The 72,089-nt window shown below is 49.5% G+C and overlaps 1 protein-coding gene across 1 annotated transcript; it reads left to right on the top strand.

The window, feature by feature from the left end:
- The first annotated feature begins 929 nt into the window (after positions 1-929).
- Positions 930-57,744, top strand: SLC10A4 (solute carrier family 10 member 4). The gene is made up of 3 exons (XM_075347023.1): positions 930-1,618; positions 45,966-46,176; positions 56,769-57,744. Exons 1-3 carry the CDS (start codon positions 1,134-1,136, stop codon positions 57,288-57,290), a joined length of 1,218 nt encoding a protein of 405 aa, XP_075203138.1. The 5' UTR covers positions 930-1,133; the 3' UTR covers positions 57,291-57,744.
- Positions 57,745-72,089: the final 14,345 nt, after the last annotated feature.

Below are 72,089 nucleotides of genomic sequence, written 5' to 3' on the forward strand. Positions count from 1 at the left end.
ACTTTTAAATCATAAGAAATAACATATTGCTTCATGGACAATCCAATCTTTTCACGGCACGGTGGCTCAGTGGTTAGCACTGCAGTCTTGCAGCGCTGGGGTCCTCGGTTCAAATCCCACCAAGGACACCATCTGCAAGGAGTTTGTATGTTCTCCCGGTGTTTGCGTGGGTTTCCTCCGGGTACTCCGGTTTACTCCCACAATTCAAAAATATACTGATAGGGACCTTAGATTGTGAGCCCCAATGGGGACAATGTGGCTGATGTATGTAAAGCGCTGTGGAATTAATAGCGCTATATAAATGAATAAATTATTATTATTATTTTCATCATTTATAGTAGGATATACATTATTTCACAATGGGGTTCAATAGTGCACAATATTACAATTATTAATGTGATGTATATCGCTATCATTGTTGTTGCTTTTTTCCATGTATTATTGTGTTTATTATTTTATTATTACCCGCATTATTATGTTTAGTCTTATTACGACCATTATTGTATTATTGACAATTTCCAGATAATGTAAGTTGGTCACGTGGTTTCATAAATGGAATAGATGTCCTCAATGGTAGGTTCCACACCATTTTTTTTTTACTGACATAAGATTTAATCTTTTTCCCCTTTTACTATATTTGACATTTCCATAATGTCCCTGTTAACAGAGGTTACTTTGTCTCAGGACCATTGCAGCTGGTGACAATAAGTCACATAGTAATGAGCACAAAGCTAAGTGACAATAATGCATTACTCTGTGGGGCAGGGCTGCACATTTATCACAGAGGAGCTCTTTTGTTAGCAGCAGGCAGTTTACTGAATTTCTGATAGACAAGGGTAAGATGAGACATCAGTCTGAGCAGCAGGTTGACTTGACCAGACTGGGACAGACCTTCTACATGTAAGGAGGAGGGTGAGGAGGGTGAGGAGGGTGAGGAGGGTGAGGAGGGTGAGGTTGGAGCCTGCATGAGATGTGATAGAGGAGAGGGAGCTTCCTCCTGGTCAGATTACTGCTTGGCTGCTGCTTGAAGATGAGATAGGGGCAACCTGCCTCCTCCTTCCTCCTCTTTCCACCTCCTCCTTCTTCACTTGTACGCTCATTCTGAACCAAAGGGAGGAAAACTGGTGAATAAAATGGAAAACTCAAGTGAACTGGATGTATCGAACTCTACAATATGGAACTTTGGGGAAAACTTCACAGATGGGTCACTCCTGGAGGACACTTATATCATTGGAGATAACAGGACAGATCCAAGCATCATGACTGAAATGCTTCAAGGGGCTCCCCCAGAGATACTAGCCACCTCTCCACCTTTCTGGGATAGCCCACTGAACCATGGGCTGAGTGTGTTTGTTGGAATGGCTCTGTGTGTCACCATGCTGGGCTTGGGCTGCACTGTGGAAGTAAGTCAGATAGGAGAACATCTGAGAAGACCCATTGGGGTTCTCCTGGCCCTCATCAGTCAGTTTGTCCTCATGCCTTTGATGGCTTTTCTCCTGGCTTTAATCTTCAAGCTCAATGAAGTAGCAGCTATTGCTGTTCTGCTGTGTGGCTGCTGTCCTGGAGGAAACCTCTCCAACATCATGTCACTTCTTGTCAATGGAGACATGAATCTCAGGTAAATGACCTCAGCTCTGAGGAGATAAGTGTGTGTGTGTAGGTGTGTGTATGTGTGTGTATATGTGTATGTGTGTGTATATGTGTGTGTGTGTGTGTGTGTGTGTATATGTGTGTGTGTGTGTGTGTGTGTGTGTGTGTGTAGGTGTGTGTGTGTATATGTGTGTGTGTGTGTGTGTGTGTGTGTGTGTGTGTGTGTGTGTAGGTGTGTGTGTGTATATGTGTGTGTATGTGTGTGTGTGTGTGTGTGTGTGTGTGTAGGTGTGTACTGCACTATACATTTTCTGTCTATGAAGGAGAAATTGTTGCAACCTGTAGCTCTCCGCAAATTGTGGACTACAACTCTCAGAGAAAACCACAATGGGAGAAACCCACAGGTCAACCAGCTTGTAGGATGAAATCAACATACCCAATATTAGAGGGGGACAAAGCATCGTCACTACAGTAAACAATGGGGTTCATTATTAAATGAATTTCCCCAGAAAAAAGTCATATATGCAATAATTATTTTTAATCTTGCTCTGTTACATATACAATACACAAAAAAGATGAGGGGTGTAATAGTGACATACCATTGCCAATATAGAAAGCAAATGACTAGGATACGTTTGTGACAGCCATGAGGTGTCGTTAAATCTAGATGAATGCAATATTTTGACAATTTAATTTTTAATTTGGCAAATGTAACTTTTAGTATTATTATTCAGCGAACTGATCTTATTACAGCATCATGTAATACATTCTGACATTGAATAATATAAACTATTTACAAATTACAACTCTCCTAGATAAGCTATTGGGATAGTCACAATGTACATGCACTACATACATACAAAGGAAGCTTTTCTGGGGATGGAGGCAGGTTTTTTCAGAAAAAAAAAGTATTCTCATATTGCACCAAAAACAACAACAAACGGTTACATAGTTAGATTGCAATGCTTAAAATATATATATATATATTACTATAGCCTCTTTAATCTGAGAGCAGCATAACGTAGCGACAGAGATCCTGATTCCAGCAATGTGTTACTTGCTGGGCTGAATAGTGTACTTTTGAGAAAATCACTGTTTAATCAGCAGTCGATTATCATTACAGGACTACTTGGCGTGCTGCAGGTAGTCCAGCAGATTCATGAGCTCTGTATAACTACTAGATCTGCAGAGAGAAAACATTGATTTTATCAAAATGACAGCAAACAGCCCAGTAAGTGACACATCACTGGAATCAGGGTCTCTGTCTCTACATTATGCTGCTCTCAGAAGGGGGAGCAAAAACCTGGTGACAGATTCTCTTTAAAGAGGACCAATCAGTCGGATTTTGCTATATGAAGTAAAGGTAGTGCCATACAGGCACTAAGATGCTGAATCCAGGGAACCTGTTGTAGAACGATCCGATGCTTGGTTGATTAAATTTCTTTAATCAAAGTTGCAAAAATGCCCTGCACTCTGATTGATGTGTGCAGCATGGGTAGGTTTTTGTGGGACGGGTCCTCGCGTTTATTCCTTCTAACTTGCCCCCTTTTCATTGCTGTTGTTAGCAGCGTTTGCGCATTGCCACAGTAATTCTGTCTTCAATAAAATGGTACCGGAAATTGCGGTACACTCATGCGCAGACTGCAGCGCCATATTAATGAAGACACTGCCACTGCCACTGATTTATTTATTTTTTTTACACCTGCACACGCGCCCCTGCTGCTCATGGTCTTCACCCGCAGTATGTTCAATAAAATAGCGCGGGAGATCGCAGTTCGCGCATGCGTGGTCTGTGGCATCATTTTAATAAAGACAGAATTACTGTGGCAATACGCAAACGTCGCCAACAACAGCAATAGCGGTGCGGCGCGATATTCAAATAAAGAAAAGGAGAAACATCATAGAGGATGCTGGAGGAAGACTTTACAGGAATGACCGACTGTATTGCAAATATAAAAATGGCTATTTTTGAGTACATACATTATGTTATACAATAACATACTGTTGATTCAGACAGACAATGGTTCATCATTACAAAAACCTTGTGCATACTTAAGGATTTTGGTGCATTTGCTTTATATACACAGACAGACAATATATCCATTGTAACAGAAACTTTGAGATTTACTTAGGGGTGCTTCACACATAGCGAGATCGCTACCGAAATCGCTGCTACGGCACGTGACCTCATTAGCGATCTCGCTGTGTGTGACACTGAGCAGCGATCTGGCCCCTGCTGCGAGATCGCTGCTCGTTACACACAGCCCTGGTTCGTTTTCTTCAAAGGCGCTCTCCCGCTGGGAAGCACACAGATCACTGTGTGTGACAGCGAGAGAGCAACGAAGTGAAGCGAGCAGGGAGCAGGAGCCGGCATCTGGCAGCTGTGGTAAGCTGTAACCAGAGTAAACATCGGGTAACCAAGGTGGTTACCCGATATTTACCTTAGTTACCAGCCTCCGCAGCTCTCACGCTGCTTGTGCTGCCGGCTCCGGCTCTCTGCACATGTAGCTGCTGTACACATCGGGTTAATTAACCCGATGTGTACTGTAGCTAGGAGAGCAAGGAGCCAGCGCTAAGCAGTGTGCGCGGCTCCCTGCTCTCTGCACATGTAGATGCAGTACACATCGGGTTAATTAACCCGATGTGTACTGTAGCTAGGAGAGCAGGGAGCCAGCGCTAAGCAGTGTGCGCGGCTCCCTGCTCTCTGCACATGTAGCTGCAGTACACATCGGGTTAATTAACCCGATGTGTACTGTAGCTAGGAGAGCAAGAAGCTAGCGCTAAGCAGTGTGTGCGGCTCCCTGCTCTCGCGGTTATGATCGCTGCTTCGGCTGCTGTGTTTGACAGCTAAGCAGCGATCATAACAGCGACTTACAAGGTCGCTGTTACGTCACAGAAAATGGTGACGTAACAGCGACCTCGTTGTCGCTGTCGCTTAGTGTGAACCAGCCCTTAGCTCCAATATCTGAAATATACTGTTGGGAGATTTGCATTGTGTGGGTTTATTGCCCCATTGTTTGAGATTGTGAGGTGTATGTCTAACTTATCTTAATTCAAAGGCCGGCCACCAGAGGACATGGGTCAGTGAGCCATACAACACATTAATTATAAGGCTATGTGCGCACTTTTCCGTTTTTTCTTGCGTTTTAGTCACGTTACAAACTGTATTATGTCATTAACAAATTGCATGCTTTTGCTTCCCCAGCAAAGTCTGTGAGAAATCAAAATTTCCAAGCGCACGTTGCATTCTTTTTGTCGGCATTTTGTTTGACAAATAATTGTTAAAATCTTTGACAAAAAAAAGCAGCATATTACTTCTTTTTGCGTTTTGGTCACGTTTTGTCACCCATTGAAATGAATGAGGTGTGTCCAAAATGCAACCAAAATGTTAGCTGTGCATTTGCATTACGTTTTTGTTGTGTTTTGGATCCGTTCTTGTCAACAAAAATGCAGGTCACCAACTTTTCTCCATTCTCCCTCTCTGTCTCTCTCCACTTCATACTCACTGATCACCAGCACAGCTGCCACACTGCTCCCGAGGCCTCTCCTGCTTCTGAAAGTGCCAGCTGCTCATTAGGCTCATTTCATATTCACTGCTTCCCCCGCCCACCGGCGCCTATGATTGGTTTCAGTGAGATGTGCCCCAATGCTGAGTGACAGCTGTCTGAATGCAACCAATCACAGCTGCCAGTGGGCGGGTCTATATCGTATAGTAAAATAAATAAATACATAAATGGATAGTTAAAACAAAAAGACGCTTCACAGCTGTGGGCTGGTATTCTCATACTGGGGAGACCCATGTTATTAAGAGTTCCCCAGCCTAAAAATATTAGCCAACAGCCCACCGGAATTGCCGCATCCATTAGATGTGACATTCCTGGGACTTTACCCAGCTCATCCCGATTGCCCTGGTGCGGTGGCAATTGGGGTAATAAGGAGTTAATGGCAGCCCATAGCTGCCACTAAAGGCCCAGTCACACTAAACAACTTACCAGCGATCCCAACAACGATCCAACCTGATAGGGATCGCTGGTAAGTTGCTAGGAGGTTGCTGGTGAGATGTCACACTGCGACGCTCCAGCGATCCCACCAGCAACCTGACCTGGCAGTGATCGCTGGAGTGCGGCTACACGAGTTGCTGGTGAGCTCACCAGCAACCAGTGTTCCAGCCCCCAGCCAGCAGCGCCGCGTGGAAGATGCTGCGCTTGGTAACTAAGGTAAATATCGGGTAACCAACCCGATATTTACCTTGGTTACCAGTGCACGCAGCTACACGTGCAGAGAGCAGGGTGCAGCGCACACCGCTTAGCGCTGGCTCCCTGCTCTCCTAGTTACAGCACACATCGGGTTAATTACCCGATGTGTGCTGCAGCTACATGTGCACAGAGCAGGGAGCAGCGCACACTGCTTAGCGCTGGCTCCCTGCTCTCCTAGTTACAGCACACATTGGGTTAATTACCCGATGTGTGCTGTAGCTACATGTGCAAGAAGCAGGAGCCGGCACTGACAGCGTGAGAGCGGAGGACGCTGGTAACGAAGGTAAATATCGGGTAACCAAGGACAGGGCTTCTTGGTTACCCGATGTTTACCGTGGTTACCAGTGTCCGCAGAAGCCGGCTCCTGCTGCCTGCACATTTAGTTGTTGCTGTCTCGCTGTCACACACAGCGATCTGTGCTTCACAGCGGGACAGCATCAACTAAAAAATGGCCCAGGACATTCAGCAACAACCAACGACCTCACAGCAGGGGCCAGGTTGTTGCTGGATGTCACACACAGCAACATCACTAGCAACATCGCTGTTACGTCACAAAAGTTGTTCGTTAGCAGCGATGTTGCTAGCGATGTTGCTTAGTGTGACTGGGCCTTAAAGCTGGGGTCACACATAGCGACAGCGACATCGCTGTTACGTCACCATTTTCTGTGACGTAACAGCGACCTTGTAAGTCGCTGTTATGATCGCTGCTTAGCTGTCAAACACAGAGACGCAGCAGCGATCATAACGTCGCTACATGTGCAGAGAGCAGGGAGCCGCGCACACTGCTTAGCGCTGGCTCCTTGCTCTCCTAGCTACAGTACACATCGGGTTAACTACTTGATGCGTACTGCAGCTACATGTCACAGTGCAGAGAGCAGGGAGCCGCGCACACTGCTTAGCGCTGGCTCCTTGCTCTCCTAGCTACAGTACACATGGGGTTAATTACCCGATGCGTACTGCAGCTACATGTCAGTGCACAGAGCAGGAGCCGGCACTAGCAGCAAGAGCGGCGGAGGCTGGTAACGAAGGTAAATATCGGGTAACCAGGGAAAGGTCTTCCCTTGGTTACCCGATGTTTACATTGGTTACAGCTTTCCGCAGCTGCCAGACGCCGGCTCCTGCTCTCTGCTCGCTTCATTTCGTCGCTCTCTCGCTGTCACACACAGCGATGTGTACTTCACAGCGGGAGAGCGACGACGAAAAAATGAAGCAGGACATTCAGCAACGAGCAACGACCTCACAGCAGGGGCCAGCTCGTTGCTGGATGTCACACACAGCGACAGCGACGGGACGTCGCTGCAACGTCACAGAAAATGGTGACGTAGCAGCGACGTCGTTGTCGTCGTCGCTGTGTGTGACACCACCTTAAGTCCTAGATTAGTCATGGCAGGCGTCTATGAGACACCCTCTCATTACTAATCTGGAAGTGAAAGTAAATAAACACGAACACCAAAAAATCCTTTATTTGAAATAAAAGACAAAAAAGCCACCCTCTCGGTCCTTGCAATCAACACATCCCAGATTGTATTTTGGAAAAATCTAATCACAAAACCTCTTTATGAAGGTTCAGGCAAATAGTGTATGTCATTTACCAATTTACACTTCACATTATCATCAATAACAAGCAGCTGCACTACAAGGAGCCTGAATTAGTATAGTTAATTTCTCGATAGGCAATCATACCCATGTTCATACTGTTTCTGATCTAAAGCTGCATGTCTTCTTATTCACAGGATCATTGGTGTTGCACTATACCTGTGCATGCTTATTTATTTGGTGTATTTGCTTATATAGGGCCATCATAGTCCGCAGCACTTTACAGACATTACATACCAGTTTGGCATATGACCCCATTAAATACAGTGTATGACATTTGTGTACTAGGCATAGGTGGCAGAAGTAAAACAAAGGAGAATGCCAAAAAAAAGCACAAAACAAAATGTAAATTATGCCCCACCCATTTATCAGTGACACACACACACACACACACACACACACACACACACACCCAACCACAAACACACACCAGCCTGACACCTATTCAGCTTTATACTACTGCAATTAAGACACCTTTGTTACAAACATAGCAACATGATGTGATGTCACAAAGGTCCTTAAGTGATCTCATCATCAAGATATAAACGCTGGGGCATAGTCACATGACTGAATTCACCAAACGTCCTAAGACTATCTTTTTTTTTCTTTTCTTTATTTTTTTAAATCTTTAAATGGTTTATTTAGAAACTATTATGACAGCAAAATACAAGTCATTGGACCTAATGGCCCATTTGCAATAACACCATTGTGCCCAAAACAAAGTGTACAACAAGACTTACAGATAAAGAAAAACACCAGTCAGTAAACCGACGTACATCCCGTTCTGAGTGTATGAATATTCAAGGTTCCAATAAGATTTTCCTTATATTTTGCAAATTTAAAAGTAACATACTGTAGAACAAAAATAGGCAAAAGTTCAAGATGAAAAGAAAAGAAGGCAAGAAATAAAAAGCAAAAGCTTATAGAGGAAAAAGGAAGGGGGGTACAGCAGAAATGAAGTGTGTGTGTAGGGAGGGATAGGGTAGCCACTCCGACCCACCATCACCAGAGGGATTACAGAGCTGCAGAATCGTTAGTTCCCAAGCGGTCTCCCACCAGAACTCTATATTCCTCTTATTGTTGGAAATCCATCCACTCCCGCCAGGTGGCCCAGAATTCAATATAAGGCCCCCTGCACACATCAGTGATTCTGGTACGCATGTGTTTTTTTTATACGTACCAGAATCACTGACATACGCAGACCCATTATAATCAATGGGTCTGCTCACACATCAGTGATTTTTCACTGAACGTGTCTCCGTGCAGCGTACACGCGTGTCCGTGATTCTGCACAGAGACAAGTCGGTTTTTTTCTGGCATCACTGAAGACCCATGGACCACACTGTGGTGTGATCCGTGTGTGATCCGTGAAACACGCACCAGAAAACCACTGACATATCAAATAATAAACATTTTCAACTCCCCTTTCCAGCGACGCGCTGTGCAGCCTCCGCTCTCTGCAGCACCTGCCTGGCTCATGAATATTCATGAAAGCAGGAATAGCCGACCCGGAAGAAGCTGCAGAGAGCGGTGGGCGGACGCTGCAGAGCCGAGGAGTTCAGCACCATGGACAGCAGTAGTGAAGGCAGGTGAGTAATGTCCATTTACAATCACGGATTGCACATGGACAACCCACGTGTGCCGTGAATCACGGAACACGGAGGGACAAGTGCGTGTTTTACACGTCAGTGAAGAACGTTAGTGTTTTTCACTGACGTGTGAAACGGGCCTAAGAGACATGCATTGAGGAGGTCAGGTCCTCCATATTCATGAGGTCATTGACCTTGGTGATCCACTGTACCATCGTAGGAGGTGACTGACTCCTCCATCTCGCTGGAATAAATAATCTAGCTGCCATTATGAGGAATTTCCTCAGGGAGGTTTTGTATGTTTTTAATGGGGTCACACAGTGATGCAACAGGAAGATAGCAGATCCCATCTCCTCAGTGGTTCCAGTAACCAATCGGATGATATCAGATACTCAGTTCCAAAACGGTTGGATCGCCGCGCAGTCCCAAAACACGTGAAGCATAGTTCCTTCCTCTCTTCCACACCTCTAGCAGGTGGGATCCACCGAAGGAAATATGGCATGAACCTTAGATGGCACCCTGTACCATCTGGATAGTAATTTATAACTGGCCTCCTGGAACGTAGAGCTAATGGATGAACTATGTGCAAGCAGGAAAACACGGTCCCATTGGTCCGGGGTGAGACTGAAGCCCAGGTCCTGTTCCCATTGTGGTGCAAACGGAGGAGGGGGTTGGTCTGAGGGGGAGGTTAGAAGAGAGTACACCGCCGAGAGCGAGTGCCTTATCGGGTCCGTTCCCATGCAAGTAAATTCAAATTGTGTCTTGGGCCGCTGGAAGTTCGTCTTAGTCGGGGGGTTTCTGAAAAAGTGTACCAATTGCAAGCATCTCCACTGTCCAAGTGGGGCCGGGACCTGTCTAGCGGCCAACATGGCAGCCGAGGGCCATGCCTCCTGATCTCCAAAGTCCTCCACCCGATCCACCCCATTGTGTACCCACAATTGAAATATGGTATCCGCTCTTCCTGGTTCAAAAGAGGGATGACTCAGGATAGGCATCATTCGGGAATGTAAGGGGATCAATTCCGCACGCACCACGCCTGTATTGCAGTATGTCACAGATGGGCCAGGGTAGTTTATTGAGGTGTATTGGAGAAAAGGACTGCTCTATTTGTTCCCACGCCTTCTGTGTACCATTCCTGCACCAATCAATCATTCTGGTAAGGTGTCCTGCTAAATGATATCACTTCATGTCAGGCAACCCAATCCCATCTCTGCGTTTGGCTCTAAATAGGATAGTTCTTTTTATGCGTACCGATTTGCCTGCCCATATAAAAGATGACTGAATCGACTTGAGCGTCTTGAAAAAGGCCGATGGAAATTTACCTGGGAGAGCTTATAGAAGATACAAGATCCTGGGCAAAATGTTCATCTTACAGATCTGACATCTGCCAAACGATGAGAACAAACATTTCACCCACCGGTCACAGTCCTTCCTAATAGAGGCGAGCACAGCTGGAAAGATATATGAATAAAGGAGACCCAGGTCGCTGGTTAGACGTATCCCCAAATAAATAAGAGATTGGGCCACTCATCGAAAGCTAAAAGATGTTTTCATCTCTTCCACCTCTCTAGGGGGGGATTGATGTTAAGAGCTTCAGATTTTAAGAAGTTAATTTTAAAATTTGATAGGTGGGAATATATCTGGAACTCTGTCATCAAGTTGGGGAGGGAAATTCTGGGAGCTGAAACAAAGAACAGGAGATCATCTGCATATGCAGCTACTTTATGTGTGACCTGGCGCACCGCAATGCCCGAAATATCCTCATTAGCTCGTACATGTCTGAGGAAGGGTTCCAGCGTTAGGATGAATATAAGAGGAGCTAGTGGGCATCCCTGATGGGTACCGTTGGAAATATTAAATGGGTCCGAAAGGATCTCATTCACCCGGACCCTCTCCGAGGGTACCGAGTATAGAGACAATATCCATCCCAACAATCCATTCCCCAACCCCAGACTTCTGAGTGTGACTTCCATAAATGTCCAATCCACTCTGTCGAATGCCTTTTCGGCGTCTGTCGACAGTAACATGGTCGGTATTCCCCCTATTTTAGCTTTATGTATTAGATTGATGGCCTTAATTGTGTTGTCCCGGGCCTCGCGTCCCGCCTTAAACCCCGCCTGATCTGGATGGATAATCCGTGGAAGCAAAGGTGCCAGCCTATTTGCTAGAATTTTAGCAAATAGTTTAGTGTCCACATTCAATAACGATATTGGGCGATAACTGGCACACTGTGTCGGATCTTCCCATGCCTTCGGTAATACTGTAATGTGTGCGCTCAACGAGTCAACGTTGGGATTTGAGTCCTTCAGGGTCCTAGAATTAGAAGCAGACAGAAGGTGCGAGGACAGCACAACTTTAATTTTTTTGTAATACACGAGGGGTAGGCCCTCGGGCCCTGGTGCCTTTCCTTTTTTTGATGATGCAATAGCATCCCCGAGCTCTTGGTTCGAAATTGAGAGTTCTAGCACTGTGATCTCCGATTCCTCCAGGCGCGGCATTTTAGCCTCTTTAATATAATCTAGAATTTTACGCTTGAGGGTTAAGTTTGACTTTAGGAGATCATTTGTTTCTAAATTGTATAGGATCGCATACAATTTTTGAAAAGTCTCAGCAATTTCCAAGGAAGAATATAGCATGGTGCCCCGAGAATGTGTAGAGGCTATTTTAGAGGTGAATGTTGACACCTGTTGCTGTCTACAGGCCGCTTTACACGCTGCGACATCGCTCAAGGGATCTCGTTGGGGTCACGGAATTTGTGACGCACATCCGGCCGCTTTAGCGATGTCGTTGCGTGTGACACCTATGAGCGATTTTGAATCGTCGCAAAAATGTTCAAAATCGCTCATCGGTGACATGCCCCCGTATTCACGATTATCGCTGCTGCAGCTAGCGATGTAGTTCCTCGTTGCTGCGGCAGCACACATCGCTATGTGTGACACCGCAGGAATGAGGAACCTCACCTTACCTGCGTCTGCCCGCAATGAGGAAGGAAGGAGGTGGGCGGGATGTTACGTCCTGCTCATCTCCGCCCCTCCGCTTCTATTGGGCGGCGGTTCAGTGACGCTGCTGTGACGTCGCTGTAACGCTGAACGAACTGCCCCCTTACAAAGGAGGCGGTTCGCCGGTCACAGCAACGTCGCTAGGCAGGTAAGTAGTGTGATGGGTCCGCGCGATGTTGTGCGCCACGGGCAGCGACTTGCCCGTGTCGCACAACCGATGGGGGCGGGTACGCACGCTAGTGATATCGGTCAAGATATCGCAGCGTGTAAAGCGGCTGTGACACCCCGGACTAGTGGGGTCGTCCCAGGTAGTCACACACAACATCACACCCCCTCCCGATTAGGTAACATCAGCCAAACTAAAAACCTTGTCACCACCCTCCAGGTTTGATGTCCACACCAGGGGACGGAGCCAGGCGGTTGGCTCCGCCCACCGAGGAGTTCACAGGCCTGGAGGCGGGAAAACAGTGAGTCAAGTTCAGGTTCTAGAGGAGTCAAATTCGAGCACAGGTGTAGAGCAGTCAAGGTCACGGGCAGTCCTGTGTCCGGGCCCTGATAAGAGACTACCAGGTGGCTGGGTCGGAGCCCAGTCACCATTGGCAAGGAGGCAGATGATGGTGGCCATCTGCAGGAGACCGGGAAGACGACTGGTGGAACCGTAAGGGACTGGGACAGGGTAGTGGCCCGCCGGAACCGGGGAGCCAACTGGATACCGGAGCACCAGGCAGGGTACTCAGACCCAGTACAAAGCCCTGAACCGACAGGGCCGAGTCGAATCAACTAATTGCGGACTGGACTTAAGGACCTATCCCACACAAGCCCCGTTAGAAGGCAACAGCCCAACCATACAAGGTAAAGCCACTGCCAGGGCATAGAGACCCAAAGGGCCAGCGTCTGCGGGCAAATGGGCTCCTACGGCATATTCAAGTCGGGGAGCGGACTACCAGTGTCTAGGCATAGGAGCCAAACATTTACACACAGAGGTGCAGGAGAAAGGAGGAAACCACCAACCTATTCTGGGAGAAGCTGCAGCCGGCTGCGAGCCCCGTTCATCACTCCGTTTGGTTTACCAGAGACTCCAGTGTCTTGTGTCAGAGTGAGTACACCAGTGCCATCAGGCACCACACCGCACTGCACCGCAACACTTCACCCTGCACCCCGGCCCTCGACTACCGGGCCCCGGGACCAACACCCCCTACCCACAGAGGGGTCAACACCTAGCTGAGATGAGAGGAGAGGGAGGTGGTGCAGGAGGACGGAGGAGAGAATTGAAAGTGTTGAATAGCTGTTTAGGGTTGTGAGAGAGAGAGGATATGAGGGATGAGAAGTAGGTTTGTTTTGCCGCAGTGAGTGTGGACTTGAAAGTGGTGAGGGACTCTTTATATGCAATGAAGTGCTCAGTGGAATGAGACTTCTTCCATCTGCACTCAGCAATTCTGGAAGCCCGTCTCAGTTCTTTAGTCTGACTCGTGTACCAGGGTTGCCTGTTGATTGTGCGGGTTTTGGTGTGTGTGAGGGGGGCAGCTGATTCGAGAACTGCAGAGATTGTAGTGTTGTATAAAGTTGAAGCAGCATCTGCATCGTGTAAAAATGCAATGTCTGTGCGAGGGAGTAGGGACTGAGAAAGTGCGTGTAAATCAAGGTGTTTAAAACATTTGCAAATGATATGAGGTGCATATAACATGTATGGATACAAAAAATCATTGTGGATGATATATGTTAAAGGGCTAATTAACACGCCCAGCTCCAGGGCCGGGGGGTACTCGTTACCGGGCCGGACTAGTCCTGTGATGTCGCCGCGGCGTGGCCCGGTTCCGTGACCCTGGCGGTGTCTTTCAGTAATAAAGTGATGATGATTGTGATGATGGGAGTTGTAGTTAAAAGTAAAAGTTTGTGACGCCACCTGTGGTACTGCGGCTATGTGGGCTGCCGCTGCGCTGTGTATTCCCTGGGGCAGATGATGATGATGCAGCTGAGGTGATATTGCTCCCCACAGGTAGAGCTTGACGCCCGGGGATCATGAGAGGGCGCGGGAAGGATGTAGATGACACTGGGGTTGCAGTCAAAGTCTTTACTCACGGTACCAGTTCCACAAATGTACAGTAAGCCGGCAATCACCCGCGGTATGCTGGGATCCACCGTGATGGACTCCCGCCGATCCCGGGCAGCTCAAAGGTCAATACCGGTGCACCCCTCAGATGTGTCTTTCCTGGTCGTCTCTACTGCGCTGGCTCTCGCCCTCCTGTCCCACGCCTCCGCACACAGAGCCCTGAGCCTGGACCTTCAACAGGTTTTCTGCCTGCTTTGCCCACTGATGCTCTGTGGCCCCCTTCCAGCGGATTTGTGTGCTGATTTGCGGCCCTGGATGCTTGTAGCCACCCAGGCCCCCGGTGTTACTAAAGAGTACGTTAGTTTTCTTTTAGTCTAGGGAACGGGTCCCCGTTTTGCAGCCAGATCCTTCCACCCGGTGTTCTGTGGAGCAAGCCCACGGGTGCCTCCCGCACTCCCGTGTGTGTCTAGGATACCTTCTGTGTCACCCGGGTCGAGCAGGACCCCTGGGTCTCTACACTCCGGTGGCCTCCTCACCACCCCTCTTGACCGTTAACCTCTAACTGACACTGTCAACTGTCCACTGACTTCCTGCCCACTCACCCCAGACACCTCCCCACTAAGCTCCACCCCCAGACTGGCTTTGGGGACGGTGCTAGCCACTATACAAGTCCAGTTGCACTAGATCCTAACCACGGTTTAGTGGAGTGTTGTGATGAGTCTGTCTGTGTGCGTGTGTCATGTGAACTGGTGGATAACCCCTTCCTTACCCCTTACCCTGGGATGGGCAGCACCTCTGTGGCGACGGAAGCCTCAGGGGCGCCACATGATCCTATACGTTAATTATATTTCCCTGTAGTGCTAAGAACTTACAGGCAGATAGTGGCTACCTGCCCGTGTTGCCCAGCACAGAGCTCTGCTGGCTCAGATTGGCCACCGGACGCTCCTGCCCGGGCTTCCGCGCCTTTTAGTGACATCATGTTAACAGAGCAGCTTCTTCCCTTCTGTTCTGTCAATGGGGAGTTACTGCCAATTTCTTCTTGGTTGACGACTGGCACCCTATTGACATCCACAGTGATGACCCAGTGACAGAACAGAAGGGAAGCAGCATACATAGACATACCTATTTATACACACACAAAGTATGTGCCAGATATATAAACTGTATACACACACACACACACACACACACACACTGTTTTTCCACATGCACTCATATACCTACAGAGAAACACACACTGTATACTGTACATACACAATATTACATGCATAGTACACTGTGCACAATATTACTTTTACTGTACACCAAATACACACTTATATATACTACATACTATTATATACATTATACGTGCACTTATATACATACAATATTACATATGTTGCGCCCCTGAGGCTTCAGTCGCCACAGAAGTACTGCACCTCATCCAAAGGTGTGGTATTCCGTCCAGGGTATCAGGTCATCACTGGTTCACACAAAACACAACACTCTCACTCGGCAACACCTCATCAGACATGGCAAGGGCATCTTAAACCCGAAGCCAGGCCGGGGGCTGGAGTCTTAGGAGTGGGAATACACAGTAGTGGAGTGTGGAGAAAGACAGGGAGTTGAAAGGAGCAGTGGAGGAGGAAAGACCTGTGGTCTAGAGCTGGCACTGCTCGACCAAGGCACAAGACATAAGGGGTCCTAGTGACCATGGGAAGTGCAACATCCTCACGTGGCCTTGTTCCACATACAATTCTTGGGTGGAAGGACTTGGCCGCAAATTGGGGACTGGTCCCTAGGCTAGAGGAGAAGAACCTACGTACTCCGCTAGTAAAACCAGAGGCTGAGGTGACTGCAAGTGTAGCGCCCCATGGGGCAGGTGTTTTAACCTACTCATTGCTGGGCTGGGGGTGCAGATCCTCTGCGATGTCATGGGGTGGCCTGGCCCGATTCTGTTACCCCGAGGCGTACAGGAGGGAGAGGGAAGGCGGTGGACCGGAGGCAGGACGGAGGTAGGGGGTGGTAGTGACAGTTAGGAAAGTCTATTAGATGATCGTGACGCCACCTGTGGCACGCGGCCAGGGATGGGCCTCCGCTGCGGGTGCTGCTCTCCGGGGCTGATGGTGAGGTCGCAGCTGGGATGGTGTTGCTCCCCACAGGCGGAGCGGGATTACCCCAGGGAGGATGATGGAGGTCGGACCAAGGTGGTGGTAGTCCCCGATGCAGCAGCGCTGGGTGCTAGTAAAGGATAGGCAGAGACAGGGGCTGCTGTTCCAGGTCTTTTTACTCACAGGTAGTTCAGGCGCTGCCCCAGAGCACCGGTCTCCACCACGATGGGCTCCAGCCGATCCCAGATCCATGAAAGGTCAAGTCCGGTGTGTCAGCCTGTGAGCCCTTTCCTCCTTTGATGTGTAGCGCCCCTGAAGCCATCAGGGTGCTACAAGGTTCTGCATCCCCACAAGGATGCAGGGCCTACTCCCTAGGGCCCTGGGAGACCAGTGCCGGTAACACCTAAAACCCAGGTAATCCCCCATACAATGGTACTTAGCTAGGGTCGGACCAATGCATGGCTGCCTTGAGGTGGAACCAGTCCAGTCCACTAGTTGACCAGGTGGGAGGGGCAGACTGTGGAAAGTAGTCAGTCAGAGTTCAGAGTAGTAGGAGAGGAGTGAAGGTGGAAGCGAAGCGATGTCCTGACTCGGGTTAACAGTGACCTGGTACCCAGGAGAGTAGCTGAAGGTAGATTACGGTGGAGTACTCCCGGAACTACGCACGGGGTGCAGGACCCTAGGACAGGAAAGAGCTCCAAGCCGACCTGTTAACACATGTACAGCGAGGGGACTATCAAGGACCTCGCTGACCCTAAGAATCCAAATCAGTAGCAAAGGGAGAATCGGGGACAGGACCAGAGACTCCAACCCCACAGGGTTCACGCTACCGTCAGGCGGACAGAAGTGGACAAACCACCAGACGGGGACCCCCAGTTGCTCTACGCCATGGGGACCCATTTACCAGAGACAGGTGCAGGGGAAGAAGGTACCAGAGTACTAAACCGGCACTGGGACAAAGGGGACCTGGAGGTGAAACCAGCCGGCCTCGGGTAATCTGTTACCATCAAGCAGCAGTGAGTTAAAACCAGTTGCACTATACCTCTGTGTGGACTACCTTCTTCCGACGCCCGTTACATCACCCATCCTCTGGGGCCCGGTCCTGCTTGAGGAGGGCCTACCACCCAGGCTGCAGTTAACACCAGCCCCAGTAGTGGTATTCTGCAGCGGCGGCTCCACATATATAGCCGCAACACCGCAAGTGGCGTCACATATGAACATTACTCTAATCCCCTGTAAATACACCCCCATTACAAAAAGGGCCCAGGGCACGGAACCAGGCAACAGCCACCACGTGACATTCCCAAGAGAGACACTGCCCGGGACCGAGTACCCAATATCCCTGGGCGCAACAGATGCGCTAAGTATCGGACCCCCGTGACGTGAAGCACTTGGGGATCCCGGTGTCAGTAAAGTGTCCCCGTTCTGTATGCTGATAGCGCGGTTCCGTTATGGGGCCGGTCCTCAACCCCGGATCCTATATGCTATTTGGCTGCAGACTCGTTGGGACGGGTCCGGTGACTGTTGTAACCGTTCCCGGCGACCCTTGCAGAGTTGGTAGATAACGTGACTGTCACAAACCACCGGGGGGGTCACTCAGAAATCCCCCGCGCTGGCTACCAGTACGTCACAATCGGGGGGTAACAAGTGGGGGTCACCCCTCCTTTATACCTCCCGACCGACAGACAGAGCACGTGACGCGCTCTCTAGCGCCCCTCTTATAGTCAGGCCAATTATGGAATTGCCCGACAATAAGCAAGGAGGCCGCTATACTACTTATGCCGATTATTGAAGGGTCCCCGGTGAGAGTAAGGTATATATTCCCCCGACCTCTGCGGGCGGAATATATAAAATCTCCCCGAATCTCACTGGCCTCCCCACAATAATCCTTGGCACAAACTCGCTGCCACCAACCGCTTCACGGTAACTATTAGCCGAACACACAGACGTGGGATTCAAGATCGAGATAACAGAACAGCCCAAGATTAATTATATAATTTAATCAGCCTAAAGCACACTAGAAACTACAATATATACAATAGGGAATCTACAGAATATACATATGTCAGAGTACAGTTACAATCAAAGCATGGGTTACAAACAGGCATACACAGTTCCAGCAGTTACCTTGTTGCGTCTGGCCACAGGGGGGCGCTGTAGACCAGGTTTCCAGGAACTCCCTCACAGGTCTTTCCCAACCAGGCCCCCGAGCAGAAGAACACTGGAAAATGGCCGAAGTAGGGTTATCAACCTGGGCAGATCCAGGTCCCCTCCTACCTTAGTGACCTCACAGGGAAGCACTGCCACTCCCCCTGCATGGATCAGAATTATCCAGCAAAGGGGATATTGGCCATAACTTTGCCTGGGAGCGTCGTAGGCGGACGACAATGCTCTCATTGTGACAGTTATGAATTTAGCTACAGAACGAGGGGACTCATGACCTGTCTACGAGTTCCCATATGGCTGATATCACGCCTGGGGTATTTCCCAAGCTCCCCCTTCCATAAAAAAGGTGTGCCAGCATCGTCCGCCTGCGCAAACACCATTTTTATGGTTGCCATATTTATCGGAGATATGGCTTGCGAGATATGAACCATTTTTTACTGGAGTCGTTCTGTCTGGCTACTTCCAAGCCTTGCTAATGAGATACAACTCTTGTTACAGGGGGACGGCAGGGAGTCATCCTGTGTCCATTGTCCTCACATCATCTCATCTCCATATCAGAGGAGATGGCTGTTGGAGGTGTAAGTGGGATGTGACACCTCCACAGATGCTGGACATTTGAGAACAAGCAGGGAGGGGGCACTGCCAGGGAGTGATGAGAGCAATTATGACTTCTAGTCATAATTCCTCTTCATATCCCAGGATTTACCTCACACCTCCCCCCTTTTGAGGGCGCTAGGGGGCAGCACACTCCGGTGTTCCCCCGTGCGCCCGTCCGCGACCTCTCCTTGTCGGGACAGCCCGTCTGCGTTACCGTGGTCACGGCCCCTTTTGTGGCGAATGGTGAAGTTGTATTGCTGGAGCGCAAGGCTCCATCGCAACAATCGCCCATTCGTCCCAGAGACGGTGTGCAACCAGCTGAGGGGATTGTGGTCCGTCTCCACGATGAAGTGGCGCCCGTATAGATAGGGTTGCAGACGCTGCAGGGCCCACACTATGGCCAGGCACTCCTTCTCCATCGTGGAATAGGCAACTTCCCTTGGTAACAGCTTCCTGCTCAGGTACAAGACTGGGTGCTCTTGGCTCGCAGAGTCCACCTGGCTGAGCACCGCACCGAGGCCGAAGTCACTGGCGTCGGTCTGTACTACAAACGGCCGCGTGAAGTCGGCTGCCTGTAGCACGGGCGGGCTGGACAGGGCGTCCTTTAGGGCCCGGAAGGCTGTCTCGCAGTCCATTGTCCAATCGACTGCAGAGGGCAGCTTCTTCTTGGTGAGGTCCGTCAAGGGCTTTGCCAGGCTACTATAGCATGGAACAAACCTCCTATAGTACCCAGCGGTCCCCAAGAAGGACATCACCTGCTTCTTGGTCCTGGGGGTGGGCCAGGATGCGATGGCTTCCACTTTCTCAGGCTCGGGCTTCAGTGTTCTCCCACCTACCCGGTGACCGAGGTACTGGACCTCGCTCATGGCCAGCTGACACTTTCCCGGCTTGATGGTCAAACCTGCCCGGTGGATCCGCCTGAGCACCTGTGCTAGATGCTCTAGGTGGTCCTCCCAGGTGGGACTGAAGACGGCAATGTCATCCAGGTACGCGGCCGCGTACCCTTCAAGTCCCTTGAGCAGGGTGTTGACCATCCGCTGGAAAGTGGCAGGGGCATTCCTCATCCCGAATGGCATCACCGTGGACTCGTACAGTCCAAATGGGGTAATAAAGGCAGAGCGTTCCCTGGCCTTGCGAGTCAGGGGGATCTGCCAATATCCCCGGCTCAGATCCATGATGGTCAGGTACTGAGCCCCGGCCAACTGATCGAGCAGGTCATCGATGCGTGGCATTGGGTACGCATCGGCGACCGTGACAGCATTGAGCCCCCTGTAGTCCACGCAGAACCGAGTGGTTCGGTCCTTCTTAGGGACGAGGACTACAGGCGAGGCCCAAGCGCTGTTGGATGCCTGGATCACCCCCAGCTTCAGCATCTCGTCAATCTCCTGGCGCATGTGTTGCTGCACCTCCAGGGAGACCCGATATGCTGAACGCCGGATCGGGGGATGATCCCCAGTGTCCACGTGATGGACAGCCAAGTCAGTCCTTCCGGGCTGGTTGGTAAACAACCCCCGGAAGGGGTGTAGGGTGGCCCACAGCTGGGACCGTTGGTCCTCCAAGAGCTGGTGGCCAACCTCCACATCCTCAATGGATCCGCCTGCCCTAACCTGGGCTAGCATATCCAAGAGGGTTTCCGCTTCTCCCTCCTCGGGCAGGTTGCACACGGGGAGCGCACATGCCTCCCGCTCATGATGTGCCTTCATCATGTTCACATGGAAGGGCTTCCGCCTTCCACGGGCAGGGTCCAGGGTGACCAGGTACGTTACAGGGTTGAGCTGCTGGTACACGAGGTATGGGCCTTCCCAGGCTGCCTGAAGCTTGTCCTGTGGTACGGGGACCAGTACCCACACCTTTTGACCCACTTGGTAGGTCCTCTCACAAGCGTTCTGGTCGTACCAACGCTTCTGATCGGCCTGGGCTTGAGCCATATTGTCGTGTACCAGTTGCGTCAAGGCCTGCATTTTGTCCCGGAAGCGCATGACATACTCGATAACCGACACTCCAGGGGTGGCCAAATCCCCTTCCCAAGCCTCTTTCACCAGAGCCAGGGGGCCCCGCACACGTCGCCCGTACAGGAGCTCAAACGGTGAGAATCCTGTTGAGGCCTGTGGAACCTCCCGGTAAGCAAATAACAGGTGTGGGAGATACCGCTCCCAGTCACGCCCATGGGAGTCGACCAACATCTTAAGCATCTGCTTTAAGGTGCCATTGAACCGCTCACACAGGCCATTAGTCTGTGGATGGTACGGGCTGGCCACCAGATGTCGCACCTGGACCTGCTTACAGAGGGCCTCCATCAGCTGGGACATGAATTGGGTCCCCCGGTCAGTGAGCATTTCCTGGGGAAAACCCACTCGGGAGAAAATCTCCAGCAATGCGGTGGCCACCTTGTCAGCCCGAATGGACGACAAGGCCACTGCTTCTGGGTACCGGGTGGCATAGTCCACTACCGTCAGTATGAAGCGTTTCCCGGAGCTGCTGGGGATGGCCAGCGGGCCGACCAGATCCACAGCCACCCTCCTGAAAGGCTCATCGATGATGGGCAGAGATACCAGTGGGGCTTTGGGGCGTGGCCCCGCCTTCCCCACTCTCTGACAGGTTTCACACAAACGGCAGTAGGCAGCCACATCGGCCCCCATTTTTGGCCAGTAGAAATGCTGGTTTAACCTGGCCTTGGTCTTAGCGATCCCTAGGTGTCCGGCCATCGGAATCTCATGTGCGATCCGCAACAACTCCGTCCGGAACGGATAGGGTACCACCAACTGTCGGTCCCTGGGCCACGCCTCCGGTGAACCCTGCTGGACCGTGGCCCGGTACAGCCGTCCTTGGTCCCAGACCACTCGCTCCGGGTCCGAGTCCGAGGGAGGCTGTGCCGCCTGCTCCTTAAGAGCTTTCAGGCTGTCGTCAGCTTCTAACGCTGCCTGAAACCCCTGACTAGATGTGGCCAGAATCGACGAGACTGTCACATCTTCAGTCAGTACCCCGGGACCTGTGTCCTGGCCTCCACCTGACTCGGCTGCCACTTGGTCAGAAGGGGAAGAGCTATCGGACCTCCGGGAGGCCCCTTGGCTTCCAGCACTCCCACTGCGGGTGACAGCGGCCACAGCCGCTGCGACCGTGGGTCGTGCCTGCTCCTCCTCCGTTCCTGACCAAGTCGCCGGTTCAGGCAGACCTACCTGGCTTCCTGACACCCCGGTTGTGGGGGAACCATGCACCGAGATCTTACCTGGGAGCACTTCCGCTCCTGGACCGGCCCCAATCTCACCTGCCTGTTCCCCTCCTGCAGCAACAGAACCCCGCTGTGAAATCTCTGGGGACCCCACATTTGCTGTGGTAGCCCCCACCCCACACACTGGTCCTCCCCCTGCAGCACCCTGCTCTCTGCTTATCCCTGCAGAGGGCAACAGATCCCAGCTCACAGGCTGATTACTTGTAGAGGCATTGTCACACCTTTCTCTGACCCCCTCCCCTGTCACAGCTGCAGCTGTGTGTGTGTCTATGGTGTCTATGCAAGCAGAAATATCAGAGTTCACTCCCTCCTCCCTTACATCATTCATAGATAACACATTAACATTGTTAGGAGTCATGTCAGTACGGGCTGAAGGTTCAGCCCTTGGGGGGGGCCCAAACTGGGAGGTTATCTGCCCCAAATCTGTCCCAAGTAGCACGTTTGCAGGGATCCGATCAGTTACCCCCACCTCCCTCACCCCCCGCCCTGCGCCCCAGTCCACATAAATGTCAGCAACAGGCAGCGCCGGGTCAGTGCCTCCAATCCCGGAGACAGCGAGGGTTTTTCCAGGGATCAAGTCTTGGGGGGACACCATCTCAGGCCGCACCAGAGTCACCTCCGAGGCGCTGTCTCGCAGTCCTATGGTCACAGACCGGCCGACGGTGACAGGTTGGAAGCTGTCCAGGGACCTACCACCACCCCCACCCACACAATACACCTTGGGCGGCCCTTGGGACGGGGACGGAGCCGGGGCCTTGGGACGCTGAGGGCACATGGCCTTGAAGTGTCCAGGTAGGTTGCACTGGTGGCACCGTCTTGGCTCTGCCACGGGCCTGGAGAGGGGAGTTGAGGGGGACACCCCCTGCAGTCTAGGGGCAGGTGGGGCAGTCGCAGAATTCATCTTACCCCCTCTCCAGGTGCTGCTGGTGGCTGCTCTCCTGGCTTCAGGGGCCCGGTTGTTGGTGTAGTCATCGGCATGGGCAGCTGTAGCCGTGGACCCCTTTGGCTTCTGGTCTCGGATGAACTGGCGGAGATCCTCAGGGCAGTTCCACAAGAGTTGCTCCGTGATGAACAAGTCCAGGATCTCCGGTCCGGTGGAAAGCTGCAGGCCTTGGGTCCAGTGGTCGGCAGCTCGGGCAAGTGCCCGCCGGTGGTCAGCCCAGGAGTCCTTTGGTCCCTTCTGTAGGCTCCGGAACTTCTTGCGGTAGGACTCTGGAGTGAGGTTGTACTGTTGGATCAGGGCCCGCTTGATGGTGTCGTAGCCCTGATCTGCCTCAGCAGGCAAGTCCCCAAGGACATCTAGGGCCTTACCCCTTAAACGGGGGGTCAGGTATTTGGCCCACTGGTCCTTGTCCAGATGGTGCTGCAAGCAAGTCCGTTCAAAAGCAGTCAAGAAAGAGTCCAAGTCTCCATCCTTCTCCAGCACTGGGAAGTCCTCAACACGGACCTTTGGAAGTTTGGTGTCTCGAAGGTCACGTGTGGCTGATGAGGGCCGGAGCTGAGCTAGCTGCAGCTGGTAGTCACGGTCTGCCTGTCGCTCTCGCTCTCGCTCTTCACGCGCTGCCTGCCGCTCTCGCTCCGCAGCCTCACGCTCTGCGTGCCGCTCCGCAGCCTCAGCGTCACGCGCTGCCTGCCGCTCTGCCCTGCGCTCTGCCAGGAGTTCCTTGTAGCCCTTCTGGTCTCCAGCCTGGAGAAGGGCCATAGCCATTTGAAGAAGGCTATCCGAGCCTCCCAGGCTCGGTGGAATGGCACGTGGTGATCTGCGGCACGCTGCAGAGCTAGGCGATTCACTGTCCCTTTCAGAGCGGAGGGCTGGCATCTGGCTCGTTGAGGAACCTTGGGTGAGCTGCTCCTCATCTTGTCCATAATTGCCAGCTTGTGCGCTGTCCTCTGCAGAACGGTTTTCTGGCGTCGAGCTCCTGGAGGACTCGTGGGCAACCTCCTCATTGCTGTCCACAGCACCGTCCTCCCTCTCTTCGGCTCCTGCCTTAGCATTGGCCAGTTGCATAGCTCTGCTCCTGGTGCCATCAGCCATTCTTGCAGACTTTTGGTCACTGACACAGAACTGACACCTGATGCCTCCACACACCTTACAGTATCTGCACTCTGACACTCTAGTGTTGAGCTAGTCTGAAGACCCCAGCAGCCACAGCTGCTGCAGGCAGTCTTTAGTGTCTGGGAGTATGGGTCTCACACTCACACACACTATTATCTCGATCCCACCGCTATGCCACCAATATGTCACAAACCACCGGGGGGGTCACTCAGAAATCCCCCGCGCTGGCTACCAGTACGTCACAATCGGGGGGTAACAAGTGGGGGTCACCCCTCCTTTATACCTCCCGACCGACAGACAGAGCACGTGACGCGCTCTCTAGCGCCCCTCTTATAGTCAGGCCAATTATGGAATTGCCCGACAATAAGCAAGGAGGCCGCTATACTACTTATGCCGATTATTGAAGGGTCCCCGGTGAGAGTAAGGTATATATTCCCCCGACCTCTGCGGGCGGAATATATAAAATCTCCCCGAATCTCACTGGCCTCCCCACAATAATCCTTGGCACAAACTCGCTGCCACCAACCGCTTCACGGTAACTATTAGCCGAACACACAGACGTGGGATTCAAGATCGAGATAACAGAACAGCCCAAGATTAATTATATAATTTAATCAGCCTAAAGCACACTAGAAACTACAATATATACAATAGGGAATCTACAGAATATACATATGTCAGAGTACAGTTACAATCAAAGCATGGGTTACAAACAGGCATACACAGTTCCAGCAGTTACCTTGTTGCGTCTGGCCACAGGGGGGCGCTGTAGACCAGGTTTCCAGGAACTCCCTCACAGGTCTTTCCCAACCAGGCCCCCGAGCAGAAGAACACTGGAAAATGGCCGAAGTAGGGTTATCAACCTGGGCAGATCCAGGTCCCCTCCTACCTTAGTGACCTCACAGGGAAGCACTGCCACTCCCCCTGCATGGATCAGAATTATCCAGCAAAGGGGATATTGGCCATAACTTTGCCTGGGAGCGTCGTAGGCGGACGCCAATGCTCTCATTGTGACAGTTATGAATTTAGCTACAGAACGAGGGGACTCATGACCTGTCTACGAGTTCCCATATGGCTGATATCACGCCTGGGGTATTTCCCAAGCTCCCCCTTCCATAAAAAAGGTGTGCCAGCATCGTCCGCCTGCGCAAACACCATTTTTATGGTTGCCATATTTATCGGAGATATGGCTTGCGAGATATGAACCATTTTTTACTGGAGTCGTTCTGTCTGGCTACTTCCAAGCCTTGCTAATGAGATACAACTCTTGTTACAGGGGGACGGCAGGGAGTCATCCTGTGTCCATTGTCCTCACATCATCTCATCTCCATATCAGAGGAGATGGCTGTTGGAGGTGTAAGTGGGATGTGACACCTCCACAGATGCTGGACATTTGAGAACAAGCAGGGAGGGGGCACTGCCAGGGAGTGATGAGAGCAATTATGACTTCTAGTCATAATTCCTCTTCATATCCCAGGATTTACCTCACAGTGACGTTTATCTGTCCTAGGATTCTGTATCCTGACAGTGCCAGTCCCATGGAAGCAGCCGACCTGCATCTCCCCAGCGACCGTGTTGAACGCCCTGGCCCACGGAGTTGCTCTACTCTGTGTCTGAAACTGTTCTCCTTGTAGTTGTGTTCTGTGCTGTTGCCCCCAGCCTCTCACACCGGCTGTTTACCTACTCTCACTAGGTCAACCTGCTCTTCCCACTGTGTGCTCCTGACTCCCCCTGGAGGTTGCTTCTCCCTGACCCTGAGTCCCCGATTCCAGTGAATCGAGGAGCCCCTGGTGCGGTGGCGTCCTGTAAACCTACCGCTGTAGTGACCCCCTACTGTGATCCGACTCTGGCCCAGTTCCCATTGGGGAGGGCAACCCACAGACTGTATGTTTGTGTAAGTAGTACACCCTAATGGGAGTGCAGTACCCTGTGGCGCCTGAAGCCGCAGGGGCGCCACACAAGCACCGAGGCCACATCAGCACACGAGTTCGCTGGAAGGTGACTCCAAAGGACCAAGGGATAGAGATTCACGCCACCCAAAAGGGTCCGCGGGCACTGGCACAGGGCTCTGTGTGTGAGGGTGTAAAGCAGGAGGGAGAAGCAAGCGCAGGAAGACGACCAGGGAAGGTGCACATAAGAAAAGTGCACCGGACTCGACCTCCGAACTACCCAGACTCGACCTCCAAACTACCCGGGATTGGCTGGAGCCCATCACAGTGAAACCCCAGCACTCCAAAGGCAGTCACTTGCATGTCGTGTTACCTTGGAATCTGCTACAGTGAGTAGAAAAACCTTGAGACTGTATCCCTGTGTCGCTCCGTTATTCATCTGCGCCTCCAGCCCTGCATCCCTGCCATCACCTACTACTACCCCTGGGGCCCAGCTCTACCTGTGGGGAGCTACACCAACCAAGCTGTGTCACCATCTGCCCCAGAGGTCCCCATCCCACAGCAGCGGCACCTAACTTGCCGCATACCAATGGTGGCATCACAAATAAACTGTCATCATTCCCTTCCTACTTTCTAAACGACACCGCCGGGGTCACGGAACCGGGCCTCACCACCGCTGTGTCCCAGGAGCAGAACCACGGCCCGGTAACGAGGACAGTATAGAGGAGGACTGAGAGTGGAGCTTCTCCTTGTCAGAGGCTCTGCTGCTGTTAAAGCTGCCATGCCCTCCTTCCTCTCACTTTGCTTTCAGTCCCGACTACTTCTAGTGACAATGTGACAGGGAGGGAGAGGATAGTGTGATTCATGAGAGATACAACAAACAGAACAGTGCCCATGTCTCCGGCAGAGACCCTTCTAGCCGCAGCTCCAACAGAAACCGGAGAAGCAGTGGCCCGTGACGGCATCATTTACAAAGTGCAGCAGAGTGGGCCCCTACTTCTGCAAATTACGCTGGAACAGCCCCTGCTTCACCTTTCTGCAGCTACAGATGGACTGAGTTTTCAACAGTTGTCTCCTTCAAGGCCGTGGTGCAGCTGATAACCCCAAGAATGGGGCTCTGCAGAGATGCAACTTAAACAAAGTGAAGGTTCGCATGCTCTACCTCTGCTTCATTTAATATCTGTGGAGCTGCTGTACTCTGCTTTCTCCGATGTCCTATTGACAATGAATGAAGACGTTGAGTATGAGCACATCCACTCCATTCAAGACTAGGCTGCAGAGGACCATTCTGGAGGTTCTTTCTCAGGAAGACCGGAATTCCCAGGAATAGGACCAATCAGGAGCAATCAGCATGTTATCCCCTATCTTGGGAGTTTGGATAAAACCCATCTAAATATCCAAAATATTGAAGAGGAAAGAGTAAAGTTATCTGTTCTAAATTGGTGACTTTCTTCCTAAGTGGAGATGAATACCCCAGAAAAGTGTGTGGACAAAGAAATCCACTAGCTTCTGAATCATTAATGCAACCTAAATTACTATAATAAAAGATAACAAATTTATTGTGGACCTCTGTATATATTTAAAATCCAAAGGAATTGTGTCACAATTGGTGTATGAATGTAGTAATATACCATGGATTCAATACATACTATTACTATGCCAAAGGAGCACCAAGCAGCTGCAGTCTGCTCCTGGTTTGTACCTGTAGATATGAATTAATTGCATTTTGAGACGTTATTCTTGATTTAAAACACAACTAGTTTTCTCAGCTTGTCTCACACCAGCCTCATTTCCTCTGACAAAGCCAGAGTTCTGGTGAAACGTGTTGAGGAGGAGGTTATATTTTAAATCAAGAAATGTGTGTAAAGTGTGATTAATTGAGAGATGATAGCAATACATTCTTATACATTCATACACTAATTGTGACCAACTACTTTGTGATTTTAATGCTATATAGAGGACCACAATAGATTTGTTATATTTTATTATGGTCATTAAAAGTTATTTTTCTTAATGGTTCAGAAACAAGTGGATTTATTGTACTCTTAATGGGCATATAAGAATATCATGAATACAGTGGAACCTTGGTTAACGAGAACAATCCGTTCTGGGTTTGTGCTTGTTAACCAAGTTACTCGTTCAGCAAAGCAAGATTTCCCATAGGAAATCATTGCAATGCAGACAATTCGTTCCACAACTTGTTAAATGTCCCATTCTGGTCCCCTGTTGTGCCATTCCACACATGCACAAACTCACACAAACACGCACAAACACACACACACGCACACACACATATTATGCTCACCTTACCTTCCGTTCAGTCGCCAGCCTCTTGGGTCTTGTAGTTCGCCGCAATGGATTTCTCCCTCGTCGCAATGCACCGGCAAACTAGAAGACCCTGGAGGCCGGCAATGGAACGGAAGGTAAGGTAAGCATAATACTGTTTGTGCGTGCGTGCGTGTTTGTTTGTGTGTATTTTGTGTGTGCATGTGTGTGTTTGTGTGGACTGCAACAGTGGGTTAGAGCACGGTGGATGTACGGAACCGGAAGTGTGTGCGGTGAGTATTTTGCTCGCACAGCAAAGCTTTCTCGTAAACCGAGTTACAAATTTACAGAAAGCTTTGCTTGTTAAGCGAAATTCTCGTTAAGTGGGTTACTCGTTAAGCGAGGTTCCACTGTATAAGGTTTTCCACAGCCAAACCATAGGGAATTAAATTTTTAATCATATAACTATAGTCGTGGAAGTTACATATCTTGTATACCAAACTGTTGGGTATTTAGTTTATTTAGTGATTTTTATTTTAGTCTATATTTGTTTTGGGTCTGTGGCCTGTTCTCTGTATTAGCTTCATTGTGTAATGAAGAGGTGAAAGATACTATCGTGTTTCCTCGAAAATAAATCCTAGCATGATTTTACAGGGGTTTTAGAGTATGCTTATATATAAACCTTAAATATAAACCTACTCCAAAAATAAGCCCTAGTTACAGTCACAGACAACATTAGGGTAGTCAAACTGCACAATTTCTTAGGGCCCCCACTCTCATAGGGACCCCAACGTTTTTATTTCGAGGTTAAGATAGTCTAAAGGCCCTGTCACACGCAGAGATAAATCTTTGGCAGATCTGTGGTTGCAGTGAATTCATGGACATATTGTTCCATTTGTACACAGCCACAAACCTGGCACTGATTCTCCACAATTTCACTGCAACCACAGATCTGCCGTAGATTTATCTCTGTGTGTAACAGGGCCTTAAGACTCATACTAGGGGGAGATTTTAATATCACGTTAAACCCAGTACAGGACACTTCATCAGGCACTTCTGCACACCCTCTGGCGGCCCTCCGCAAGTTGCAATGCATGTTGCACGAACATCAGTTAGTGGACACTTGGAGGCTACTGCACCTGTCCGACAAGGACTATTCATTTTACTCGGCTGCACTTGGAGAATACTCTAAACTTGACTACTTTTTTTATAAAACATAAGGAGCTCAATAGGGTTTCACAGGCCCAAATAGAGAACATTACCTTTTCTGACCATGCACTCTGCACGGTAACTGTGTCACTACAATCCCCGGACCAACATCAATGGCAGTGGAGATTGAATGTATCCCTCTTGAAGGACCCTGAGGTCCTGCAGATGGTGCACAACTCCTTGACAGAATACTTCACAGTGAATTTTACTGGAGATACCTCACCAACTTCAATCTGGGAGGCCCACAAATGTGTCATTAGGGGAGTACTTATTCAGCAGGGGACGAGACGGAAGAGGGAACAGGAACTCGAGATCATCAAGCTTTTAACGCAACTGAAAGATCTAGACACCCGACACAAACAGATGTAGGAGGTGCCCTTTCAAAGTTCGCGACGAATTGCGGAAATTGCTTAACAACAAGGCAAAGGGGGTCCTTACCCGATGTCGCAGACACTTTTATGAATACGGGAACAAATGCAGCGAGACATTGGCAAGCGCTCTTAAGGCCATGTACCGCCCCGCGGGCTTGGCTGCGACCGCCGAGCCGCTCGGATCCGTGCTTGTACTGCGGGTGGTGGCTCGAGCCTCTCACGGACCCGGGGGTCACGTCGCTCTGCAAGGGAGTTGGCGCTACATGCGGGGATTTGGGTGAGGAAGTCCACGGCCGGGGCTGCGGTGGTTTGGTTTTGGATGTTAGTTCGTGACGCCACCCACGGGTTGTGGTGATTGTAGACTCCACCGCTGCGGTGAAGGTATGGGGGCTCCCGTGAGCGGTGTAATGGTGCAGCTGAAGACTTTGCCTCTTTCTTCAAGCAGAAGATTGACAACATCAGAGCAAGCTTTGGCCCACAATCACCACGGCCCCTCATCATAGCTACTCAGCCCTCTTCCTCCAAATCCAGCTTCTGCACCATGACAGAAAACAATTTTTCGACTCTACTCTCAAGATCACATCTAACCACCTGTGCACTGGACCTGCTCCCATCGCACCTCATCCCCAACATCACCGCAGTCCTCATCCCAGCCCTAACCCATCTCTTCAACCTATCACTAACAAGTGGTGTATTCCCCTCATGCTTTAAACATGTCTCCATTACACCCATCCTCAAAAAGCCCTCCCTTGACCCATCCTCTGTGTCAAACTATCGCCCCATATCCCTTCTCCCCTATGCCTCAAAACTACTGGAACAGCATGACCATCTTGAACTGTCCTCATACCTCTCCTCCTGCTCCCTCTTTGACCAGCTACAATCTGGCTTCCAACCACATCACTCTACTGAAACTGCTGTAACCAAAGTCACCAATGATCTACTAACTGCCAAAGCCAAGCGACACTACTCTATCCTCCTCCTCCTGGACCTGTCCTCTGCCTTCGACACAGTAGACCATTCCCGCCTACTACAGATTCTCTCATCTCTGGGCATCACAGACTTGGCCCTATCTTGGATCTCCTCATACCTAACCGACCGAACTTTCAGCATCTCCCATTCTCACACCACTTCCTCATCTCGCCCCCTATCTGTCTGTGTCCCCCAAGGCTCAGTTCTTGGACCCCTGCTGTTCTCCATCTACACCTTCGGTCTGGGACAGCTCATAGAGTCCCACGGTTTTCAGTATCATCTCTATGCCGATGACACACACATCTACCTCTCTGGACCTGACATTACCTCTCTACTAACCAAAATTCCACAATGTCTGTCTGCTATTTCATCCTTCTTCTCTGCGCGATTCCTAAAGCTTAACATGGACAAAACAGAGTTCATTGTCTTTCCTCCTCCTCACTCATCTCCTCCAACAAGCCTTTCCATCAAACTTGATAGTTGCTCACTCTCCCCAGTCTCACAAGCTCGTTGCCTTGGAGTGACCCTCGACTCTGCTCTATCCTTCAAGCCACACACCCAAGCCCTCTTCACCTCATGCAGACTACAACTCAAAAATATCTCCCGGGTCCGTGCTTTCCTTAACCAAGAATCAGCAAAAACATTAGTGCATGCCCTTATCATCTCCCACCTCGACAACCGCAACCTCCTGCTCTCTGGCCTCCCTTCCAACACTCTTGCACCCCTCCAATCTATCCTAAACTCTGTGGCCCGCTTAATCCACCTCTCCCCTCGCTATTCCCCAACCTCGCCACTCTGCCAATCGCTTCACTGGCTTCCCATCGCCCAACGACTCCAGTTCAAAACATTAACCATGACATACAAAGCCATCCACAACCTGTCTCCTCCCTACATCTGTGACCTAGTCTCTCGGTACCTACCTGCACGTAACCTCAGATCCTCACAAGATCTCCTTCTCTACTCCTCTCTTATCTCCTCTTCCCACAATCACGTACAAGATTTCTCCTGTGCCTCCCCCATACTCTGGAACGCTCTACCTCAGCATATCAGACTCTCCCCTACCGTGGAAAGCTTCAAGAGGAACCTCAAGACCCACCTCTTCCAACAAGCCTACAATAGCCCTCAGTCCAGTACACAACTGCGCAACTGTACCGCCCCGCGGGCTCGGCTGCGACCGCCGAGCCGCTTGGATCCGTGCTCGTACTGCGGGTGGTGGCTCGAGCCTCTCACGGACCTGGGGGTCATGTCGCTCTGCGAGGGAGTTGGCGCTACACGCGGGGATTTGGGTGAGGGGTTCCCCGGCCGGGGCCGCGAAGGTTTGATTTGGGATGTAAGTTCATGACGCCACCCATGGGTTTTGGTGATTGTAGACACCACCGCTGCGGTGAAGGTATGGGGGCTCCCGGGAGCGGTGTAATGGCGCAGCTAGGTGTTGACCCCTCTGTGGGTAGGGGGTGTTGGTCCCGGGGCCCGATTGGCGAGAGCCGGGGTGCAGGGTGAAGTGGTGCGGTGCGGTGCGCGGCCCAAAGGCACTGGTGTACTCACTATGACACAAGACACTGGGGCCTCTGGTAAACCAAACGGAGTGATGAACGGGGCCCGCAGCCAGCTGCAGCTTCTCCCAGAATAGGTTGGTGGTTTCCGCCTTTCTCCTGCACCTCTGTGTGTAAATGTTTGACTCCTAGCCTAGACACCGGTAGTCCGCTCCCCGACTTGTATATGCCGAAGGAGCCCGTTTGCCCGCAGACGCTGGCCCTTTGGGTCTCTATGCTTTGGCGGTAGCTTTACCCTGTATGGTTGGGCTGTTGTCTTCTAACGGGGCTTGTGTGGGATAGGTCCTAAAGTCCAGTCCGCAATCAGTTGATTCGACTCGGCCCTATCGGTTCAGGGCTTTGTACTGGGTCTGAGTACCCCTCCTGGTGCTCCTGTTTCCAATCGGTTCCCCGGTTCGGTACCGGCGGGCCACCGCCCGACCCCGTTCCCTACAGTTCCACTGGCTGTAATCCCAGCTCCTGCAGGTGGCCACGACCATCTGCCTCCTTGCCAATGGTGACAGGGCTCCGATCCAGCCACCCGGTAGTCTCTTGGCAGACCTGGACACAGGACTGCCCGTGAACTTGACTGCTCTCTCCCTCCTCCTGACTACTCTCTCCTAGAACTTAAACTTGACTCCGTGTTTTCCCGCCTCCAGGCCTGTGACCTCCTCGGTGGGCGGAGCCAACCGCCTGGCTCCGCCCCCCTGGTGTGGACATCAAACCTGGAGGGTGGTGACAAGGTTTTTAGTTTGACTGATGTCGCCTAACCGGGAGGAGGGGGGGTATTGCGTGTGACTACCTGGGACGACCTGACTAGTCCAGGTCGTCACACAACCAGCTCTGTCCTCACCTATTGTACCATCACCCATTCCCTGTAGACTGTGAGCCCCCGCAGGCAGTGTCCTCTCTCCTCCTATACCAGTCTGTTTTGTACTGTTAATGATTGTTTCACGTATACCCTCTTTCACTTGTAAAGCGACATGGAATAAATGGCGCTATAATAATAAATAATAATAATAATGTGAGTTAGCCATAGATAACAAGCAGCCTTGTCCCCTGGCTTTGGGTGTGGGCATACAATGTCTTTTAGACATGTGCGCACGCTGATGAGTTTTTCAAACAGAAAACATTTACAGAGGTTTTCAAGTTTTTTTTTTTTAACATTTATGGCTTATCCTTAGGATAGGCCATCAATGCATGATCAGTGGGGGTGAAACACCCGGCACCCCAGCTGATCAGCTGTCCTCGTTGCTGGTGACAGCTGGAACTGCACAATTACGCACCGTTCCATCTACTGTATGGTGTAAATTAATAGGATGACGTAGTAAGACGCATCATCCACACGAAGAAAGAAGAAGGACGGCGATGGTATGAAGAGAGGAGGCACTGGATCAAGACCAGAGGCGCCCAATCGGATTGGACAGCCCCATAGGTGAGTATATTGAAAGGTCTTTTTTGCATTATGCAGAGCGGCTTTTGAACTTATATACAGCCTTCTAGAATACTCAGCAGTGGGCTTACAGGTGCTGCCATACTTTATATGGGGAAAACCTGGTGACAGTTTCCTTGTAACCACTTGGGTAATAGTGTGGGTTGCTGCAGCTTCTTAGTGGCTGGATGGGGACTACCTTGTCAACCCAGTGGTGCCCACATGACACCACTGCAGATGGTCAGTGGCTTTTAAGGCACCTAAGGACCTAACAGCTCCGTTTGTTCTTGTAGACCTGTGCAACCTTATAATGCAAAAACATTTTAAGGCACAACCACATTAAAGTCAATCAGCTCAGGTTACTGATGATGTGTGTGTTGGTTATAATACGAATGAACCCTTACCTTTAGTAAACAAAAGCGCTCACCTGCTGCAGAGGAATCTACTTTAGGCTCCATTAACACGTCCATGTTTCCGATTTGTGCTGTGTCCGTTTTCACAATTATTGGTGTAATTAATGGGATCTTCACACCTCCATGTTTTCACATGGACCATGTCCATGTGATCCACATGGAGACATGTCCGTTTTTTACCAGCAGCACGGATGAAACTTGTACAACATGGATGTCATCTATGTGACAACTGTGTTACATGTACTGGAAGAAAACACTTGACACTGAAATTAATTGTTTTAATGTGTTAGAGATGTACAAACATAGATGGATACAGATAGAAAAATAGATAAAGTTATAAATAAACAAACAATTAAATAAAAAAAACAACAACGTGGGGTCTCCCTCATATTTGATAACCAGCAAAGATAAAGCAGACAGCTGGGGGCTGGTATTATCAGGCTGGGAAGGTCCATGGTTATTTGGCCCTCCCAAGCCTAACAATAGCAGCCTGCAGCCGCCCCAGAATTGGCACATCTATTAGATGCACCAATTCTGGTGCCAGCTCTTCCTTATTGCCCTGGAGTATTGGCAGTTAGTAGTAATAGGTTAATGGGGTTGATATCAACTCTGAATTGTCGTCTGGCATCAAGCCCAGTGGTCAGTAATGGAGATGTGTCTATCAGACACCACCATTACTAACCCAATTAAGTGTAATGAGGAAAAAAAACACACACAAAAAGATATTTTAAAAAATCATTCCCTGACTCTCTCTCTCTGGTTCACCAATTTATTAAACAAACAAACAAACATGCAGGTCCGAAGTAGTCCACGGTATCCAACGTAATCTGCAATGGGAACCTGAAAGATATAAAAAGGAGTGGTAAAGAAGTAAAAACAAGAGATTCCCTAATTCGCCAATTTTTTATCAAGTAAATTTCCCCCTTCCGATGTAATCCAGCCACTCCCACGAGTAGCAACCGGACCTGGTGCACACTGCAATCTGCTGACTTGGGAACTGTTCTGAGCGGTGATCTCAGGAATGTCACTGTCCATCAATAAGTGGTGACATCAGGAACATCCCTGCTTATCACAGTGATGAGCAGTCATGTTCCTGACATCACCACTCATCACAGTCCCTAGGACAGCAGAGTGCTTCGTGTGCCGGGACCGCATCTCCTTAGAATAGAACGCTGTGTATACAACCTCTGCTATATTCACACAAGGGATCATACAACTGGGAAAAGACCATTCAGAAATTAGAACATATACAGTTAGGTCCAGAAATATTTGGACAGTGACACAATTTTCGCGAGTTGGGCTCTGCATGAATTCAAGTGCAGATTGTAACGTTTAATTTAAAGGTTTGAACAAAAATATCTGATAGAAATTGTAGGAATTGTACACATTTCTTTACAAACACTCCACATTTTAGGAGGTCAAAAGTAATTGGACAAATAAACCAAACCCAAACAAAATATTTTTATTTTCAATATTTTGTTGCGAATCCTTTGGAGGCAATCACTGCCTTAAGTCTGGAACCCATGGACATCACCAAACGCTGGGTTTCCTCCTTCTTAATGCTTTGCCAGGCCTTTACAGCCGCAGCCTTCAGGTCTTGCTTGTTTGTGGGTCTTTCCGTCTTAAGTCTGGATTTGAGCAAGTGAAATGCATGCTCAATTGGGTTAAGATCTGGTGATTGACTTGGCCATTGCAGAATGTTCCACTTTTTTGCACTCATGAACTCCTGGGTAGCTTTGGCTGTATGCTTGGGGTCATTGTCCATCTGTACTATGAAGCGCCGTCCGATCAACTTTGCGGCATTTGGCTGAATCTGGGCTGAAAGTATATCCCGGTACACTTCAGAATTCATCCGGCTACTCTTGTCTGCTGTTATGTCATCAATAAACACAAGTGACCCAGTGCCATTGAAAGCCATGCATGCCCATGCCATCACGTTGCCTCCACCATGTTTTACAGAGGATGTGGTGTGCCTTGGATCATGTGCCGTTCCCTTTCTTCTCCAAACTTTTTTCTTCCCATCATTCTGGTACAGGTTGATCTTTGTCTCATCTGTCCATAGAATACTTTTCCAGAACTGAGCTGGCTTCATGAGGTGTTTTTCAGCAAATTTAACTCTGGCCTGTCTATTTTTGGAATTGATGAATGGTTTGCATCTAGATGTGAACCCTTTGTATTTACTTTCATGGAGTCTTCTCTTTACTGTTGACTTAGAGACAGATACACCTACTTCACTGAGAGTGTTCTGGACTTCAGTTGATGTTGTGAACGGGTTCTTCTTCACCAAAGAAAGTATGCGGCGATCATCCACCACTGTTGTCATCCGTGGACGCCCAGGCCTTTTTGAGTTCCCAAGCTCACCAGTCAATTCCTTTTTTCTCAGAATGTACCCGACTGTTGATTTTGCTACTCCAAGCATGTCTGCTATCTCTCTGATGGATTTTTTCTTTTTTTTCAGCCTCAGGATGTTCTGCTTCACCTCAATTGAGAGTTCCTTAGACCGCATGTTGTCTGGTCACAGCAACAGCTTCCAAATGCAAAACCACACACCTGTAATCAACCCCAGACCTTTTAACTACTTCATTGATTACAGGTTAACGAGGGAGACGCCTTCAGAGTTAATTGCAGCCCTTAGAGTCCCTTGTCCAATTACTTTTGGTCCCTTGAAAAAGAGGAGGCTATGCATTACAGAGCTATGATTCCTAAACCCTTTCTCCGATTTGGATGTGAAAACTCTCATATTGCAGCTGGGAGTGTGCACTTTCAGCCCATATTATATATATAATTGTATTTCTGAACATGTTTTTGTAAACAGCTAAAATAACAAAACTTGTGTCACTGTCCAAATATTTCTGGACCTAACTGTACTTGAGGGTTTCAGCCATTTCCCCATAGTGTGAATGTCTGTCCAGTAGTCAGCATCATCAGTGGTCTCCAGGGTCATCAAAGCTACTGTTTTATTTCTGGCATAGCCCTACTCTCCCCAATGCCTGCAGGATGGCCCTTCATTGTGGTGCATATTATATATAAATTGTAAGAAAATATGGTATCTGTAATCTCTTAGATCGGATATGTTTCACACTGGATAGTTCTTCTGCCTCTTTGAACTTAGTCTGATGCCGTCAGCGAGATGAGAAATGAATTTATACATGTCGTCCATACTTGTCAATCACAGTGGTTGGCCAAAGGGAAAACTCTGCAGAAGCTTATCCAGTGCACAAGTTCCAGATACTCAGCTTTATGGAGTCTCCCTGTCTGAACTAATATAAAATCTTTCATCTCACATATTGAAGCCATATGGGATTAGGATTAAAATATATTACATGTTGTATCATCCTGGAATGTCAGGTGCAAAATAATATACATGCCCTCCGAATCTAATGTGATAAGTCAAACATTTGTATCTGTAAACATCTACCGTATATGTCCACTATGTATTAGTTATCAAATCCGGGACTGGAGAAAAACAGGTTTAACACCGCGCTTGAAGACCACGGACATCAGTGTTGAACACACAATTCTTTTATTTTACTTCGTTCCTACGCGTTTCGGAGACCACAACTGCCTCCTTCTTCAGGGAAGGGCTGAAGAAGGAGGCAGTTGTGGTCTCCGAAACGCGTAGGAACGAAGTAAAATAAAAGAATTGTGTGTTCAACACTGATGTCCGTGGTCTTCAAGCGCGGTGTTAAACCTGTTTTTCTCCAGTCCCGGATTTGATGTCTTGCTTGTACAACAGGGCTGCTGCTGGACCACCTTAGCACTCGCCTATGCCATTAAAGGGGTTGTGACTGGCACAACCCGACCAGGTGAGTGCACCATTTCCTTATACCTCTTACCCAGTAAATCGGGTAATACCCTATTGCGCCTTCTCTCTCCCATCTTTAGTTCACTATGTATTAGTGGCAGATATTCGATGAGACATTGTAGACATCAGATGGGAAAATCAGAATTAATGATGGCAATATGGAAGATACACTGGGGACAGAGGTTACAGTAGTAAATTTCATATGACCATAGTGATGCCTTCATCTCAGATTTAGCATCCAGTCCCAGGGGCTTTATGCTCTGATTGATATTGGTGGGTATAGGTGAAATAGATGTCTTGTTCCATTTTTATGTGGATGTAAGCATTTAAAAACTTTCATACATATTACATATCAATTTAATGTCATAAGGTTTGATTAATGAAGATTATTGTTCCTGTTTACTAGGTCCTCTATAGATCCTGATATTGGGACTCCTCTGTCCCCCATTCTCAGCAGAGTTGGCTTCATATAAGTGGTCATTCTCCACTGAAGTATCTGAAACCTCTGTGTCCACCATAGGCTTTTGTATCTTCATAGCTAATAAGGAAGAAACATAATGAGGAAGAAAAAAAGGGTCTTGTTATCCCCATTCTTAGAAATAAACAGACAGATCAGATCCCTCACTAATCAGGCATTTATGGTACAGTGTTATGTGGTAAGTCTTTTAAAGGCAATTTGTCAGCAGGTTTTTGCTATGTAATCAGAGAGCACCATAATGCATTGATTACAGCAATATATCATTTACTAGGCTCCATGTTGCTCTTTCAATGCAATCAATGTTTTATCAGCAGGAGATTATCACTACTGGCATCCCTAGGACAATTGGCCTCCCTAATCCATCCATGCCCTACCACTCATTAGCAACTTTATGTCACTATGCAACGTACACGAAAGTCACACACACAGTTTCACTGACATGTTAAAGGTGCGTATGTCCCTCCGTGTGCCGTGATTTTCTCACACATGTCATTTCCCTGTGCTATCCGTTATGATACACGGAGATCAGGCACTTATACTCACATGTCCATACCATTGCTCTCCGTGGTGCTGATCTCTCCCATGATGCTGTGCCCGGCCGCCACTGTCTCTCCTCTGCAGCTACTTCCGGGTCGGCTGTGCAGTGAATATGTATGAGCATAGTTAGCCGGCCTGGAAGCAGAGACAGTAGCGCTGGAGGCGGGTGAATTTAAAAAGCTTTTTATTTTAAATGTACGTGTTTTTCTAGTACGTGTTACATGGATCACACCATAGTGTGGTCTGTGAGACATCAGTGATCCCAGAAAAAAATGGACTTGTGTCTGTGCGGAACACAGACACGCATGTACGCCGCATGGAAATACGTCAGTGAGAAATTGCAGAGCCATTTATTTTAATGGGTCTGTTTATGTCCGTGATCCTGGTACGTATAAAAACTGCAACATACATACCAGAATCACGTGTCAGAATCAGAATCAGAATGACGTGTGAAGGGGGCCTAAACTTGCGTTGTGGGTGGGGTTATACACAGCTCAACAACTGAGCTCTGCTAGATCTGCAGGGAAAACTGTGACTTTATCAGAACTGCTGCACCCAGTAAAGTAAAATAAATAGTCTCTATCCCTACCTCATGCTGCTGTCAGATTACATAGCAAAAATCTGCAGACAGTTTCCCACAATTTGATCTATTTCCACTCTCACTAAGCACAATGATGCTGCTTACATAGAGTGGTGAGCAAATTATTGAAATTAGGTGGCCATGAGCTCAATTTATAAATCACTTTCTTATAGGATTCTGGCTTAAAAATGTTAAAATGTTGCAAAAATTTGGCACAAGAAGCAGGTGCTCGGAAATGTCAGTACTTTTGTCATTTTTACACCAGCCTTGGTCGGCTCCACCATCTTTTTCAAAAGAAGGCAAAGCATCACAGAAGGGGGCATTGCTGATTACGTCTGGCAAATTCATCATAATTTATGGAAAAAGTGGCACAAATTAAGGCAGAAATATACTTCAGTCTCTGTGGTGCGATGGCACATGGCAGGAGAAATAGGGGCCAAATTCATTAGGAGACTTATGCCTCTTAAGAATTTTGGTGCATCTTTCACCAGTGCTCTGTTCATGAAGACAGACTTGTAAACCATCAGTGTTCATTAGTCGGGACCCCAATGTTTTTATTGTGTATATAAAAAAGGTATTACCAGGACTAGGACAGTGTCATTATCTAGTCACTCTAGTTGAACCCTTTTAGCTGTATATTGTCTGTTTATCCTGAGCTCTCTCGTTCCTCACTAAGGTATTGTATATGTTCCAGACTCCACCTCCCGAAATAACGGCACAAATGCTCCGTGATGATGGAAACAGTACATGACAGCAGTTTATTAGAAACAATGTTTGACCATAGCTGGTATAAACCACATTCTAACCACAAATTGCAATAATTGAGTGGCGGTCTTGGAAGGCCTTTATAACTTTAGGCTGACAATATAGGTCAACATATCACAGTCCTCTTACCTGGTTAAAATAGGACCACCTCCACCGGGATGCACTTAAATCTTCACCCATGATAGGCATTCAAAAGCCATCATCAGAACCGCTCCCGATTAACAATAGCCATTCAAAACCTCACCGCCTGCAACTGGAGTGACAAAAATATATAAAACATAAAGTATCATCCCTATAACCACCGTAAAGTCCAAACCAATTGGGGCAGGTGTACTATCTCTTGTTTGATGTGGCCTGAGCGGGAAGATGTGACTGGACCCTCATCCTATGGTTCTCCTTATAAAGCATGTTGAACACAACGTCTTTTAGACACCGGCGCAGCCAGTGAGTATGCCCAGTCAAAGCAGCTTCAGGAAAGCCCTAGAGTCGTTATCCTAAAGTGGGTTCATAAGTGGTTTTGCCATAATTCTTGAAGCAGCAAAAAATTAACATGTCACTTCTTTTAACAACTTCAGGGTTTCTCAACCGTAAAGAAGTTTAAAAGAAGTAACAAAAGATAGAACATGTGCTCAGCAACGTGGTTTTGAGATTGCTGTGCACTATGTTCATTTATGGGATGCATGTGCAGTGATTTTTCAGGCAGATTCTGGGTTGAAACCACCTGAAAAGACATTTTTGTGCACATAGTCTAATGCGGGCTTTACATGAGACGAGCTATCGTGCTATGCATCGTCGGGGTCACGGTTTTCGTGACGCACACCCGGCATCGTTCACGACGTCATCTCGTGTGACACCTCCGAGCGACGCAGTATCGCTCACAAATCGTGAGTCGTGTACTCGTCGCTTAGTTTTAAAAAATTGTTTAATTAAAATGGCGCCGGTTGTTCATTGTACCCGGGGTAGCACACATTGCTCCGTATGACAACCCGGGAACGATGAACACAGCTTACCTGCGTCCCGCGGCTCCCGGCGGCTATGCGGAAGGAAGGAGGTGGGCGGGATATTTACGTCCCGCTCATCTCCGCCCCCCGCTTCTATTGGTCGGCGGCTGTTTGACGTCGCTGTGACGCCGAACGTCCCTCCCCCTTTAGGAAGAGTATGTTCGACGCCCACAGCTAGGTCGCTCAGCAGGTAAGTACATGTGACGCAGGTTTCACGACTTTGTGCGACGCGGGCAGCGATTTGCCCGTGACGCATAAACGACGGGGGCGGGTACGATCGATCGTGAAATCGCACAATCGGTCGTCTCGTGTAAAGCAGGCATAAGGTACCCCTCGCTCTTTCTTCCAATATTTACACATCTCCCATCTGCTTTTATATGCCCTAAAGTTTTGGTCTCTACTATGCCTTGGCTCAATCTTACCCTGCCTTTAATAGTAATTCATGAACTGCCAAAAAGACCAACTAGAAAGGTGGACATCTACCAATGTAGATTACTATACAATTTATAGCTTTTGAAAGGCAGGATGGAAAGTAAAGGGCGTTTTTGGCTTGATTAACTTTAATAATAAAACATAGGATCCTCCCAATTTTTGATACCCAGCAAAAGCTAAAGCAGACAGCTGAGAGATCTTATCATGCAGGGAAGATCCTTGGTTTTTGGGGCCTTTGCAGCCAAAAAATAGCCGCCCCAGAAGTGGAGTATCACATTAGATGCACTAATTCTGGCGCTTCGCTCACATCTTCCCGATTGCCCTGGTGCATTGTCAATCGGGGTGATGGTAGTTGGTGTTGATGACAGTTGTCCAAAAACAAAGCTGGCATCAAGCCCTGGTTCTATTAACAGAGTGGTGTATACCAGACACCCCCATTACCAGTAGGTAAAAAAAAAACAACACAAAAAAATCTTTTTTTTTTTTTTAAACATTGCTTGACTTTGTTCCTGGTTCACTTATTTACTAAAAAACAAACAAACATGCAATTCTGATGTAGTCCACAAATAGAAACCTCTAAAACATAAAAAGGAGGGAAATTAAAACAAATAGCAGTCCATCATTCACCAATTTATTAGAAAGCAAAGTTCCCACGCAGGTCCCAGCGCTTCCCATGATGTTCCCCGATTACAACAATCAGTCAATGGAGTATTGTTTTGACACTCCATAGACTTTGAGCAGCAGCCACTCCAGGCTCACGCTGTGCTCCAAGAGACCCAGTGATTGTGAAGAGCAGCAACGTTACTGACGTCACCACTCATCAGAGGCATTTGGTTCAATAAACATGGACTTTCCTTGCCTGATAATATCAGCTCACAGCTGTTTGTGTTTGCTTTGCTGGTTATCAAAAAATAGGGGGATCCCACTTTTTTTATTCATTTTTTAATAAAGTTAATTCAGCTAAAACACCTTTTATTGCCACATGTAAGGCAATAAAGGGTGCAAGTGTATAATATGTAGGTGGTTGTATATTTCTATAGCACCAGAATATCTACTGTATCTATTCGACCTATCTATCCTTATCTTTATATCAGATTGCTTTATTATTTATGACAACTGGCGTTAAGGTACATAGAGTATGTAAAAGATTATATTAAAAATGCATGGCATAAGCATGTCATACAGATGCTAGGCATGAAAAAAAAAAAAATCAATCGTACACTCGCATAGCATTCACATGAACGACATAATGAGATACGCAGGTGTGTCACCCAGGGAATGAGGTACTCGGTCCCGGGCAGTTCACTATTTAGGAATGTCACTTTGATGGCCGTTGCCCGGTCCCGTGCCCTGGGTCCTTTTTGAAAAGGGGTTATTTACATGGGAGATGAGAGTCATTTATGTGACGCCACCTGCGGATTGCGGTTAATAGGATGGGACCATTTGTGAGATGGGAGCTTTTGCACTTTATAATGAAGGAGACCACACTGGGGTTGTAATGAACAGTCTCTACTCACTTTAACCTGTGGACGGCTGGTTCAGGTCCCTGTATTCCAGTGCCAGTATAGTGACTCGGTTGCTCCGTCCCCAGCACTCTCAGTGTAGTTGGGAACCCGAAGCCTGGAACTTTGGGGGTCCCCCAGCTGTGATACAGCGGTCTGTCCGTTCGGCTGGCATTGTGGACCCTGTGGGGAGGTATGTGTCCGAACCCCGATCCTTGCTTTACTGCTGATGCCCCCGGATCTGTAGGTCAGTGAGGGCCTTGGAGAGCCCTCACCGTGCAGGAATTTGCCAGGCTGTGTGAAACTGTCGCCTGACCTAGATCCCTGTGCCCCGTGCGTGCTTGGTTCCAGTGGTGCTCCCTCGTACCGTCCCTGGCAATTTCTCTCTGTTCCAGAGGTACTTGTTTGCTCCTATTCTGGCAACCTACTCCTGTGCCCCCGGGTCACCGTTACACAGACCCAGCTCAAGGCACGTCTGCTCCCTTCACTACATTCTCACAGACTGACTTGCCCACTCCCATCAGGCTGTCTAGTCCTCTGGCTCCGCGCTCTAGGTGGCCATCCTCCAGTGTCTGACTAGTGAATGCCCTTGGTGTGGGAACTAGGATTTTGGAGTGTGCAGGTGTTACTGGCTCTTGTGTTCCTGGTCCCAGAGGGTAGGCCCTGCATCCTTGTGGGGATGCAGCACCTAGTAGTGCCCTGAGTGGCTCAGGGCGCTACACAGGACATTCGCCAACTATTCTGAGTGATTTTATATACGCATATGTGAGCGATCCCTTAGGCTGGGGTCACACTAGCGTACAGCATCCAATGGCTTGAGTCACACTTAAGTGTGACTTGCGTGAGGATCACATTGTATTGCCCGGCCAGTCGCTCTCCTGGCAGGAGAGTGTCAGTTGCATAGAAATACATGAAGCTTACACGCTTGGGTCAGGAGAGCCACAGGCCAGTCTGGGCAATGCCATGCAATCCTCGCACAAATGTGAATCCAACCGATGTGAGAAAATCAGATGTGATATGCTAATGATGCTCAGATCAAACTGAGCGTGAGCCGAGTGTCATTTACTATAATTTGACTAGTCTCTCCATCTTCTCCATTGCCTGTCTCTGCGTATATCGGACCGTACATGGATGTCATCAGTGCAGTCCGATGTTTCACTCGCAGCCATAGACATGTGGGACGCCCTGGCGCCGCCAGGTGGTCACACACACAAGTAGGCCCCCACATAACACCTTCCCTCAAAGGGTTACACCAAGCCGACAAAACCCTAGTCACCTCCCCCAGGGTAGGAAAGGCACACCAGTGGGCGGGACCAGACGGAAGGAAAACGCCCACCTAGGGTTCTAGAGAACCCGGGGCGGGAAAAAGAGTAGATTGAAAGTGGAGTTTGAAGGCAGTGGCAGTTCAGAGTGGAGTGGAGTGGAGAGTTTAGAGAGGAGAGGAGAAAGTAAAGTTGCAGTGGAAGCCAGAGAGAAAAGGCATCGGGGTCGGAGCCCCGGCGTACTGGCTAGGTGGCAGACGGTGGTCCGTGTCTGTCAGGAGACGGGAAGACGGCTGCCGGAGATCCGAGGTGGACCGGGACAGGATAGGAGCCCACCGGTACCGACACCGGAGAACTGACCCGGAAACCGTGCACAGAGGGGGTACCTGGACGATGAAGCAGAGACCGGAACCACTGGTTTTGTTAATTCACCAGTTGAGGACAGGATTACAGGTGTTGTCCCATCCAAAGTCCCAAAAGAAGCAGACCGGCAGCCTACCACGGGGGATAGGGCATCCGCCAGGGCCCCTTTAGATCCCACGGGTCAGCATCTGCGGGCAAGGCTCCCACCCGTAGTTCTGGGAGCGGACTCCCGAGTTCCATACCGAGAAGTCCAAAGAGAACTAAAAATAGTGCAGAGGAAAGTGACACAGACCATCACCCTAGGTGGGGGACCAGAATACACCCGGCCGCGGCGGCCGGCCACTGGCACCTTGGTTTACCGTTGTACTTGTGTGATTCATTTGACTGAGTATACCAGCCTACCCCGGTCCGACCGGGCGCGCCGGCCCCTGCAACCACCATCCTCAGCACAAAGACACTGGGCCCCGGGGCATCCATCCCTACCCACGGAGGGGTTAATATCCAGCTGCTATCCCATCGCCCCCAGGTGCTCCCCAACAGCAGCGGTGGTGCAACATCTCACCACACACCGTGGGTGGCATCACAAAGTGCTCACAGCAATCCCCGTACATATACGTCCCCTATTATTTGAAGTGTCCGCGCGACCCCCGGATCCGGAAGATCCCTCGAGCCACACTGCGGATCCGGATCCGAGCAGCCCGGCTGCTGGCGTGGGGGCGGCACACATGTATGTGTGTTCATGACCCGAGACACGCTACAATCTTTTCCTCAGTCCAATTAGAGTTAAGGAAAAACTGCATCATTGACTAACATTGAGCCAATGGCAAGGTGAGATTTTTCTCATTGCACTCGTCCAATGTAAATGCTAATGTGAGCGAGCCGAAATAATAATAATAATAATAATAATAATAATAATAATCTGTTTTTATCTCTTCTCAGCATCATCATGACCACATCGTCTACACTCCTGGCATTGATCTTGATGCCGCTCTGCCTGTGGATTTACAGTCGCCCATGGATTAACACTCCACTTGTGCAGTTTTTACCTCTCGGTGCGGTCACCCTCACCCTCTGTAGTACCCTCCTGCCTATTGGACTTGGGGTGTTTGTACGTTACCGCTACAGCAGGATTGCAGATATTCTACTTAAGGTAAGTAGATGACTATTCGTCGGCACTGCTGTCATTCACCCTGCTTCTATCACCGTGCCTTGATGATGTCTCAATTCAGTGAACAAGGCGGCGGTGACAAAGGAAGAGTGGTAATGTGATAGAGCTGTGGTCACGTGTCCATCGCCGCTACTAAAACAAGATGCCTCGATTTACGGTGGAAAAGAAACAGCGGGAGCCCTAACCCCCTATTGACAATTAGTTTGAGAGTCCCCACGTGTATGCTGAGAAGCCCAAACAAATAGTCATCGGAAGTAAGAAAGATAAGGACAGACTGACAGAGAGGGATTGGTATAGAATTTTTTATTGTAATATTTTACAAAATTGGGTAAATTATTAAATTAAATAATTACACATTAAATATTAAACTCACTGTTAGGGCTCAGTCACACGTTAGTTTTTTATGTAGAAGTGCTATTGTTAGATAGGTGGTGGGGTGCGGTGGTAGTTTGCAGCAGGTACTGCTGTCCGGCTGCAGCGCAGCCCCATGTCATCTCTGCTCCCTAGGGGAAGGTTTGCTGGGACTTGTGGTGCGGGGCACTGACTATCAGGCCGGAGACCAGGACTTGTTTTTTCTTTAGGACCTCCTTCCGGCTGCCGGCTGCAGCAGGTCACAGTACCCTTAGACACTAAACAGAGACACAGTTCTTCTTAACCAGCAACAATTCCTCACTGAACAGATTTTCACAAAGTCTCTCATCAGTCCTGCGGCGGGCACAATTCCTTTCCATTACAAGGGGAATACACGTCACCTTATACAGTCCTTTGGACATCCGCTCCAGTTCTCTACTGTGGTCGCCATTAGCAACCGGAGTCACTCTCAATTTGCTGGCCAGCCACTCCCCTGGTACTCGGTCTTCCAAACCCCTCAGCTCCTCTCTCAACTTCACTCTCTAGGGCAGATTCAAATAGTCCTCTGAATATCCCTGTCATCGCACCCACAAGGATTTTCGGCTATTAGCTAGAATGGGACTCTTTATGGACAGCACTCCTCTGGATCCGGTTTGTCAGGACCTATTCCTGCTGTGGGAGCCCACTGACTTTCAGCCGATTAAGGGGGTTCATTGGGTATTTGCTAGAGGGTGACCAGCATCCACGCAGTCCAGACTTCACCCTCTTGAAACGTGGTTAAAACAACCCACTCTCACTAGGGCCCCACGGATCCGGTACCAGGATTCGACCCAGTGGGTCAGACTAATGGGGGATTTTTACAGTTCCCTCGCCTCTTGGACTCTCCTACCTCTTCCTATCTTGCAACTCTATTTTTGCATGATCCTTCTCTCACACTAACCCTTTCCTACCCAGCAGGAACCAGGGAAGTGGCTTTGCATCGGGTGCCCACCTGTGTGACATAATTCTTCCACGACCTAGCGCAGGAACAGGGCACCGGGGCCCTAGGCTGTGTGGGTGCTTAAGCCCCATCAGTGAAGTCCAGCATGCAGGCAATTTCACGCCCAAAGAAAGCCTGAAGGTTCAGCAGCACAATAGAGCCCGAGACCACAGCTAAGCAGACCGTGCCCCTGAAAGGCTCACGCTGCCCGCCATAAAGGAAGGACAGACAATGACAATTTGGAAAAGGGTCACTGTGTGGCTCCAAGCCACAGAGTCCCATACACTAAAGCGCTACAAGGAAGGCCTCCAACCACCTAGCAAGGTGAATCTCCTCATTGCTTCCAGGCTGACCGGACCACCGTCATCTTCTGGACCAGACTCCTGGGTCTGTAATAACAACTGGCAAGTAAAGGTCAAGGAAACTACAGCCATGTGTTGTCCAGTTATTATCGGCGTCCTCAGTCCTGCACCCCTACGCTACAACACCATAAACTACTACTAATCCCAACATCCTTCCTGGGGCCTAAAGGCCCTGTCACACACAGAGATAGATCTGTGGCAGATCTGTGGCAGATCTGTGGTTGCAGTGAAATTGTGGACAATCAGTGCCAGGTTTGTGGCTGTGTACAAATGGAACAATATGTCCATGATTTCACTGCAACCACAGATCTGCCAAAGATTTATCTCTGTGTGTGACGGGGCCTTAACTCTACCTGTGGAGAGCTGCAACACCCGAGCTGCATCACCATCCCCCTCAGCAGAGATAGACTCCCCGCAGCGCTGGCTCCCATATTAGCCGCGCACCACAGGTGGCATCATGAACAACTACCCCCATCATCCCCATCCCTTCATCCTTATTGACATCCCCAGGATCACAAAACCGTTCAAGGCCACCGCGGTGTCACAGGAGAAGAACCGCGGCCGGGGACGGGTAACCCCAGACCCCGTGGGCGCGTCACAACGAAAGTCTATGAATCTTTGAAAAAAACAGCATCCGTGTGCTGTCCATTGTTCACTGACTAACAGGAGATGGAGAAAAAAAATTCTCATCAGGGAAAAAAAACTGATGAAACTCTAACAAAACTTTGCCAAAAATCTCTGATTAAAATTGGCCCATCTTTCTCGTACCTGAAAAACTGACATTTGGATAGTTTCTTTCCAAGGCCTCTGTCTGAGTTACTAAAATACAGAATTCAAATTGAACCCCCGATGAAGCCAAGAGTGCAGTGATACAAATGGAGTGCAGTTGGACTCTGCTTTTTTTTAGGCCCCCTTCACACGTCCGTGAAAAACACGCACGTGTGTTACGGGCCGTTTTTCGGGTCCGTGTCCCGTTTTTGTGTCCGTTTTTATGGTCCGTGTGGCACCTGTGTGAATTGCGTATGCAAGCCGTGTTTGTGTGTAGAACGTCCGTGTGTGCGTGTGGAATTAACGTGTATGTGTACGTGGAATGTCCGTGTGGAATGTCCGTGTGTGTGATGCACAATGTCGTTTATAAATGTCGGCTGACAGCAGACAGAGTTGCGCGATGAGAATGAACTCGGGTGAACTTCACCCGACTTCATCCTCATACCGCGGCTCTGTCTGTGTCGAGTACTGATTAGCGGTCACCTGTGAAGGATTCACCGGTGACCGCTAATCCCCCGAGTGACTGAAGTTTCTCCCCCTCTCTCATACTCACCGATCCCCGATCACCGGCGCGGCGCTGCACGGCATTCACACTGCTGCGGCGGCTTTTACTATTTTGAAAAAGCCGGCCGCTCATTAAACAATCTCCTATTCCCTGCTTTCCCCGCCCACCGGCGCCTATGATTGGTTGCAGTGAGACACGCCCCCACACTGAGTGACAGGTGTCACACTGCACCCAATCACAGCAGCCGGTGGGCGTGTCTATACTGTGCAGTAAAATAAATAAATAAATAAATAATTAAAAAAAAACGGCATGCGGTCCCCCTCAATTTTAATGCCAGCCAGATAAAGCCATACGGCTGAAGGCTGGTATTCTAAGGATGGGGAGCTCCATGTTATGGGGAGCCCCCCACCCTAACAATATCAGTCAGCAGCCGCCCAGAATTGCCGCATACATTATATGCGGAAAAAACAAAAAGCCAGCACTAAATGTGCACTTCAGCACTAAACATTCCAAACTGTACTTATTATAAAAATTTTGAGATTTTTGGCAAAAAATTGCAATTTCTTGAGCTGCCTCGCCACGTCACGGCAAATCTCATTTGAGGCAGTCCTACACTAAATATTTTTATAAAATGTGCCATACGGCCTCACATATGAATAGTAGAACTGCTCTTAGCAGCACTTACCTGGTCTATTTCAATCCCGTACCCATGACTGAGTCATGGCTGTGGGCGGGACAGGTCCAAGCAAATGCTGCATGAAGTAAATAGCCTGTGGACAAGGCCTGATGACTTAATGTGAACAGTCACCAACCGCCAAAATCTAGACAGATGGAATACATCCCAAATTGGGGTGCATAGCAAGGTGGAGGTGAACCACCAACAAATTCAATGAAGAAAAAACAAAAAGCCAGCACTAAATGTGCACTTCAGTACTAAACATTCCAAACTGTACTTATTATAAAAATTTTGAGATTTTTGGCAAAAAATTGCAATTTCTTGAGCTGCCTCGCCACGTCACGGCAAATCTCATTTGAGGCAGTCCTACACTAAATATTTTTATAAAATGTACCATACGGCCTCACATATGAATAGTAGAACTGCTCTTAGCAGCACTTACCTGGTCTATTTCAATCCCGTACCCATGACTGAGTCATGGCTGTGGGCGGGACAGGTCCAAGCAAATGCTGCATGAAGTAAATAGCCAAAAATCTCAAAATTTTTATAATAAGTACAGTTTGGAATGTTTAGTGCTGAAGTGCACAATTGGTGCTGGCTTTTTGTTTTTTCTTCATTGAATTGGTCGGTGGTTGACCTCCACCTTGCTATGCACCCCAATTTGGGATGTATTCCATCTGTCTAGATTTTGGCGGTTGGTGACTGTTTACATTAAGTCATCAGGCTTTGTCCACAGGCTATTTACTTCATGCAGCATTTGCTTGGACCTGTCCCGCCCACAGCCATGACTCAGTCATGGGTACGGGATTGAAATAGACCAGGTGAGTGCTGCTAAGAGCAGTTCTACTATTCATATGTGAGGCCGTATGGCACATTTTATAAAAATATTTTAGTGTAGGACTGCCTCAAATGAGATTTGCCGTGACGTGGCGAGGCAGCTCAAGAAATTGCAATTTTTTTTGCCAAAAATCTCAAAATTTTTATAATAAGTACAGTTTGGAATGTTTAGTGCTGAAGTGCACAATTGGTGCTGGCTTTTTTTTTTTTTTTTTTATACATTATATGCGACAGTTCTGGGACTGTACCCGGCTCTTCCCGATTTGCCCTGGTGCTTTGGCAAATCGGGGTAATAAGGAGTTAATGGCAGCCCATAGCTGCCACTAAATCCTAGATTAATCATGTCAGGCGTCTATGAGACACCTTCCATGATTAATCTGTAAATTACAGTAAATAAACACACACACCAGAAAAAATCCTTTATTAGAAATAAAAAACACACACACATATACCCTGGTTCACCACTTTAATCAGCCCCAAAAAGCCCTCCATGTCCGCCGGAATCCAGGATGCTCCAGCGTCGCATCCAGCGCTGCTGCATGGAGGTGACCGGAGCTGCAGAAGACACCGCCGCTTTCATTGTGTCCACGTGTGCGTGCTCCGTGCAGATAACGGACGTGCATCCGTGCAAAACGCAAACACATACGGATCACGGACACGCACACACGGACATAATGAAATAACGCACGTGTGACCACAATCATAGATTAACATTGGTGCACGTTTGGCCGTGTCTCCGGTATATACGGAAACGGACCAAACACGCACGTGTATCACGGACGTGTGAAGGGGGCCTTAGACTGTGTCTGTCTTTTAAGACAGGCAAAAAAGCGTATGAGACTATAAAGTAGCACCTTAATGCATCAGCTCCTTAGGGTCCCTCCTCCCTGCTGCTGCTGTTATAGCCATCCACCTAGACTGACGGACAGATCCTCGGTGTCCCTCCTGCTTCTCATATCTCACACTGCTCAAGCTGTAGGCATCAGCTGGGTTGGCAGGTGAACACTGGATAAAGTGGATTTTCAAACTAAGTACACCAGTCTCTGTACTGCCCCTGCAGCAGTCGGACTGCTCATATTCGGGGTTACTGTGGCTCGAAGGTCTCCGGACCCGGGGGCTTGTGATCACCCGGAAGTGAAAGGGGGGCTATTTACAGGGGATAAATGTTCGTGACGCCACTCATGGTTCACGGTAAAGGGAGTACCGGCACTGCTGATGGGAGTACCCAGGGGAGATGGAGTGGGCAGCCAGATGACGTTCCCTCCACGGGTAGGGGAGGCCCCGGGACTCTGGATGGTGAAGGTGTAGGGGAGCATGGTGCAGGCCAGGCAGGGAGATTCAGGGGAGAGCAGCGTACTCACTCAGGCCGTATCGATGTTGGTGCGACCAATAAGCAGACTCTGACACAGAAGTAAACCAAGTCTCTGGGTGCCGCTGCCACTTTAGGAGGAGCTTGTCCGGGAATCCGTCCCCGTGGGTATTGCTGATGGTTCAGGAACTGCCTCCATTCACTAATTTTAGACTGTTCTGTGTGACCTCTTGGCCTGGTGCTTTCGGGGTCCCGCTCCCTACGGTTAGTTAGAGGAGCTGTGCTCTCGATGGCTGACACTTGGGATCTCAGTGGGCCGCATAACCTGGAAAGCCCTATCCCCCTCGTTGTGTTGATGCCTTCAATCTCTGAGCTCTTGGGGAAAGTTCATAAAGAGACTGTCCTCCACAGGCTAATTATCAGGTTGTGTGAAGCTACTCCCTGGTCTAGGGTCCAGTACCCCGCCGTGCTCGGTACCGGTTCGGTTACTAGATTTTCCGGTGCCGACCGTTCTCCCAAACTAAGTCTGGCACCCCTCTCTAATAGCCTGCGATCGGGTTTCCGACTCCTCCGGTCCCAGAACACAGTCTGCGACCTAGCCAACGTCTCCCAGGGAGCTCCAACTCCCTCCAGCTCCTCACTCTCTGAGGGCTACCACTGCACTGACTCAGCCCCTCCCACCAGTTTGCCTGACCCCTAGGTGGGTGGCCCTGTTCCAGCTAGACCACCCACTGGTGTGCCTGACAGGGTGTGGTGTGAGGTGTGGCTAGGATTTGAAAGCTGAGGGAGCAATACCAAAGGTTAGGATCCCAGAACCATGGGGGGGTTGAGCCCTGCACCAAAATAGAAAGGAGTGCAGTACCCTGTGACACCCTGACTAGTTCAGGGGCGTCACATCTCCACAGGTTTTAAAGGTTTATATAATAATATATGAAGGCAGTATACAGATTCCTTGTACTAAAAAGGAGCTTCATTAGGTTATACAGTACACTGTATCTTCTTATATATCTTCTTGTGTACAGGGCTTTACAGATTACCCCAGGCAAGTTTTCCAAAAAAACCCATTCAAATTCAGGAAGAGGAAATGTAGCGCTCCACGGGGCCTCACCGGGCCAGTGGTTTTCTGGGGTTGCTGTGACTGGCCTGACCCGACTCCGTGGTCCAGTCGGCTACATGAAAAGGACAAACGAACGGGTGTCCGGTGTAAAGGGGGATGGAAGGAGGGTGAAGGGTCCCTGGGATGCGTGTCACCGGTTGCAGCGGTGACGGGGGTCCTGACCTCCTCCACTGCAGACCCTTCCTGCGACTTTTCCTCTTCCAGGAGCAGTGTTGGATGGGAATGGGGGATGCTTTACAGCGCCACTCATGGTGCATGGCCAGGAATCGTCCACTGCACACTGATTGGAGCGATTGCATGTCATAGCACGATCGCTCCAATCAGTGCTGCAGGGGCTGGGGGCGCCATGTTTGAGGTCCACCTATGATCTGCTGTAGCTGCTACAGCATCTCATAGCTGGATCTCACAGTATCGCACTAATTCAGGCATTATTTTTGCCGAAATTAGTGCGAACGATGTGGTTGGCGGTTCAGATTTGAACAGCCAATCACATCGATCGTCGATGAAGGGTGGCGATGCCACCCCCCTTGGGTCAAGCAAGGGTCCCCTGCTGTAAGAAACAGCAGGGGACATCATTTAAAAGCCGTTGCTATGGCCACGGCAATCAAATGAACTTTAGGCAGTAAAGTTACGTCCCTGGTTGTTAAGTCACGTTAAAAATAGGATGTTATTTTACTGCCCGCGGTCGTGAAGGGGTTAATGGATGTAGTAGCAGCAGCAGATGAGGACACTTGCGGCAGCAGTTATCATGGTAAACGGCCGGCGTGGATACTTACAGCAGCGGGTATCATGGTAGCTGGCCGGCATGGATGGTTGCAGCACTGAAACAGAGAGACAAATCAGCAGCAGAACATAGCATAAAGACAGCAGCGCAATGGGACCTGAGAATTAGAAACATAAGGAAATATTTGCCCAAGCACATCCCTAAAGGGGAAGGTGCCTTAAATACCTGAAACCTCTCAGCTGACCTTAGAGACACTTCCAGGTCAGGATGCGCACACACCCTATGGGAATTCACAGGAGGCCTGTGTGGTGTGTGCAGGCCCCAGGAGACAGCAGCATGACCTGAGGACGGGAAGGCTACCGCAGGATGGCTGGGCAGGTGAGAGAACTGATGTCTCCACTAGGGGGAGGGGGGCAGGACAGTGCAGGGACACTGGTATGAACGTTACAGCCGACAACCTTCCCTCTCAATTTTAGCTTCCCAATCCTTATCTCCCCTGGCCCTGACGTAACCTGTCAGGGTAAAATCTGGAGCCCCCATACATGTTTTGATGATCAAACCATCCCAAAGATTTAGCGGACTTTTAGCTAATGTGTGTGGGGATCTTAAGACCTTCTTTAATAACTACATTACCTAGGTATGTATTGCATTGTAGTATGCAGACTCCATTCATCTCCATTTTTTGTGACTGGGATAATGTAATATTGGTAAGTGCAGTACAGTTATACCTCTCTCATGTCAGTAAGAGGCACTCCCTGATTTATAGATAGTATACATAAAACAGGCATGTCTATGAGTAATGGCTTTCCCTGCTCACTATATGGGGATGTGATATATATACAGTACATCCTCTCATCTGCCAATTCACTGACACCGACGCTCTCCTTGTCACAACCAATTACACATAACCCTCCAGTCATGTAATCAGTCATTAGCATCATCCAAACCTTCCCCTTATTTTACTCTACTGAAATAATAAATGTATAAAATATCCATGGCAGGATGAATGCTTGTAGACTATTCAAAGTATATGTAATAATACGAGAGGGCTCGCACCACAGTAATCGGGACATTCCTGGAGGCAATGAGCCCTAACTAAAATCAGACACAGCGTCAGAAAAGCCAAGGAGTGCACTCGGCAATGAACATATAGGAAACGAATTTGACAGCGCCCCATAGGTGAAAAAAATGCAAACAACTTCTTTAATCCCCCGCAGATGCAACGTTTTGACATTCCATAAGTCTTTATCTCTCTATCATCTTTGCACATCTTTAATACACACAAAAGAAATAAACGTATAATTGCAATAATTTTCTCGGAGAAATACTTCATTTTATGGAACAATTTCAAAGGTGTCAACACTTCGCCATGACTGTATACCTCCCCTTTGCTGAATCGCTAGATCTAACAGTATTCTTCTTCACTTTATCTTCAACTGCCGACTACACAGAAGTTGCCCCCCCCCCTCCCTAGCAGCCCCCGTCCAGGCAACCCCTGACTCTGAAGCCAAACTACCATTTTCTGCAACCTCTACAACCAAACTGGAGGTGGCAGACCTTACAATGCATTGCCAATCCACAAAGCTGTCGGAAATACACTCCCCAGAGCCCAATAATGCCGCTAAAGCACGTAACCCTTGCAATAACAGACTGATGCCCCCTCCGACCTTTCCAGGAAGACCCCCCTAATCCAATATTTTCCTGGGCAGGTAGCAAGGCCTGTAAAGAAAAGAGGAAGAAAAAAAGTGAAGATCCAGCACCGTTTTAAAATTCCTTATTCCTTCTAATAAAGAAGGAATAAGGATTTTTAAAACGGTGCCGGATCTTCACATGTTTTCTCCCTCTGCATGCCACGTGGGTGCCGACCACAGGATCCGTGCACTGATCCAAAGGAAATCCGTATGGCTTCTACAAGGGCTCCTAAGTGGTGAGTTGATACATTCATTTTTGTTTTTTTTCGCTGTAAAAAAAAGATGAGTTAACTCACCTAGCTGCCTGGCTGCCTTGTCTCCAGCAGTTGCTTGTCTGAAAGAACGCTGTTGCAGTCCCTCATCTTGTGCTGAAGAAGCCTGCACCACTGTCCATCATCTGGTAGAGAAGGGGAACCTCCGACAGCTCTAGCAGAGCCCCTCTCTGATAGGAGTGTGGCTCGATGCGAGCACAGCCATATTAAGGCTGTCATGGTTGTTGGGGTGGGGCAGACGACTGCTGCCAGCTCATCTCCTGGCTTTGAGGGGCCACAGGTTGTGACCATGTTCCGGCTCCATTCTCAGCTCCCCACCTTGAGCATTAAATGGCGTGCGACGTGCGTCCCTGTGTGCCTTGGGGAACCACGGCTCCTGTTCCTGAAACTTTGTGGGACATCATGCTGACTCCTTCCTTGGTTGTAGGCCCACACTGCAGCAGGATTCCTCCCAGGAGGAAACGAACGGCACAAGGCAGGAAGAGGGGGCTCCTAATGCTGCGCCAGACCTGGAGGGTTTCTTCTAGGTTTAGGCGCCCCAGAGGCCTTTTCCTCCGCAACCGTCAGACTCCAGGGGTTGGCTGGGCTTGGCCATCACTGAACTTCTGCAGCAGGCTTTCAGTCTCTCACTCTAACCTTTTGTGAGTAGTGTATATTTTAAGTAAAAACTGATTTACAAAATATTTAATTTTCTATCCATTTTTTTCACATCCCTGATGTTTTCAAATTAAATGGTCTGTTTGACAATTATAATCCAATCACCTCAAAAGGTTGTAATTACATTGATGAGGTTTTTTGGACATTTATATTCTCTCCAGTCTTGCTTGGTATTGTTATCTTTGATTCTGGGGTTATATTTTAAGGTTTATATTAGGGGCAATGTTTCCATGCCAATACTTTTCTATATATTACTATTCATGCTCAGTATACATTATCAATATTTGCAGAACAGCATTGTCATCTCTTGTTCTTCCTTCCTTTAGGTGTCTCTTTGGTCTCTACTGGTCACCTTGGTCCTTCTGTTTATCCTGACTGGGGCAATGCTGGGACCAGAACTACTGGCTACTATATCCCCCTCTGTATATATAGTGGCAGTGATTATGCCGATGATTGGATATTCAATGGGATATGGACTAGCCACTTTATTCAATCTTCCCCCCAACTGCAGGAGAACCGTGTCCCTGGAGACGGGGTGTCAGAATGTCCAACTCTGCACGGCTCTCCTGAAGCTCGCCTTTCCAGCCCATCTCATAGGAAGCATGTACATGTTTCCGCTGCTGTACGCACTATTCCAGGCTGCTGAGGCAGGGATATTTGTCCTAGTGTATAAACTCTACCGAAAGGAAGTTCTTCACAAGCCAGAACCTACGGACGAAGACGACGACACGGATATTTCTTATAAAAAGCTGAAAGAGGAAGAAATTAATGAAATCTCCTATGGGACAGTGACAACAGAAGACCAAAATCATCCTGTACCCACGGAGCCTCCAACACAACCGCACTAGTCCTATGTGACCTTCCATATGTCTGTACTTAAGTTTACATGAAAGTTCACATTGCCAAGACATTCATCAGTAGATATAATTATATTTATATACATATATACTGTAGTAAAAGAATAGAGTCCAATTCCTTTAATTCAACCTCAATAGGTTTTTTCTGTGCCAATTTATCAGATATTCTGAATTATGGGTGAGTTACATAAATGTATGTAAAACTCACATGTATTCTCACTGCTCGTTATTCTGCTACAAGTGCCAGATTATCAGAACCTCTGGATTATATTGTGCCGCATGAAAGGAATTTATATGTCTAATGTATATTCACCTTAGCTTTACAGTATATCTGAATGGTCATCGTATATAACACACTGACCAAACAAACAGCTTTGTCTACTTTACAGGAGTCTGTCACCTCTAAAATGCAAATTAAACTACTTAAATATTTATATGAGGACAATAGCCCCCTAAGAATCATAACAGCAATATATATATTATGGGCAAAAAACATCAACTTGTGGTGTAAGGAAATGTGAGAGCCTAATAATTCTGTGTCTGCACTTGTATGTGCGCATGCGTGCGCCTATTCCCAACAATTAGTTGTAATAAAATATAGCAAGTTACTGGTTAACAAGACTACACTTAAAGGTGTGGTCGAATACCTAAAATGATCTTTCTAAATATCTATCTTTACACCCTAACCACTTTATATCATCATCAAGGGGCTGCGTTAGTACCAACACTACTATCACCACCTCCTGATAGCGTTTTATTTGAGGCAGGCTCTAGAAGCTGTGTAGGGTGCTTGTGTCACTCACAGCTACTATCACCACCCCCTGATAAAGATTCATTTGAGGCAGGTGCTAAAAGCAGTGGGGCAATTCTGGTGTCACTCACAACTTCTATCACCACCCCCTGATGACGATTGATTTGAAGGAGGTTCTTGAAGCTGTGGGGGGCGCTGGTGTCACTCATAGCTTCTATCACCACCCCATGATGATTTATTTGAGGAAGGTGCTAGAAGCTGTGGGGTGTGCTGGTATCCCTCACAACTTCTGTCACCACCCTCTGATGACAATTCATTTGAGGGAGGTGCTAGAAGCTGTGTGGTGGGGTGCTGGTGTCACTCATAGCTTCTATCACCACCCTCTGATGGCGATTCATTTGAGGGAGGTGCTAGAAGCTGTGTGGTGGGGTGCTGGTGTCACTCACAGCTTCTATCACCACCCTCTGATGGCGATTCATTTGAGGGAGGTGCTAGAAGCTGTGTGGTGGGGTGCTAGTGTCACTCACAGCTTCTATCACCACCCTCTGATGTCGATTCATTTGAGGCAGGTGGTAGAAGCAGTGAGGCAGTGCTAATGTCACTCATAACTTCTATCACGACTCCCTGATGACGATTCATTTGAGGGAGGTGCTAGAAGCTGTGGGGCGGTACTTGTGTCTCTCATAACTTCTATCACCACCCCTTGATGACGATTCATTTGAGGGAGATGCTAGAGGCTGTGGGGCGGTGCTGGTGACAGTCACAGCTTCTGCCTCCATTCCCTGATGACATCATATTCACACTAGACGTTGCGGCAGCTGAGACAGAAACAGACAGCTGGTGCTGCACTCATCTCCCACAACTTTTATCACCATGGATCCGGGACATCTTCAGAGGGTGGTGGGGCAAGTACCTGTAGTAAGTAACTGCAGCATCACTCCCTGATGACGTCCTGTTCCAACAGGAGCGATAGACACTGTGGGGAGTGAGTGCAGCCAAAGCCTCCTTATACGTCACATATGAGACTCCTAATTATTTAGGGACTATTTAGGGATATCTAGATAGGTAGAAGTGTAGGATAATGTATAATAATTACATAAGCGGTTAGGGTGGAAAGATAGGTATTTAGAACAGACGTCTTATGCACTGGACACATTCTTAAAATCAATCACAGATGGATGCTGCCCCATAGTTTTGCACTAGAGTGAGAGCAATCCGATGTTTTATCGGATTGCACTCGCCTGTGCAAAACGCAAGTGGAACCGTACTCTAAAAATCACACATAGCTCTGCAGTGAGAGCAGAGCGCGGCCATCACACCCGTAACACCCCTTTTATTTAAAATCTCTAGTGGCGGCGTTATCTTCCAGGCAGCATCTGCCCCATAGCCTGGAAGAGCTCATTTAAGTAAAGTGATAAAAGAGGATTTTTCCACAACAAGGCATCTGATATGAGACATACAGGTATGACGTTTTTCAATATTACATAACCTGGATGCCTATATTAATAGGTTATATAGGTCAAATGTGGTGACAGATTCAATTTAAGGGACAAGGAGGGGGTTAGGAATATAAGAAAGGGTTAGGTGTAAGCAGAGGAAGATCGAGGAGTAGGATTTGCTGGTTATGTGGATATGGGTCTGCTTGTGATCCAGAAGGTTTTTCTGGTGGATGGTCTTCTTTCTCTGTGTGCCTGCTTTTGAGTCCTACCCGTGTATTTAGCTCTGTCGGTCTCCTATTTAATATAATGATCACTACCTTACCTGACAAGCCCCTTTTACTTATTGTGTCCCACCATTATCTTATAGTTTGTAAGCTTCAGAGCAGGGCCCTCACTGCTCCTGTAAATGTTGAACTTTGTTACTTTGTACTGAATTTATTATCTGTATATTTCTCCATTTAATTGTAAAGTGCTGCGGAATATGTTGGCGCCATATAAGTAAAACTATTATTAGCGCACCATCATGCTCTCAAAAACTGCACATCGATCACTTTCCCTGATCTCGATTGACAGCACTCGTCTCTTACCTAGACTGAGCACCTCCTGGACTCAGTCAGTGTTCCTGCATGGTGGCACAGACGCTGGGGGAGCCCAGAGATGTGCACTCAGTGCTGGGGCGGGCACACTCTGGTCCCTGGCTCCTATCTGCGATCATCGATGGGTACAGTGATACCCCCAGAAGTGTATTGGGTGTGTGGCTTCAGAAAGGAGCAAGGGATCAGAACGCATCTATCTTGACACTGTGTTCGCACCCTTGACTCCTCCACAGTCAGTGCACACATGCATGAATGTGGATTGAATTCAGGCAGCGCTTGCTTGTCAATCAAGATCAAGGAAAATGATTGATAGTCAGATTGGAGAGCGTAACGGTGCACTGAGCTTGTGGTCACACCATGGATGCACCAAAACACTCTCATTTACATATGAAACAAAAGTCAGTTTATCTATAATGTATAATGCTGGTAGGATCTCTTTAGGGGATGAGCCTCCTATGTAAATATTTAAGTAGTTTAATTTGCATTTTAGGGGTGATAGACTCCCTTTAAAGGAAATCTGTCAGCAGGTTTTTGCTATGTAATCTGAAACAGCATTCTGCAAGGGTTAAAACATATAATTCAGGCATACCTGCTTGTCAAAGTCTGAACTGTTGTATATTTATTATATTTATTTAAGCAGCAGGAATTCTCATTGCTCTACTAAAACATCACGTGCACGGCAGTTCAACACAACTCATCCTCTGATTGATACCTCACTGTCAATGTACAATCTCTATAGAGACCCTGGTGTGGGCGGGGAAGCTCACTCAGCTCTGCTACATGGCTAAATCTAAAATTGTGATCTGATTGTGTCAGAACGGCTGCAGTCAGTAATCTAAGTGATACATCATTGGTTTCAGGATCTCTTTGCCAACATAATGCTGCTCTCAGATGAGGCAGCAAAAACCTGCTGACAGATTCTCTTTAAAGAGCATTTTACCCAAATAATATAAGTCACTCAAAGAGTCCTCTTCTGTCAAATATTTAAAAGGTTTCCAACCCCATTAAAATTGTACACAAGTTGTCCACAATGATATTAAATAACAAAAGTATTAATCCCCCTGCTGCTCCCATGCCAATGCCCCTATAGAGTCAGCAGAGCAATTCAATACTAGTGCCATCAGCAAGCACACCATACTGCACATGTATTGGCTGAAGAGGGCAGTTTTAAATGGGGGTTGTCCCACAATGAAAACTTAATACCCCGCACAGGGTAGGAAATGTGTCTGATCACTGGTGCCACAAGCACAGGGGGCACATCCCGCCCATTAGAAAGGAACAGCAGTTGTACATGTGACACACTGGGACCAACAAAGATGGCGGAAATCCATAGCCACCTATTTCCAAAAAGTACAAAAATCTGTGCCATGCGCCACCAGATAAAGTGTAATCAAGTCAGTGACTGGTATATATTTCTGATACATATCTCAGAACATGGCCACATTCTTGTCAGCGAAGCGAAGCTCACTAAACACTGAGCAGAGCTGCCCTGGACAGTGGCAAGAAGGCCAAAAGTCAGAACATTCTTGCACAACGATGGAGTTGCGCAATTTTTTACATTTCCAGCAGCTTCACATCAGAAAACTATTGCAAACTAGTTGGTAAATCGGCACAAAAGCGTTTACAAAGCCATTTAAAGGGATTTTCCAGGATCATTATATATTTGGCCAAAGGCAGGAGCATTAATTGAGAATCCGAGAAAGCCTATGCTCATGTATTATATTCCCATCAGCTGTGGCTCTGGTTCTCGGGTGCTGTCCAGCCGTATTTGTTTACTTAGTTGGCTGCAGTGATGATGTGCCCATCTGCAGATGTGACCGCTGCTGCTAATCACTAGCTCTGGCGGTCTTACATCATGCAAGGGATTAGCTGATCGCTGTATCTTATTCCAGCTCATACTTCTGCGGGTTATTTTCCTTTTTCAGTCACGTCTGCTCATCTTGATTATTAGAATCTGTATACTGTTACCGGCAATCCATAGAAATTCATGTGACTGAGCTTTAAGGGGTTAATTATTTTGCATTTTTTGTTTTTGTCTTGGTGCATTCGTTGCATCTTTTTTTTGTGCCAAATTCTTCAAAATGGCACTCGCGGAATCATGAATTTTGAGCAAAAAAAAAGAATATTTTTGGACTTTACATTTTTTTTCCTCCTTTTTAAAACAAAAGTAAAAAGTAGCAGTCTCTGTTAAAATGTCTCCTACAGCTGCAGAATTTGTGCAAATATTTCTGGTGTAGAATAAAAAAAAAAAAATCACTCAGATGGAGTGGTGTACTGGAGTACATTTCCGCTAACAGATTTCACCTTTTTTTAAAAATCACAAATAATCTGATGCAAATTTCGGGATTACAAAATCCATTCTCAAAATAGTGAACAGATAAAAAACAAATAAAAAAACCAGACAAAAAAATAAGAGAATAGACTTCAAAATAGGCACAACTAAAAGGAAGAATTAGGCCCAAAACAAAGCCTTAAAAACTAGACTAACTATAGGCACAAATGGAATAATTTATTGGGTCCTAAATGTTTAGCTGCGATTACATAGTTGCCAATTGTCACCGATTTCCTGGGTTGAACCTGGGGTATAATTTATGGAAAGCCCATAGAAAAGTGGGTGTTCCAGGATGGGTCTGGGGAGTAGCTGGAAGGGGTATGACATTGCCAGGAGCGGGGTTGATGCCGGGACGTACATGGGCCCCGAAATGTTTGCAAATATGACATTTGAGCACTGCCCTCTAGTAAAAAGTGTGTGACCAAAGATCAAAAAGCCAAGTATTAAACTCATGCCACAGTATAAAACAACCTAAAACTTACATATATTCACAAATGTGTTGTGTGAAAGTGAAGTTCACCTTTAAATATGGAGAAGAGGACGAGTGACATCATTTTTTGAGCCAAATTGTTATATATTGAAGAATGGACATTTTCAGGGACAATTTCTCCTTCCCCTATAGACTGGGTACAATTGGTTTTGAGCCTAAAATGTAACTATTGCTGTGTATATCGGGATGTCTGGCGATGTGACAGATCTCAGTATTACCTGCACTCGCTGAGCCTGTGCGGAAACTAATGTAAATGTTCAATTATCTAAAATGTATGATTATTGACTGCCGCGTGTAAGCAGGGGACGCTCTGCTCAGGAGGTTAATGTTATTCCGTCTGCATGCTTCAGTCACTTCCCAGAATCCAGAGCTGCCCAGGTTTACTGTACACTGAGTGACTGCGGGTTTACGCAGAGGTGACAGATGTGTCTCCAGCATGTGGACGTGACCATAAATATCAATCATTTCTGCACTCAGCCCAGAGATGGTGTCGTTTATTTCTCTAAAATGTCGTCTTTTATTGAATTTGTGATGATATCAGTACATTAGTACAGGCGGGAGCGCACGCTACAGTCACAGATGACTAATTCTGGTATGGTAGTTATGGGTGTCTGTCGTCTTAAACCAACAGTATATACTGTACTAAGCACATCACCTTGTAGGGGTTATAGCCCCTATAAAAATCATATCTTTAGTTTTCAAATCCTTAGAAAAATCACCTCTGCTCTGATATGCTAGTTCAGATGCCCGATGCACCCTTGGTGTGGCCGAGCAGCTGCTCCCACTGGTTTTGCTCTGGGCTACCTCCATCTCTTGATGGACTACGTCCCCCCCCACCCCGAGCTTTGCCTGCAGACAACACAGTGCTCAGTCTGAGAGGGAGGGGGTAGGCACATAACATTAGTGGTTGGAACAGTGCACTATGCTGCCAAACACAGAGCACCATAACCAGCATATCAGAAGAACAAAGTTTTGGAATATTTTCTGGAGAACGGAAGCAGCGATTTGAAAAGTGAAGGTGCGGCTTTTACAGTGGGTATATTCCCTACAAAGCTATGTGCTTACTTTAAAGGGAACCTGTCACCAGATTTGGCAACTATAAGCTGCGGCTGTCGCGGGCGGAGGAGGGGACGCTGCGCTCTCCCACTGCTCGGGTCCGGCTGCCGCTGCTGCTGCGGCCGCTGCTGCTCGGTGCCTCGAGCGATGGGCCGGATCCCGGGGACTCGAGCGGCGCTCCTCGCCCGTGAGTGAAAAGGGGAATGGTTTTGGGGATTTATTGTCCGTGACGCCACCCACGGTTGTGGTGATTTTGGTGACACCACCGCTGCTCTGAACGGGGATCCCGGGAGCGGTGACAGGGAGCAGCTGAGTTGTTATTTCTCCCCTCCGTAGGTAGGGGGTTGGTTGTCCCGGGGCCCGGTGATGGGGTAAGGATTGATGACAGGCGGGTTGCGGGGCCTGATGAGGTGCAGGGTCGCAGGGGCAGCGCTGTGCCGCACGGCACGGAGGTACTCACTCAGCCCAATGATCATGACACAGTTCACGGTAAAACAAGCGGCTGGATGGACAGGTCCCTCGGACGGCTGTGGTTGCTTCTTCCCTGTAGGTTGGTGATGACTGTCTCTCCCTGCACCTAAGTTCAATGTTGGTAGCGATGGGTTCCCACCGGTAACCCGCTCCCCGACTTTGATGTAGGCCGGAGGAGCCGCTTTTGCCCACAGGCGCTGGCCCTGGGAAACGGTTGCCCTTGGCGGTGGCGGTGTCTCCCCTTCACGGTTGGACGGTTGCCTTCTATCGGGACTTGGCTGTTTGGAGACCCGGAGGTCCCCTTCACTAACGGATTTGGCAAATTCACGGCGACTCCAAGCCTTGCCGGGATCCGAAAGGCCCCTGCCAATGGTGCTGGCTTCTCTTTGTATGCCGGTCTGGTACCGCCGGGTCACCACCCGTCCACGGTCCTTATGGCAGACTCCAATCGGCCTCCACTGCAGACGGTCACCACCGTCTGCCAACCTTGCTGCTCTGTCCGGGCCACACACCCGGACTCACTTCAGGCTCTTTCTCTGTCACTTTTCTCCTCACACTTGCTCCTCTACCACTCAACTCCTCTCACTTCCTCCTCCAAACTCTAACTGCCTGTGTTCTCCCTCCTCCAGGACTGTGAACTCCTTGGTGGGCGGAGACCAACCGCCTGGCTCCACCCCCTGGTGTGGACAACAGCCCCTGGGGAGGGCAACAAGGATTTTGTGTTCTGACCTCGATGTGCCTACAGGGAGTGTGGGGTGTGGTGGTGTTGTTACCTGTGGCCCCTGGCTTGTCCAGGGCGACACACGGCCACCACCTGTTGGCTCTTATGTACAGCATTCTAACATACTGTATATAAGAGCCCAGGCTGCTGTGTAGAACATAAAAATTACTTTATAATACTCACCTAAAGGTCGGTGCGGTGCAGACTGGTCAAATGCGTGTCTCTGTTCTCCGGTACTGGCGTCTCTTCTCTTCTTTCGGCCATCTTTGTCCTCCTTCTGAAACCTGGGTGCATGACGCATCCTACATCATCCACACTAGCCAGCATTGAGGTCCCGCGCAGACGCACTACAATACTTTGATCTCCCCTGCTCAGAGCTCATCAAAGTGTGCCTGTGCAGGACTCCATTGTCAGCTTGTGTGGATGACGTAGGATGCATCATGCAGCCAGGCTTCAGAAGAAGGAGGACAAAGATGCCCAAAAGAGGAGGCGTTGGTACCGGAGAACAGAGACACCCATCCGACTAGTCTGCACTGCACCGCCCCTTAGGTAATTAGTATACAGTGATTTTTACATTTTAGAAAGCGGCCTGAGCTCTTATATACAGCATGTCAGAATGCTGTACTGTATATAAGAGTCCACTAGTGGTGGCTGCAGCTTATAGTTGCCAAATCTGGTGACAGATTCCCTTTAATCTATCAACTTGGACTGAGAGACTCCGGTTAAGGCCTCATTCATACATCAGTATTTTTGAGTAGCATTTCATCAGCATGTGTTGTATGCCAAAATGCCAAAAGTAAAGGACCTGTCACACACACACAGATAAATCTGTGGCAGATCTGTGTTAGATCTGTGGATGCAGTGAAATTGTGGACAATCAGTGCCAGGTTTGTGGCTGTGTACAAAGTCCAATTCAGGATTGACTTAAACCTGAACTTGAGCCCAAATCCCAAACCCCATATAAGTCTGAGGGAACCCAATCTCGTGCTGTAAAATTATGTTACTGTAGTAAGGACTAGGGGGCTGCAAAAGGAACCAAAATGGGGATTACAGCAGGACAATTATACTTACCGCATCTCAGCACTGCTGTTACACTGCCTCCGGGTCTGCTCATTAAATATTATGAATATGCACTGCTTCCCTCGCCCACCCTCTGTGGCAGTGTGATTGGTTGCAGTCAGACTGCAGGCATGCCAGGGTCTGTGATTGGTTGCCCTCACAGTACCTGTCTGGGTCCCAGAGTGGAATTAGTATAAAAATAAATAATTGGAAATAATGTTGTAGGGTCCCTCGTATTTTGATACCCAGCGCAGACAAAACAGATATCTGGAGGCTGCAGCCCCCAGCTGTGTGCGTTATCTTGGCTGTGTATCAACGGAAATTTGCTAAAATGATTGCATTTTACATTAGGGAAGGTGTATGTGTGTCGCCCGGCGACCAGGGGTACTCAGATCCGGGCCACGGGGTCACTTCTGTGGGTATCGCGGTGGCGTGACCCGGTCTGTGATCCCAGGCTCCACAGTAAAAGGGGGTTTGGTAAGGGAGATTGTCCGTGACGCCACCCACGGTTGTGGTGATTGTGGACACCACCGCTGCGATGAAGGTGCGGGACTCCCGGGAACGGTGTTGGGATGCAGCTTAGGATGTTAACCCCTCCGTGGGTAGGGGCAGTTGGTCCCGGGGCCCGTTCGGGGATAAGCAGGGAGCAGGGCGCAGTGCTGCGGTGCGGTGCCTGAAGGCACGGGCGTACTCACAAGTAGTTCACACAGAGTCACTGGTAACTAGGAATTGCCGGTGTCCGCAGCCTTCGGTACGGGGTGTTAGTGTCCCACACACGGTGCAGCAGCTCCTGTTGTTCTTTCTCTGCAGCCAGGTGCCTCTCTCTCCACTCTCTTCCTCTTTCTCCTCAGCCGGGAAAGGGGAATCCTCTCCCCTGCAGTGATCCGGGTCACCCTAGGTACAGTCGGGCCACTACCCTGCTCTGGCTACCTCTGGCCCCTTCCTCACTGCAGCCTGTCCCGGCCCTTTCGGAGCACGCTTCACTATCAGCCTGGGAGCTACAACTCCAGACTCCTCTTCTGTCTGTCTCTCCAAACACTCTGCTCCAGCCCCTCCCCTCTGCTCTGCTTTTCTCCTACCCTGGGGGATGTGGTTTGTCCTGCTGCACCGGTGTGAGATCAGATTACCAAGGAGGATTAACTCTTTCTGTGACAACCTGGCTTTGCCAGGGCGTCACACACCCCCTTGGTAAAACACGGCCCGTCCTCGGGCCGTCTGGCCACCAACATTTATTAAAACTGGAAAAATCAACACATTACAATCATACATCTTCCCACATCGGGAGGTACGTTTTCTAAAACTTTAAACCGTTCTGCCACCCCACACCTGCGGAGCAGATGGCCTCCTCCTGAACTTGAGGGCGTTCAACAGGGGTGACAGTCCATAAAACAGTCAACTTTTTAACTTGTGGGTAGCCGTCCATGCTCCACTACCGCTGCCGCTGCCGCCACTCCTAGTACGGGGCATGGGTTCCGTGCTCTGCCTCCTGCTCAGAAGCCAGGCCCACTTGGATGCCCTCGGCGCCGGCTACAACCGGCCTCGCTAACTGCCGAGGGCTCCATCTCTCACTGGCCTGCTCCTCCTCTCTGCAGGTGCACTCCGGCTGCTCCACAGCCGTGACGGGGTACCTGGGAGCGGCTGGCGCCACATCTAGGGCAGTCTTCCAATCGGGTGCCACCTCCGTTGCGGCCGGGCGGACTGCCGGAGCCGACGTCATCATCGTGGCGGCTGGGCGGACTGCCGGAGCCGGGTAAGATGTCATCGGGGTTGCAGCTACTGCTTGTCCAGGAACGGAATTAGGCAAAGTCCTGGCGTCCCTGCCTTTACAGTCCTGGTCACATAAACTGCGGTTCCTTCCTCCTGCTCCCCCTTGGTACTCGGGAGCAGTCCTTTCAGCAACTTTTAAAGTTTTCCTTTCGCTTCCGGTCCTCCGGAGCTTCACTTCCGCCTGCGTTCTCAGGGGGCGGAGCCTTTTTTTCGCGCCCACCGCTTGGAGAAGAAGGCGCTGGACGGGAGATTTTCGCGCCCAAAATGGCAGCAAAGATGGCGACTTTCAAAATTTTTGCCGCGGATCACCGCTGACAGTCCAGAATAAGGCGCACTTCCTCCAGGTAACTGGATGGGTTCGATCCTGTTCGTGACGCCAAATGTGTCGCCCGGCGACCAGGGGTACTCAGATCCGGGCCACGGGGTCACTTCTGTGGGTATCGCAGTGGCGTGACCCGGTCTGTGATCCCAGGCTCCACAGTAAAAGGGGGTTTGGTAAGGGAGATTGTCCGTGACGCCACCCACGGTTGTGGTGAGTGTGGACACCACCGCTGCGATGAAGGTGCGGGACTCCCGGGAACGGTGTTGGGATGCAGCTTAGGATGTTAACCCCTCCGTGGGTAGGGGCAGTTGGTCCCGGGGCCCGTTCGGGGATAAGCAGGGAGCAGGGCGCAGTCACGGGCACGGGCGTACTCACAAGTAGTTCACACAGAGTCACTGGTAACTAGGAATTGCCGGTGTCCGCAGCCTTCGGTACGGGGTGTTAGTGTCCCACACACGGTGCAGCAGCTCCTGTTGTTCTTTCCCTGCAGCCAGGTGCCTCTCTCTCCACTCTCTTCCTCTTTCTCCTCAGCCGGGAACGGGAAATCCACTCCCCTGCAGTGATCCGGGTCACCCTAGGTACAGTCGGGCCACTACCCTGCTCCGGCTACCTCTGGCCCCTTCCTCACTGCAGCCTGTCCCGGCCCTTTCGGAGCATGCTTCACTATCAGCCTGGGAGCTACAACTCCAGACTCCTCTTCTGTCTGTGTGACGCCCTGGGCAAGCCAGGGGTCACAGGTCACAAAAACATACACACACACCCCACATTCCCTGCAGGTACACCAGCTAACCTACAAATCCTTGTTGCCTTCCTCCAGGGGCTGGTGTCCACACCAGGGGGTGGAGCCAGGCGGTTGGTGTCCGCCCACCTAGGAGGTCACAGCCCTGGAGGCAGGGAGTACCAGGCAGTTGAGCCCAGGCAGGGCAAGTGTGAAGTCTAGCTGAGGGCTAGAGCGGAGTAACGAACCAAGTGAAAGGAGAAACAACAGAGTGTAGCTCAGGGGGGAGCTAGAGTGAAGTGAAACAGTAGTGAAGTGACAGAAAGCCTGAAGTTGGTCTGTGGCTGTGTGCCCAGACGGAGTCAGCAAGGTCAGCAGACGGCGGTGAAGGTCTGCAGTGGGACTGTCTGGAGGTTACTGGAAGGACCCCGTTGGCTGTGTGCCCGGTGGTCTGGAGCGGATACAAAGGGCAGTCAGCACCAGAGCAGGGGCTTTTCGGATCCCAGCAAGGCTTGGAGTCGCTGTAAATTGCTAAATCCGTTAGTGAAGGGGACGTAGATCTCCCAACAAGCAAGTCCTGATTGACGGCAAAGGTCCAACCACAACGGGGAAACACCGCCACCGCCAAGGCACCAGTTTCCCAGGGCCGGCGCCTGCGGGCAAAGTGTGGAGCTCCTCCGGCCCAGATTGCAGTCGGTGAGCGGGTAACCGGTGGGAATCCATCGCTACCAAACAAACATTTCAAAGGTGCAGGGAAGAGACCGTCACCGCTAACTGCAGGGAACCGCAGCACCGTGAACCGTCCGAGGGACCCGTCCAACCAGCCGTTTGTTTACCGAGAACTGTGTCGTGTTTACTGGCTGAGTGAGTACCTTCGTGCCGCAAGGCACAGCGCTGCCCCTGCGCCCCTGCACCCCACTGGGCCCCGGGATCACCAACCCCTACCCACGGAGGGACAACACAACAACTGGCTGCTCCGCCTCACCATCCCCGGGACCTCCACATAGAGCAGCGGTGGTGTACACTCAATCACCACAACCGTGGGTGGCGTCACGGACATTATCCCAACACCCCAAACCCCCCTTTCACTCACGGGCGAGGAGCGCCACTGGAGAAACCCCCGGGATCCGGCCCACGGCTCGAGCCACCACTGAGCAGCCGCCGGACCCGAGCAGAAGGGGTGAGCGCGGTGTGCTGACACCCTCCTCCCCGCCCGCGACAACTTGGCGTCACGAACAGGATCCTACCGCTCTGCCGTTTGGTAGAGGTGCGCCTTGTTACCGCCGGAGGTATCCGGCAGAAAAATTGCAGAAGCCGCCATCTTTGGCGTGAAAAGTTCCCGCTCGAGCGTCTTCTCGAGCAGTAGAGGCGCGAAGGCCAAGACCCCGCCCCGAAAGAGGAGGGGCCGGAAAGAGCTAAGGGGGACGCGATGGCGGCTGGCCGCATGTAGCTGCGGCTATAAAAGCAGGGACGCCAGGACTCTGCAAACATACCGTTCCTGGAAGCAAAAAGAGAAGCCATCATGTGGATGCCGTCCCGCGACACCGTAGCCCCCGCGCCTGGAACCGCGGCGTGGGTGGAAATCCGAACCGCGCAGCTCTACCAAAGGCTGCAGGTCAGGATGCAGCTCCTCCTGGAGGAGTGGGAGGCCGACATGGCGGACGTTGTAGCCACCGTGCGGAGACGCGAGGAGGAAGCGGAGAAAGGGAGGGTGAGTGACCCACGTCCCGATGCCCTTGAGGGGCCGGTCATCGCGGCTGTGGGGCCCGGTCCAAGCCCTCTCCCCCCGTTACCTCCCTCGCCACCCGTCCCGGAGGCCGTGACCCCGCCACTAGGCCTGCTACCACCGCAACCGGTAGCAGTACCCAGCGTCCCCGCCCAAGCGGGCCGACCTGTAGCCGGAGCCCGCGGCACACCGGAGGTGTTACCGTGGAAGACGCCGAAAGTGGAACCGGAGGCATCCCATGAAACATCCCCCGAGCCGGAGCAGATGACCCGTTCCGAGCGGAAGGCCCGGCAGCGGAAAGCCCCTATGCCCATCCCCCACACCTCGGCTGAGGCAGCGCCGGGTTGTTGCTGTAAGGCAGCGCCTAAGGCCATGACACCGCGGGATACGCCGCCCACCTTCCTGACGGTGGGTAACGTTCTGGATGTCCCGCGGGGCCCGACCCGTGCGCCGGCGCCGGCAGCAGCGCCGTATTGGGATAGGGCGCCGGTACCGCTGGGCCTGGAGATCGCCGAGAGGGAGCGGAAGAAGGCCGAACTGGTGGCCAGAGCGATCCGGGAGAAAGAACACCTCCGACAGGCAACTTCCCGTGCCCGAGGACCGTTGTACGTGGGGCAGGTGAGGCGGTTTGATGTCCGCCGGGGCTACGGATTCATATACGAACCGGGCCTGGAGGCCGAAGTTTTTGTAGCCCGGCGGGATGTGAATGCCCACCTGCCTGAGGAGCATCCTGGCCGTAATCTGATGCCGGGAGATATTGTCCAGTACACGCGGTTCTTTGGGGAGCGGGGGTGGTTTGCGCTGGACGCTACATTGAAGGGCAGCCCAGAGGCCCGAGCAAGCGCCGCGCCCCCTCCCTTGGAAGGAGCACTGGAGCCTGGAAGTCCGGAGTAGGGCAGTGGATGCCCGCAGCACCGTCCCCGTTGGGACCAGTACCGAGTTAAGATTGTTTGTTTGTTTGGAAAAGATGATAAGTGAAATTACCGAAGAAGTCACCTGATTTGTTTGTTGATTTGCAACCGGCTGGAGCCGGCACCGTTGTCCCCGTGGGGACCGTTTAAAAATGCATGGGAACTATCCATGGACAAGCCCGTGAACTTGCAGGGCAACCACAGACGTTAGTGGCTTGTAAATATGTTGGGTACCGTTACCGTTTCCGCAAGGCCGCCTCCGGAGAGGCAGGTTGGAGGGAGGGCCCTGAGCAGAGCAGGCTGGGGCCCAGCCACCAAAAGGACCGGTGGCTACCCTCTGGAGGGAAGGACAGATCCCGCTCGGGAACCGTGTGCTGGACTGTGGGTCAAGGGGTGCTGCCTGGGTTTTAGGGGCAGCATCAGGGCCAGGT

The sequence above is a fragment of the Anomaloglossus baeobatrachus genome, chromosome 1 (assembly GCF_048569485.1).
Source record: "Anomaloglossus baeobatrachus isolate aAnoBae1 chromosome 1, aAnoBae1.hap1, whole genome shotgun sequence".
NCBI classification, from domain to species: Eukaryota; Metazoa; Chordata; class Amphibia; order Anura; family Aromobatidae; genus Anomaloglossus; species Anomaloglossus baeobatrachus.

What these genes read in the sequence shown, in the direction of transcription:
- SLC10A4 (XM_075347023.1), top strand. Translation starts at nt 1,134, where the DNA reads ATGGAAAACTCAAGTGAACTGGATGTATCGAACTCTACAATATGGAAC. An exon ending in AATGGAGACATGAATCTCAG is followed by an intron (nt 1,619 to 45,965) that starts GTAAATGACCTC and finishes ATCTCTTCTCAG; the next exon opens with CATCATCATGACCACATCGT. An exon ending in TTGCAGATATTCTACTTAAG is followed by an intron (nt 46,177 to 56,768) that starts GTAAGTAGATGA and finishes TCCTTCCTTTAG; the next exon opens with GTGTCTCTTTGGTCTCTACT.